The sequence below is a fragment of the Camarhynchus parvulus genome, chromosome 10 (assembly GCF_901933205.1).
Source record: "Camarhynchus parvulus chromosome 10, STF_HiC, whole genome shotgun sequence".
In the NCBI taxonomy this organism is placed as follows: Eukaryota; Metazoa; Chordata; class Aves; order Passeriformes; family Thraupidae; genus Camarhynchus; species Camarhynchus parvulus.
Window position 1 is genome coordinate 12281565 of NC_044580.1, and position 71492 is coordinate 12353056.

General features: G+C 43.9%; 2 protein-coding genes across 2 annotated transcripts; both read left to right on the forward strand.

Annotated features, from left to right (window-relative positions):
• The first annotated feature begins 6404 nt into the window (after positions 1-6404).
• Positions 6405-8393, forward strand: BCL2A1 (BCL2 related protein A1). Its single transcript, XM_030955571.1, has 2 exons — positions 6405-6831; positions 8289-8393. Exons 1-2 carry the CDS (start codon positions 6412-6414, stop codon positions 8391-8393), a joined length of 525 nt encoding a protein of 174 aa, XP_030811431.1. The 5' UTR covers positions 6405-6411.
• Positions 8394-11504: 3111 nt separating this feature from the next.
• Positions 11505-35377, forward strand: MTHFS (methenyltetrahydrofolate synthetase). Its single transcript, XM_030955398.1, has 3 exons — positions 11505-11645; positions 15366-15630; positions 34042-35377. The coding sequence occupies exons 1-3, from the start codon at positions 11505-11507 to the stop codon at positions 34263-34265; spliced, it is 630 nt and encodes a 209-aa protein (XP_030811258.1). The 3' UTR covers positions 34266-35377.
• Positions 35378-71492: the final 36115 nt, after the last annotated feature.

Below are 71492 nucleotides of genomic sequence, written 5' to 3' on the forward strand. Positions count from 1 at the left end.
TACCAGTGGTACCTTGAGAAGATGCAGCCTTGATTTAAATAATGGAGAAGTGCAGGAGCAGATGCAGGGCTGATTTAAAAGATGGAGAAGCACAGAGGCAAGCACGCTCCTGGGAGGGCTGATGTAGAGGACTGCAAAGCTCCAAGGCACCCAGGTAACTTGTAATTGGTAACGTGAGCTTGAATTTTAAAATTATTTAAAAGCATGCCAATCTTTATACTATTAACAGCTTTATTGAATAGCTGCTTTTTCTTTTTTTTTTTTTTCCCAAAGACGCCTGAAGGAACTGGGCACATATATCTTATCCATGCTCAGTGGAAACTCTTTACCTAAATCTTGCTCATATTTTGGAGTTCTCATCAAGTGGGACTCTCTGTATGCTAAGCAAGGCTCAGATATGTCACTGAAATGCTGTCTCACCACATTTTGAGTATCACCAGTGTCTAAAATAGGTTTAGGTGTTGAATGCCTGTCTCTCCTGGCAGCATTATGTTGCTGAAAAACACAGCTCTGAACTAAAGCTGCTGATCAATCACAAATGACTCTGCACATGTTCATCTGCTCCAAGAGAATGAACCAACACTCAAGACCACCCTTGACTTGTGACACTCTTGACTCATGGCACTCATGGGTGCCAGGGACATGCAAAGGTTTGGTTATCATTTTAAGGCATGAGGCTTTTTATTTCATGAATACTCAAAAGCAGATTTTAATTTTTTCCCCTCTGGGAGCAAATGTTTTCAGCCATGAAGCTGGCGCCAATGTTTCTGCTGGCATCTGCAAGAACTTGCTAAGCTTCTACCAAGACTTGTTCATGCTCCATTGTCTGGGAGTTTAGGGACCTGTACATTTCTGTGGCTCACTGCTGGCAAGGATGACTGTGTGTTCAAATTCTCCTAATCCGAGATAAACATTTGGAAGGGCTTAGGAGAATGTAGAGCATGTGTTTGCACACATGCACATGATGACACATGACACATGCACAGTGGAGAAGTATGTTTGGCTGCTCCTTGACTTATGGTGATGACAGAACCAGAGATTCAGAAGAAAACAGCCTCTGACTTGAGATGAGTTACCAGGGGAAGTGACGAGGCAGCAGCTGAACCCTGAGTAACACAACCAAAGCTGGCCATTCCTACAGTCCCCTTGGGTCTCTGGAATGCTGCAGAGGAGTCATAAGGGGAGTAGAATGACCACCTTCTCATGTTTGAGCAATGGAGAACCATGGTGCACCTCCATTTGACCCGTCCCCTCAGCCTTTCCTGTGTGGTATTTTGGGAGCAGGAGAGAGCCTGTGCCAAATTGTGCAGCCCTCAGTCATTCTAGATGGCGGCACAGCTCAGCAGTGAGCTGGAGTAGTTCCTTGCTTTAGTTTATACTGGGGACCACTTTGGCTTTCCAATTAGCCCAGAATGCCCCAGTTGGCCTGGAGGATGCAAAACCAGCTGCATCCTCCCATCCTTTCTGGAGCCTGCCTTCAGAGCATGTCTGACACACAGAATGCAAGCTGGGTCAAAGTCTCTTTTTCAGTTGCCACAAAATTTGAGATCCAGGATTCTGATATTTTGTCTCCATCCTAGAAACATTAGGAGATGGTCATAAATGTTTCAGAGTTAACTGCTCCCAAAATCAATGGAGGTTACCTTTTTATGCTTTGGACAGGAAGCTTTGGTGCTTCCCGGCTGGCAGAATTCATGGAATCAGAGAATCTGAATGGTCTGGCTTGGAAAGAGCCTTAAAGATCACCTAGTCCCAACCTCCCTGATGTTAGCAAGAACACCTTCTACTAGACCAGGCTGCTCAGAGCCCCATCCAACCTGGCCTTGAACACTTCCAGGGATGGAGCAGCCACAGCTTCTCTGGACAACTTGTTCCAGTGCCTCACCACCCTCACAGTAAAGATTTTCTCCTAACATCTAATCTACACCTACCCTCTTTCCATTCCAAGCCATTGTCCTGTCATCCCCTGTAAATAGTGTCCCTCCACTTTTCCTGCAGGCACCCCTCAGGCTCTGCAAGGCTGCAATTAGGTCAGCCTGAAACCTTTCCTTTTCCAGGCTGAACAATCCCGATTATCCCAGCCTTTCCTCATAGGGAAGATGATCCATCCATTTAAGTGGCCTCCTCTGGACCTGATCCAACGTGTCCATGTCCTTCCTGGGCTGGGAACCCCAGAGACGGACACAGCACTGCAGTGGTGTCCCGGAGCCGAGAGGGAGAATCCCTCCAGGGATTCGGGAATCCCCAGGGCTTCGGGAAACACAACATCACTTATTAACATGGCTCATGAGGCGGCTGCATGCCAGTCCCGCGGGATCCAGGCGTTTGCTGCAGGGGGAACCCAAAGGCAGGGCTGTGCGGCAGCGCTCCCGCGGCGCTGCAGCGCGGCCGGCTGCGGCTAGATGTCAGTAGATGTCAGCACTCCACTGGGCAAGCGGCCCCGGGCCCCGAGCGGCAGCATCCCTGGCAAAGAAAGGCCGTCGAACCTGCCCAAGCTGCAAGTGAACCGAGGTGTTCTTTCGCAATGAAGTACAATACCACGCCAAAAAAAAAAAAAAAAAAAAAAAAAAAAAACAAAAAAAACCCCAAAAAACAAAAAACAAAAAAACCACAAAAAAAAACCCCAAAAACAAAACAAAAAAAAAACAAAAAACAACAACAAAAACCAAAAAGCAAAACCCCCAAAAAAACAACAACACAAAAAAAAGCCAACTGAAACAAAACAAAACAAAACCAAAAAAATCCCAAACCAAACCAAAACAAACAAAAAAAACCCAATGAAAACCAAATTTAAAAAACCCCAAAAAAGACCCCAAACAAAACGAACACCAAAAAAAAACCAAAACAAACAAACAAAAACCAAACCAAACCAAAAAAACTCAAACCAAACCAAACCAAAAAAACCCAAAATAAAACAAACAAACAAACAAACAAAAATTTCCCCCCAAAACAACAACAACAAAAAACCCCAAAAAACAAACAAACAAACAAACAACAAACCACCCCCTGCGGATCTCAAAAAGAGAAGAAAAGGAGAGGAAAAAAAAATCTTCAATCTTTTTATTAAGGCTTTGGACTGTTCTCCCAGACAAAAAAAAAACCAAACCAACACAGTTCCCACAATCACCTGGAACTCTGGCAAGACAGATGCAGCACGGATAGCTCAGCAAAGCTTTTGTTATTTGGCTTGCTTTTGTCTCGAATGTGATGAGATAACATTGTCTCTCACAAGTCAGTTTTATGAGGATCTGTCAACTCAGTCCCCATCTGTTCTGGAAAAATAAGCCTTTTCAGGTTAGAGTAGGATGTGGATTCAAATCCACAGGGCACAGATTTAAATCAAAGTATCTGAAGCCCCTTCCAGTAGCCAAGTAGTGAGGGGAGGGTTTGCATTTGAGCTTCCCTGCCACACTGGTTTCTGTTTCAAACCTTTTATTAACAATTAGCAGTTAAAGTATATCCAGCAAAGAGGAAAACAAGGAAAAAGTGCTGTAGTGTATGAGAATGCAGTCTATGCAGCACAGGGGAGACAGAGCAGGTAGGACACCAAGTAGTGTTTCATTAATTCAGAGGTATTCACTTACAACTACAAAATGAGAATAAAGTCTGCTAGAAGCAAGCAAGACACTGCCTAATGTAGAAAATGAGAATCAAACCATAAAAGTGGCATGAGGCAAGAGATCCCAAAGCTGATTTCCTAGAGTGTTCAGAGTTGACCATTATCAGCTTGTGTGTGTAGATCCATAAACTGTCACTGCTTCTGAACATCCAACACTTGGAACTGCACCCTGCACTGCACACTATTGAAAACTTTGAAGGAGAGAGACCTGGGGCATTTTCAACAGCTCCATCCTGAGCTCTGGTCACCAGTGTCACAGCTGGCTGTCAGAGATCTCTGCTCAGAGCTGCCACCCCATTCTGGGAGCTGAGCCCTCAGCTTCACCTCAGAGCCCTTTAAGAAATCAAGAGACTGTAAGTAGCAGCATTTGCACCAAAATTGCCAAGGTGTTACATTGATTTCTTTCAATAGTGGTGACATTCACTGTCTTATTTCATCACCCTCCTCAGAATCCTAAATGCTCCACTAATGAAGAAACAGCTGCATCTGCTTGTGCTCTGCTACTGTCAGTGATGAAGAAAACAAAACTGGTCTCCTTAGGTATTGTTCACTGTCCTCATATTCAGCTATTATATTCTCAGAGAATACTAAAAACTTGTCATTAATCCGTTACTAAGAAATTCGGGAGTGATCCATAATTTCACAGACTGTACTATATAGGCAGAGGATTCTTGTGATGTCTGCTCTAGTACCTCTCTCAGTCCTGTTTACAGCAAGCATCTGACAGGAGGGGAGCTGGCTGGGTGAGCAATGACTTCCCTCTGCACCAAAATTCCTGTCCAGTTGGAAAGAGTTAGCGACTGTAACATCCTTTTTTTTTTCCCCATTTGCATTCTTCATAAAATGATAGCATTTTGCTGAAATCACTGAACATAACAAAGGCAAAAGGCAGCCTGACAACTCTGCCAAAGCAACAGCTGCAGGTACTGGATAGGAAACACCTCTGAACTTTCAAAATGAGCTTTGGTAAGAACATGAGTGTATGAAAGAGGGGAGATCCAGCTTCCCACGCCCAGCTCATTCCCAGTCCTGGCATCACATCCTTCCCTGGGGGTAACATCTAACACTGGGCTTTTCCAGCTTGCACTGCCCTCTGAAACACATTCTCTCCCAAAAGTGAACACAACACCAAGCCTCTCTTTGCTTCCAAGAGAAAGTGAAGGAAATAATCCTGAAGTGCTGGATGCTGTGCTGTGCTGGCTCCATCTCGAGGTTTCAAGCCTTGCTATGATGCAAGATGACTGTGTCACTCTTGGCCAGACTCACCACGTACAGAAATAACCTCAGCAGGAAGTGGAAACTACCCTGGTCTAGTCAATGGGTTTCTGCAAAAACTGTGATGTCAGAGCAGCAGCACACGCATTTTGGGGGACTGGCTAGGGTTAGCAGTGTGTGACACCAGAGCTGTTTCACAGTCCAGACAGGTTTTCCCCAGTGCAATTAGGTGCCAGTGTATCCTGACATCTGAGACTGCAGCTCTGCTCCTCTTCCATAAGTCTGAGCATCAGGGAGTGCCCAGGTCTGGGAACAGACTCACAGCCACGCTGGGACAAAGGAAAGCTGTTGGTGTGGGGTGCTGGGAGGGCCTTTTGCTTTCAAAGGAAGAAGAGCAGTGAAAGGAAGGTGGGTAAGAAGTAGAGGGATAAAGAAAGATGGAGAAAGAGAGGGGTCTCTGGACATCAAACTGCTTGGTGCTCTTTGATGCCTTTGCAATGGGGTGAAGTTCTCTACAGATACATCCTGGCCCTTTAGCAAGATCAGATTGCGTCAGGACAAGATGTTTGTAAGGAAAAAGCTGGCTAGATACCCCTGCCTCTTCTCCCAAAAATAACAGCTTGACAGAAAATCTGAATCTAAGAGCAGTTGTAGGTATCATGATACTTCTTTTTTACCTGTCCTGAAAAATTCAGGTGGTATCACACATCACTGGCCCCATATTTTCCATCCCATGTTCTGACATGCTGCCTGCATTAGCATTGTCTTTCATACTTATAACATCTTATACAGCAGAGCTCCCCATGGGGGAAAGAAATCTTTGAAGCTTCCCACTCAAATCTTCAAAGAAGGACCTTGAAGAGGACTCGGAGAGAGTGTGGGAAAGTCTGGAACAGGGATAATGTTATAAAGCTGACTTTCCCCTTGTACCGCACCATAATTGTACCATTGTTGTGCTCCCACTTTTTGCACCTCTCTGAAACTCCCTGAGTGCTGAAGACAGTTTATCCATTCTTCCATCCTGTTTGGAATGCCTACCAGTTTCTTCACAAAGTTGTGGCCAGAAATAACCCATAAACTGGCAATACAGATTGCAGCCTTAATCATGGCAGCGAGGAGATTGGACTGTGGGTGCTGAGTGTCTGCATCTCCAGCAGCATGCATTTCTTGGGCATGCTTTTTCAAGCCAAATGCCAAACCTTTGCTAGCACACACCATTCTTGGAATTTTGCAAGCCAAATGCCAAACCTTTGCTAGTGGTATGTAGCAAAAGTCCCTAGAAAATGCCAAGTTATGCTGCTAAGAATGTGGTAAAATCTGGTCGATTTTAGTTGCGGAATCACACCATTTGGAGAAATAAATCACTCAAGACATAAAAGGAGACACTTTTTCTTTCATTTCCTCTATGACATATTCCCCAACGCAGCCATTAAGTCACTACCTTTTACAGGAAATTCTGTGGTAAAACCAGAAAGATTCCATCAAAACAGACGGAACAAAAGCGTGTGCATGTCCTGTGGCTGCTCACTGCCGAGCCTGACTGCGAGCAGTGAGCTGCACTCTGCATTCTGGATTGAATGGAAACTGCTGAGTTCTACTACGTTTATTACTTGGCTCAGGACTACCTGCAGTATGTGCTCCAGGAATCACACCTCGGACCTGCCCAGACCAGGGTTGCTCATGTCTTGAGAACCATAGCATCCTCTCTGCAAGACCAAACCGAGGAGGCTCTCAGGCCACTCCTGGACAGGATTGACATCACCTCTGTAGCTGTTGCCAAGAGAATTTTCAATGGAGTCATGGATGAAAAGTTTGCTGATGGAAATACTAACTGGGGACGAATTATGACCATATTCACATTTGGAGGTCTTCTCACCAAGAAGCTTCAAGAGCATGGGGTTCAGTTGACTGCAGAGGAGAAGGAGCAGATCTCTTATTTCATCACAGAGTACATCATAAACAACAAAGCTGAATGGATTGATGCGAATGGTGGCTGGGTGAGTTTTTCATTTTCCACCGAAGTCTACATTGTGAGATTTCATTAATTATTATTGTAGACACTGTCAGAACCATTTTATTCAGAGTTTCATTTGGTGGTTTAATATTTGGTGTCTGGAATGTCTCATTGAGACTTACAGTGAGAGCTTTGCTTCTGCTTTAAACAGAACAGTCATAAAAGACAACTTTATTTTTAAAAGGCACTTGCCAGTTTTGAATGACAGGATCATGCCATAGTTCAGGGTGAGAATGACCTTAGAAAATCATTTGGTCCAGCCTCACTCAAAGCAGGTTAAACCACACATACCCTGAAATTTCCATTATTAAATCTAAAATTAAGTGTCATCCTAAGGTCAGTGCAGCAATTTTGCTTTCATAGAGAAGCTGGTCCAAAAATACTTAAGTTCAAGGTAAGGAAAGAAAACACAGGTGTGATCCTCACAAATGAAGTCAGCACTTTTGCTGTGGATTTCAACAAAGCCATTATTTAATCCCCCAAATCAGTTTTACTTACAAAAAAATGTACTGGTAAGTACAACTGGCATTAAATCTTTTCTGTTTGGACTGAGATAATCCTAGAACTTCCATCTATGAATGGTCAGTGCTGAGAAAAATACTTGTTACTACATGGACTGTTTTGCCAAGCTGCTGAAATTCCCATTCTGCCAGTGAAGGGAAGGGAAATATCCTTTTGCTCTGCAAAATCTCCTCACACCCATACTTTTTTTTTTGCAGTAGGGGGAATCTGAGAATCAATGACACCAGTGTCAGTTATTTCCTTGGTACTTTTTTCCTTTACTTATATGTAAATGGTACTTTTTCCTTCCACCCCCTCTCATCCCACTTCTCTCATATTTCCTACTACTTTTTTTCCCCTGATTTATTTTCTAGTGTCTTGCTTTTCCTTTTTTTTTTTTTTTCTTTCTGTTTGTTTTAATCCTTCTCTGTCTGTAAGCAAAAAAAAAAAAAAAAAAAGGTGATAGTGACTCTTGGCCCCTTGATACATTGGATTTATTATAAAGGCTTATCTTTCCATCTCTTTCAAATAGAGTCAATTTTATTTCAGAGAAGTATCAACTCCTGGCAACATTCTGTCATAACAGGTGGCTCATCATAGTAGAATAAGGAAGATATTTCTGGGTGTATTATTACACCAGAAACATAGTACTTGTACCTTCCTGGAAGATGTGGGCTCAGCTGATAGAGTTCATGTTTGTTTTCTATTTAACACAGGGAGGGCATAGCCTTGACTTGGAGATGAAACAAACATTCAGCAAGGTGCAGCTATTTTAAGTGACTATTTTTAAAAAGCTATTCATCTTTTGGAGGCAGAGCTCTGAAAAGCTGTCCCTCACTGCACAGTGCTGCAGCACTGTTAATCTCACACAGAGAGTGGTGTGGGTTCCCTACACGCTGTTTTTAAGCTGTCCCTAACTGTGTGTGGTTTTTTCCACAGGAAAATGGCTTCCTAACGAAGTTTGAAAGAAGATCACTACTGTCCTTCTCCAAAATTACAGCCCTGTTCATAGCTGTTGTTTCCTTGTTCAGAGAGTACTACTGAAGTAAAAGGATCTGCCATTCATGTGTAACCTAGATATTGCCACAAACTTCACTTCTCAGCCTTCCTCCAAGCAATATCAGCAAGAGAATAATTTCCTTCCATAATTTGTTTTTAATTTATTTGTATTTATTTTGACTAAATACAATGTTTAACATGCTATCCTAATTACCAAATCTGAAGATGAGATCCTTCCAAAGGGGAATCTGCACAACATCTTGCAGCAATTCAAGTCCACCTTTCCAGGCAGGATTGCTTTGAGATCATTTTCCACATCCAGACAGCTCTTGGAATCTCTTTTGTATCTCCATGAAAGGACTTTGTTTTAGTGAAATACAATCCAATGGGTTAAGAAACAAGTTTTTATGTCATTTGTTTTGTAAATGAAATACTACTGTAATGCATTTTATTGCAACCTCTGTATGAGAAAAAAAAGGAGGGGGGGGATTTTTGTGAAGAAAAAAGAAATGGGAACTCCAGTATAGAACTGGGTAGAAGTTACTGGCACAGACTAAGCAATTTCTATGGGAAGAACTTTTTGTGGAAGCTAGCAACTTAAAAATGTGCACTCACTTACTGTTATAGCAATGGTTTGTGTTTCTGTGCTGTATTTTTTTAATAGCTCACACCTACAATGAATGTTCTTTCATATTTGTGTGATGTAGTCATCAGGCTGAGCATTTTTTAAACTAGATGTTTAAAAATAGGCAAGTAAAAATATTTCTTAAATGAGAAATTTGTGTAAATACACTAATATTTTAAGAAAATACATTAAAATATGTATTATAAAGCCTTGAGATTGGTCTCATTTTTTCCAGAAAAATTGGAGCATGGGAAAAGATCTGTCTGAATAAGATAATCTTACAAGAGTTATCAAAATGCTGCTGAAAACTCCAAGTAGTTTATGGATTTGACCTGAGGTCCATGGATGTCAAGACTTTCATTTTCTGTAGTACTTTTTAGGTACTATCTGGTAGCTTGCATAAGAAACAGATCTCTTGTGGCAAAATAAATGAACTGGATCAGCTCTGATGACAGTAATCACTGTTTTGGGATACATCATAAAACTCAGCAAATTCATAGAACTTTCAGGCTTTTACAGTCTGGGGCAATTCATGTTTTTACTCAAATTCCATTTGCTTTCCAAGTCTAAACAGTAGTTGTTCAAGAATTCATTCTAGAGGGGTTTTCTTCAGCTGTAGTGATTTTCCATTAGGGAACCACCACTGTTCTCTGAGACAGATGCTCTAGAAAATCCAGCTTTGTGACACTGAGAGAACAAACCAGCCTCTTCTGTAATGGGCTCTCCATCTTTCATCTCAACATAAGACTCTTTTCTGTAGTAAGAACAATTGTTTTCTGGAAGAACCTGCCCAGGGATGTGGTAGAGCCCCTCTCCCTGGCAGTTTTCAGGGTACAACTGAACAGGGCACTAGATAATTTCATCTAGGCTCCCTTTTCCAGGAAAGGTCGGATCACACGAGATTCCAATGTCCCTTCCAGCCTGGGTTGTTCTGTGATTCCATGGTTCTAACTTGGTGGGTTTAACCATAGAACACAAACAGATATTAATATTTGTTAGAACATGTATTTCTCCCTCTCCTTCCCCAGTGAAAACAAGAAATATTATTTAGCATGCAGGCAGAATTTGTAAGGTAATTGAAGAAAAGATGGCAGCATTCAAAGGGCAAGGGGTGGCAAAAGAAAAATGCCCACCTCCAGAACACCTATGGCAGCACACCTCCAGAACACCTATGTCAGAAATGACATTTTGGAACATGTTATGACACATGTCTTTATAGGCAGTCTAAGTCTTCATGGTAAGAACAGTAATTCTTACTCAGTTCCTTTTTGAGCACTACTGCAAGCCACATACAATAATGGCTAACACCAATCTATTAATACCACATCCACTTCCTTTTGCACTGATCTAGTAACCTATTTCATACTCAGAAGTACAATTTTTTTAGTTAAATATAAAGGGTAACTGTGTCTTTTCAAAATGTAGGTGATACAATAATTTTAGAACTTGTCTTCATGGTAAGGGCAGGGTTTAAACAAAAGAAGCCTGGATGGATCATTAACGATCCAGTGGGCTCCAGGTTAACTTCACTGGGAAGAAACCTCTTTTTTTCAGTGCAGAGCAAGAAAAGCAGTGATGAGATGTACCACCCCAATTCTAAGCATAGTAAAGTGTCTGAAAACAGCAGGGCTATTATCTAAGTTTTATAAAATAGTGTCCATGTAACTGTCATGAAGTTATCCCTCCGTAACACTGAGCAGTGCCCAGGTCCTGGGCACCACTGTTTAAGGGATCCTTGGATCTGCCAGGGGAGAGCAACGTGGTGCTGCTAGAGCACAGGGTGAGGTCAAAGAGCTGCCCAGTGGGACAGCTGATGACTTCATCCCTGCACACAGCAGCTAAACTGAGATGTCATCAAAAGCCACACAGAGGAGATTTATCAAAACAGCTGTTCTCCCATAGAAATGTCTCTTTCTGCGCTTAAAATCACAGAATCAATTAGGTTGGAAAAAACCTCTAACATCATTGAGCCCAACCTTTGACTGCTCACCAACTTGTCAACTGGACCACGGCCACCAGTGGCCACATCCAGTCATTTCTCGAATAATTCCAGGGATGGTGACTCCACCACCTGCCCGGGCAGTTAAAGGTGAGCTGGACCCAGAGCCATGCCTTGGGCCGGCACATCTTCCCTGCGGGCAAGCTCCTGGGCTGGGCACCGCTGACCACCACGGGGCCATCCCTCACAGCATCCCCAGAGCGCACGGCCACCGCCGGCCGCCGCAGGGATCTGAAACTGCTTGGCACACAGAGGGGCTACAGCATCCCGCCGAAATGTACTTTCCCTTCCTGCAGCGAAATTAGAGAAGGGGAAATTCATTGCGATCTGCGCCAGGGGTAGAAAAAAAAAAACAACAACAACAAAAAAAGCCAACAACAACGAAACACCCCCACCACGCCGGTGTTGGCAGGGGCCCTGCAGCACGGCGGGGCCGGTGCCACCCGGGCTCGGAGCGGCTCGGAGCAGGCGGTCCCGGGCCGCCCCGCGGCCCTGCCCGGCCCCGCCGCGGGCCCGCCCGGCGCACTGGCGCATGGAGTGGGCCGGGGACGGCAGCGCGATGGCGGCGGCGCTGAGGGCGGCCAAGCAGCAGCTGCGGGCGGAGCTGCGACAGCGCCTGCGGGCGCTCGGCGCGGCCGAGAAGCAGCGCCAGTCCCGCCTGCTCGGGCGCAAGGTGGGTGCGGACACCCGGGCACGGCCAGGGCCGGGCACGGCTCGCAGGCGAGCGCAGCCGGGACTTTCCAGGCCTTGCCGGCGATCGAAAGAGTGACTCAGGCGCCCTTCCGCCGGGCGGGGGTGAGCTCCGCCTCGGAGCCTTCCCTCGGCTCTGCCGCGGCAGCGCCCGGCAGCGGGGCTGGTGGCGCCGCAGTGACAGAAACTGCTGGCGGCTAAAGCGGGGGTGCTGGGGACACTTCACCCCGGAGCGGTGGTCACACATCAGCCTGGGTGCTGGGGACACTTCAGCCCGGAGCGGTGGTCACACTTCACCCTGGGTGCTGGGGACGCTTCAGCCTGGAGCGGTGCAGCTCTGGGTGCTGGGGACACTTCACCCTGGAGCGGTGGTCACACTTCATACTTGGTGCTGGGGACACTTCCCCCCGGAGCGGTGGTCACACATCAGCCCAGGGTGCTGGGGACACTTCACTCTGGAGTGGTGGTCACACGTCAGCCCAGGGTGCTGGGGACACTTCAGCCTGGAGCGGTGCAGCCCGGGGTGCTGGGGACACTTCTCCCGTGGGTAGTCACACTTCTCCCCTGGATTTTGGGGACAATAAGAGCAGACTGCCACACACCCCGAGCAGGGCTCCTCGGGGGTGGTGGCAGGTGTTTATCTCAGACATTTCACACCAGCCTGGCTCTGGCCGTACATACAAAACCCAGCCACTGCCTGGTTTGGCCTCTTGTTTTATGTTCTGTCATCTCCCTGCTGTATCTTCCAGCGGTGTTTCTTCCACGCAATTTTATTTCTAATATAATTTTCACACTCTAAAAGATATCAAGCAGGGTTTGCCTAACTGGTATCCTAGCACAGAGTGATATGGGTATGTACTTTTGAAATGTCCTGTTTGTGTTTGGATTACACAGTTTTTATATAGATGTATTTTATCATTTTAATAAACATAATAAAATTTTATTTTGCAGTCACTGCATGTAATAGAGCACAGTCCTCATTTTTTTTGCAGCACCAGCGGGTACTTCTAGATGATCTACATTTATATGGTTATTTTCCTGCCAGAGGCTCTCAAATCATTTTATAGACTTCATTTACTACTAATGTGTAGCCACTTCATGAGTGGGATGTGGCAGCACAGAAACTTTTAAGTTGTAGGAAGTTTTAACTGGAATTTACATAACCCTTTTTTTCCTTGGGAATGCTTTTTAAAAACATATCTATATGTAGTGTCCTACCCTCATGATAATGCATTTTAGTAATCATACATCCTAGACTTAAATCTCTTGAATTTTAGCAAATACTGGTATGCATCCCCTTCAAAAATTCAGAGTCCTCAACCAACTTTTAAGCACCCAGCCCATGTAGTACTGAATTTTTAGGAGCCCTCAGCCTTTGTCTAATTGCTGCTGATAAACACAGCAACACAGCACTCATTTCTTCTAGTGAGAGCACTCTAAAAGAGTTTTGTTTTGTCTCTATAACAGCCTTTGTTTTGCTTAATAAGAAGGCATCAGGAAATATGACATAAATTGAAATTATCTTGCCCTTTTCTTAATCTGACACAAATTGAAAATCTTGAGCTTGCTTGGGACAGAGTGGCTCTGTGTAAGTGGCAGAAAGTAGAGTTGGCTTCCTCATGGGGGGTGGCTAATACAGCAGGCATGGAGAAATTTTGGAACAGGCTGAGAAAATACTTGGAATGATATAAGGCCAAAAATGTAGCTTTGTAACATACATCAGTGCTTGTAGCTAATTAAAGTAAGCAGGTTATTTTATAACACCTGAGTAATATTTTTAGTGGAAAAATCTCATTTCAAAATAATCTTTAAATTCAAAATGAAATAGCTTCACAGGCTGACCTAGCCACCAGTATTTAATTAGCTTCTGGGTGATTATTCTTTTTTAATGCTTATGTTCATGATTAAAGTCATGCTATTTGCATGCTCTGATTCTGAAAAAATTGCCATCAGCTGGTGAACAAAGGACAGATAATATTTGTTAGGCGTGGAAATTTTTTCAGTCTTCTCAGAAACTGCTCCGAGTCATAGCAGGAGTATCTACACAATTCTGAGAATATCTGAAATTGTGTCTTCCTGCTCACATGTGGGTTTACATCTTCAACCTCATTTTTGTTCTTATACAGCCTGATTAATGTGTTACTGGATACACCAGAGCAGATGAGACCTGTGTGGTGCCCACAGCACACAGCCCTTGCCTGAAAGTCTCAGTGTCTCAGTTTCTCTCCTCACCAAACCCATGAGAGGTTTTGGCTCTGGAGGCCCTCAACATGAGCCACAGCTCTTTTCTGGAGTCTGCAGTTGGACCAAACAGTCTGCTTTTTGCAGCAAAAGCTACCATGGAAATTCTGGTCTTTTGAGAGCTTAATCCCATGGAAAAATCCATGTGTAGGGTTAGGCAGATAGAAAAGGAAATAAAATACGGTTTGGAATGAAGATGTTTCTGTGGCCAAGCAACACATACACCATCATTTAGTCTGGAGTGTTTATTTTCTTTTTCCCTTACAAAATTCCATCTGTCTTCTGAATATTTCACTTGAGTTTTTAACGGCTGTGATGGAAAGAAAATAAAAAATGTAGTGGGAACCATATATTGACTCAGATGGGGCGTTTGTATCTCAAAACAAGGCCAGGGCAAAGGCTAAAGCTCATAAGAGTGAGTTACCCTGCAGTTATACAAACACTGACCAGGGCATCTGGTGATCTCTGCTCTGTAGACAGTAGACAGTTTCTGAATTGTCTGATATTTTAAAAAGATTTTTGTCTAAGTGTGTAGAGTAAGGGTAAATCACATTTAAATGAGTAGGGGCACATTTATGTTTGTTTTGTCCAGATGTAAGTGACAAAATATATATTAGGTGCTAGAGAATGAGAAGACAAGCTTTTAAAAGCCTCCTTTCAAATTTTAATGTGGAATTCAGTCTGGAATGGGCAGAGACAAGTGAGGTATGAGTCTGCTAACACTTTTCCACCATATAAGCATTTTTTATTTTCCCTCCTATATTCAGCCTTTTATAAACCCAGCACAGAGTCTCATGAAAAGCAAAAAATGGCAAGGCCATCCTTCCTTCAAGCTTTGAAAAATGTGCAGTAATAAGATCACCTGTTAGAAGCAGGTGATGTTTGAAGTCATGTATCTCAGCCTGCTGGAGGGAAGACATTCAGGTTAACAAAAGAAAGAGGGGCCTGTTCTTGGAAGACTTTGTGCTCTCAGTCATCTGCTCTGGTGCTGATTTTCCTTTGAGTTATTATCACTGAGGCACTTCCCGCTCTGCCTGGGCCCAGATGAGAGGTGCAGCCTGTGAAAAGGATGGAAGAAAAGGAATGCTAAACCCTCTTGTCTTGCATAACCTGGCAGTTCTGGCCTGCTGTATCTTTCTGCAATGATATTTGTAGAGCATTTGAGGATATCTGCGCCGTTATGGCACAGATCTTTAGGGGATTGGAAGGTTGTCTGCAAAATCTGTTTTTTGCTGGCCCAAACCTGTGTTGCACTGTTTAGTTCACTTAATGCAAAAATTTGCCTATTTTGATCTTCCTAATGGTAGAAATGTTGGAGTAGGCAACAAAGTCAGTTTATTCTCTTTATGATGCATCAAACTTTGTATCGCTACCCTTTTCAATAAATATTTTGTGTTAAATGAAAGTAAGCTGATCTTTCCAAAAACTTTTCATAAACCAATTGTGTCAATTTCCCATGTAGGTGATTGACCATCCCAAGTACCAAGAATCCAAAAGAATTGCAATCTTCCTGAGCATGCCAGATGAAGTCCAGACAGAAGACATCATTAAGGACATTTTTAAGCAAGGCAAGGAGTGTTTCATCCCCCGTTACAAACCTCAGAGCAATCACATGGACATGCTGAAGTTATCATCAGCTGAAGACATGTCTTCACTTGCTTTGACATCCTGGAATATTCTTCAGCCCAGTGATGATGACACTGCAAGAGAGGAAGCTCTTGCTGGTGGTGAGTGTTTTCTTGCTGCACCATGGGATTGTTGAGCAGGAGTAGCCTGGAGGCCGATAGGAAATACTTTGATAGCAAGAATGAAATGAAATGTTACACCTTGTTTTTATGCATTGTAGAGAGATGCTCGTTCTCTTGTCTGTTTTTCTCTACCCTGTGCCACCCCAGTGACATGCCAGCAGAGCAGGAACACAACTGAAAGAAAACTCAGCCCTCCACATAAATAATCTTCTTGGTCTGATCCATGAACATCCTCAGCACGGGCTCAGCCAGCATCATGTAGAGGCTTGTAAAGGAAAGAGGGGTAGCTGGGGGTAGCTTAAGCTGCCAGTGAAAGTCACAGGGATTCACAGGTTTAAGATGTACTCTGAGAACTTTGGTTTGTGCTACCTGAAAGGTTGAGAACTTCTCAGGTGATGCCCATAGACTGAGGATTTTCTGAAATCTTTGATCCTGCAAATTGTGTTGCATGGATGAATCACAGTGCTGATTTGGAGCCTGCCCTTGTAGAACAGCTCCCTGGACTGAAACCTTAGACTCAAAATAAAAGGACTTTCTTGACCTGCAGTCTTTTCTAGCATCATTCTCTCACATTTTTATTTGACCTTATAATGCTGTCTCAGACACTGAATTCTTCATAGGGTTGAGAAGGTACAAGTTAATTAAGATCAAACTTGTGTATATTTTGATCCCCAAATAACTTATCTCTTAACCTAAAATTCCCCAATTCGTACTTGTAAACAAGCTTACTTTTTGTGTATTTGCATTCGTTATTTGCATTCTTTTTGTAAACACTTTAATGTCTTCTTGAAACATCTGCAGAAATGTTTAATCTTATTAATGGAAAACTCATACTGAACTCATGCTTGAAACCTCCGCCTGGGAAGATTTTCTCCAGGTTGAAATTCACCATGCAGACAGCTTCCACACCTCACACACTTGCCAGCTTTTTAGTGCTTGGCAAAGGAACATAACATTTCTATGACTCTGTTTGATTGAACTTGGGCTTGTATTTGCTTTGGGATGCCAATGTACTTTTCCAGAATGCTTCACCATGATTGTTTCTCTTTTATTTTTGGTCATTACCTCTTTCCTAATTCAGAATCCTTTCTGTGTCTACATTTTCGCTAGCAAGGGATTTCACTGCCTTATACAATCATCTTCTTTACATTTAATATTAAGTACTGTTTGATGTTTTTCCAATATTTGTCAAAAAATTGTGTTTATTGGTGGGATTTAGGGACTTTTGAAGGTAATAAAAAATGTCCAGAGTTCTGTTGACTGAGCTTAGTTCAGGCACTCTGGACAAGCTTTTGTACTACTGGTGAGCTGCTGTTAATTGAATTTAGCCAGTCTGTTGTAGACATCACAGAGTAAACACACAGTTTGAGGTATGATGGGAGCAAGGACTTCCAGGTATAGAGTGCACTGAGATGTACGTGGGTGCCAGATAGTGAAGATGGGGAAGGTACCTGGTACCTGGCTGATTCTGAAGCTGCTGCTTCCTTCTCTGCACCAGGCTGTGGGCAGAGAGCAATGCCAGAAGGGCTCCTGTTCTCTACAGAGAGGTGCCAAGAGACCAGCTGTAAGAACTGATGTATGTCCATGTCAGACTTGTTCTGCCTGAAACTCAATATTAGTCTGTTTGTACTGTTTGTACAGTAATTTTGGAATAATGCCATTTGGATTGGAAGTCAAACCTCGGGTCCTGTATCCTGAACAGTTTTTGTAAATTAGAGAATTAGTTTAGTTTTCTTCCACTGTTGCAGTATCATGTACACACTGCCAATTTGTCCCCACAGAAGCACACACTTCAACCCAATATGTCTTTATATTCCTTTTGCTATATTTTTTGTCACCTATTATATTTTTGAACTTTGGTACATTTGCAAGAATGCAAATTGCCTTGCTGCTACATCCATCCTCCGTTGTTGGAATGACGCATGGATGGCACATTTATCTCAGAGATGTTATCAAATACTTTGGTGATCTGAGGCATTTACATTGTTATAAGGAGATAACATGGTGTTACATTAGTAATGTTCCCATGGCTGGCATAAATTACTATGTAATTTCCAGGAAATAGCCTGCAGCTACATAAATAAGCCATGTCATTTCTGAGTGTATTCATTTTGCATGACAAAAAACTTAAATTCACACCATCCTTAAAGCATCAGACATAGTTACTGTTAAGAATAGCTCAAATATAAGAGTAGGTATAATTTTTGCATTGAGTTTCCCAGTCTTTGGTAGCACTCATGGGCAATGTTGAATTGACACAAGCCCTCCTTTTGGAGACGATCCTTTTTTCTGTTGGACCAGGGTTTGCCTCTTTTCATCTTGGCAGTACTCGCGTCACACCGTGTTGGCATAAACAAAGATCACTGCTTTTGTGGTAGGAGAAAGTCTGTCATCTTCTCTACCATGTGTGGGTGTCTTATTGGCATGTGAAAAGTTGCTTTTGTTAGGCTATATGGACACAATAACAGAAAGAACAAAGGTGGAAGAAGTTCAGATATTTTGGAGTAGGGGTGTGTGTAGGTGCATGACTTGGTTCGTTTCCAGCTGTATCTGTTGAAAAGACCTGGACAACTTCTGGGGCAAGCCAGGGGTACATTTTCCTAATAAGTATCAATTCCCATTTTTATCCTTGCCCATCAGAGGTATAAATGGGTTTTGCCCAAGGTAATACTGCTGATGAAAGTCCAGGCAGGTTGCAGTATTTGTTTACAGAAGTGTAGAAACATTGCACAACTTTGGAAGGAGTAAATCAGATAACACTGTACTCCGTGTTTGCTTTTTATCAGTACTCCTACAGAAGTTTAAAGGACATTTTGCCAGCAGCTTCATTTTCAGTGTGGTTTAGGGAGGTGTTGTGATTCACAGAGCTGGACATGGGTTTCCTCATCTGTAATGTTATTTATTATTACCTAGACCCACTCTGAGAACTATGAGGGAAAAAGAGAAGTTATTCTTTTGAAAAAGAGATTATTCTTACTGGGACACACACACAAAAAAAAAAAAAAAAAAAAGATAAAAAGACTAGGTTGAGTGTTTCCATATGGTAAAATTCTTGGAGGCTTCTTTGAAGCGAGGCACGTGGCTAGGGATCTCAGGTGGAAGGCTTGGACCTGAGCAAATATGCTTAAGTGTTCATAACTGAACTACTGACTGGTAGCTGAAGGTGTGCAATAAATTATAAACAGCTTTTCTGACATTCACATGCATGATGGAGAGAAGGGTGTTTGGCCTAAATAGTTTTCTTGGCCAAAAAATGAAGTGTTATTAGAAAATGATGGCTCTGAATCTGCTTACTCTAATGGATTGGGACGTGCTTTTCTAAGAAATGCAAGAAATGGGATTATGTGTACAGACTTAATTCAGCCTCTTAATCTCTGTCAGTTCTGCCCTGGTGTCACAATACATTATTACATGGGCCTTGTCCCTCAGGTGTGAACTCCCTCAGAGATGAACCCAGGTGAAATGGTCTGGGCTCTTTCAGAGAGGCAGAAGATGAACTCTGCTTGCTGTTAATGACTGTTCTAAGGAGTATCTGCTCCGTGGTTTGCTTTCTCCCTGCCCAGGTTAGAGCTGCAGGCCTCTTTACTGTGCATTATTCAAACCTCAGGATGGAGATCTGCATTTCTGTATGGGCTCTTCATCACTGCACCGTTCAGTGATGTAAAGGCATTAAGTGGTATTTACTGATGGAGAAGCAGCAGCAGAGGCTCAGGTTCCTGTTGCAGCCTGAGTTGTGCAGAGGACCTGCCCCCAGTGAATACAGACTCTTTTGCTTGTTTTTCCAACATCAGGTTTTCTTCTCTGTTCCCTCCAAAACAATAATTTCCCAGATTTGTCTCAGCCTTGAACTAAACCTCCTCTTTCAAGCTTTAATTTCTCTACCACTATAATGTCACTTTCCATCCTTCTGCTCTTTGCCTGGCTTCTCTGAAACTCCCTCCTCAAGTGTCCTTCTCTGGCCTTTCTCACTGTATTCCCCACTTCCTCCTGCTCTCAGTCCCAGCCTGTCATTTCAGGGGCAGCTGGGCCAGCATAAATAGCTTGTCCCTGCCAAAAGGGAGGAGATCATGTGTTTTGTCTTCTTTCACTTGTCTGCTTCCAGACATACAAGATTCTCCATCCCAATTTACTCATTTCCTTTCCCACTGTGCTGGATTCTTTCTCTTTTGCCTTGGCTTAGAAAAACTTGTTTTATAGTACTTTCCTCACAAAATACGAGAAAAGACATATTTTGTGATTGTTTCTTTTGGGCAGTGCCTGATTAAAGAAGCTGCTGCTCTTTCTCCTCCTCTTGGTCCCTATCTGTCTTCTCCTGTGCCAGCACAGATGGCCCTGCAGCCACCTTGGCACCTCTACTGGGAAACCAGTCTTGGTTAAGAGCAACCCAGCACCAGCAGAAGTTTCTTCTCAGAACCACCACACAGGTTTGGACTGATGCAATTGAAGGAAGCTGATGGTGAGGGGTTGTGAAAATGGGTGCCATGCCAAAAAAAGTCTCAGTGAAACTTCAGTCATCATTTCCTTCCATGTTTCAGTTCCCAGTCTTGCCCCAGACAGCAGGATTAGCAGCAGCCAGTGAAATGAAAGTCCTTTGGAGTCCTCACAGCTGAGGTGGGTCTGGCAGGAGGAGCTGAGCCTGCAGCTCCACATGCTCCATCTGTGCACCAATACCAGCTTAAGGAGCTTTCCCTTGTGTTTTCAGCCCATTCCTGCCTCTCTTAGTGAGCTGGATCAACCTGCTGCTCTGGGTGAAGATTGTTTCCCCCCTCCTGTTTTTGTTGGGATTTTTTGAACCCAGATGAGTGGATCCAGTTTACCCTGTGGCCAGATCAGTGCCATGTGTGTGGGGAATGAGGAGCCGGGATGGAGGGAACATCCCCTGTGGCACAGGTTCCTGGAGAGAGCCGTGGGGCCACCATGCAGATGTGACTCCTGTAGTGGTACAGGGAGGGGGCCATCTTCAGAGAGCCCCAGAACTCACCCTGACAGTCTCTCCTAAGCCTGTGCCAATGGCAGCTTTTCACACATTTGCAACATTGCATAAACCTGGCTCAAATGGGTTTGAGCTGTGCTGAAGCCACATCACCGCCAGTGAGGGTGCAACAAGCAAGATTTCAAGTTCTTGCTACAAGGCACAGAGCAATAGAGTTCTTCTCCTTTTTCTTTTTCTTTTAAATTTTTTTTACTAGCTGTGATCTTGGAAACCAGTGAACCATTCTGCAGGAGTAAAACAAACATAACCCCCCTGCTCCCATTGCAGTTTGGCATAAGTACCCAAGCTGAAAAATGTCAGCATTTGACAATATAGCATCTTATAGGTAGGAATGCTGAATAATCTGCTGCTACTCAACTACAGCATAATGTATTTTTGGTTTAAGAAATGAATGTATTAAGAACTTAAGATGCATTTTGTAATTTAGTTTGGAGACTTCTGGCATTTTCAGCACTGAAAACTTTGGTGGCCTACTGGTCACAGCATTTCTGTTGTAAGATAATAAGTGCAATATTGACTAGATAATCAATGCTTTCAATGACAGTAAAAAATTTATTGTTAATAAAAAGAAAATATCCAATTTTGAAATAAAATAAGGAAGTACTAACAAATGTCTAGCAGCAACTTCTTGCAGCTTTGTTTTCATATAACCTTTTGAATGTTGGCTTTTAAGGTTAAGGTAGCTTTATCTTTCTGCCCTTTTAACTTCCAAAACACTGTGAGACTTGCTGTAGCATAGATTACAACAACCTGCTGGTAGCAGAAACAGACAGGGACAGCTTACCTGTGTGATGGCATTTAGTTTATAAGGGTTTATGCCAGGGAACATGATTCTCTTGCAAGGAAACTGCTGGCTACCTCTAGGCTACAGTTCCAAACCTGGAGTAGTTTGAAATTATTCCTGAGTGACCATTAACCCTGTTTGAAACTTTGCCATCAGGATTTGCCCTGCAGAAGCATTTTTGTCTGCAGAAACTCTTTTTCACCTGTCTTTAAATTCCTGCTATTTATTCATGCATTCAAAGATTCTGCATTTGCTGCCAGGACTGATGGCCTTGTGATGCCATCAGTATTCTTAGTTATTCCAAATTTTAGCACAGTTCTTGAGAAGTGTGACTGAATTGATGGCAGCACAGTCTTAAGAGGAATAGGTTTGACTTAGAACTGCAAAATAAAATGGGATTTTAAAAAAGGATAATGGGTTCCTCCCCCACCCCCCCAAAAAACCTGCATCAGAAGTGAGAGAATTTTGAAAGATGAGGCACATTAGAGTTTAGAAATAAAAAACACTTGTGAGTAGAAAATGCTGTGGCTTGGAGGAATAGGGAAGGTCTATTATCCTACTTCAGCTGTCCATGAAGGCATAATGGGACCATACAAAATGATGCTAATCATTCTGAAAAAAGATACGTAGTAAACAATGCTCAGAGGTAGCTGGGAATATGTAAATGGGCAATATGCAGATAGGAATGTATCAAGAATAAATAAAATATGAGTACATGAAAAGCAGAGATGTTAAATGTTTCTGCTTAGGAAAAAAAAATAAAAAAAAAAAATACCCCAAACAAGATTGTAAAGTGATTGAAGGTACTATTAGATTTTCTTTTCCTCTGGGAGACTTGATTAAAACTTGCAGTACAAAATATGTCAAGGGATAGATTATAATTTAAAATCTTTCTACACTGGTCATAAAAAGAAAACCTGAGAGTATGGCACAATGCAAAATTGAAAATCGAGGCTTAGCTGCTAATGTAATTTATTTTTTAATGAAATGTTTTAAAGTTTAGAATGAACTTCTGTTTGGAGACAATGATCCATAGTATTTTTGATATGCAAAAGAAGAGCAAAATTCAGTGCAAATGAGGCATTAACATTCTGGTCATGAATTTTGCTGTGGAGAGAGGATCCTTCTCTTCACAGTGCAGGATCTGGACATGCAATACAGCATCACATGTTTTACAAGAGTCAGGAAATCTCACAACTTGGAGCTGTGTAGCAATAACTGAAGGATCTTCCTACCTCTGCAGCTGCACTCCCCAGATTATTGCCTTACAAACAGGTTCTGGTTTCTCTTTCCAGCAGGCATTTGGAGCATTCCTCTAAGCATCTAATTTTATTTGTATTAAGCCCTTGGCTCTGCTGCCTTCCAACAGCTGTGAGTTGTACTGGTTAGTTGGTTGTAATGTGAAATACTATGTTGCCTATTATGTTAATATTGTCTTATGCTCCTGCAACATGTGAAATATTATGTTGCTTGTATTCATTTTAAATTTGCTGCTTTCAGTTCAAGGGATACTTCATTTTTCTATGATGACAAGTAAATAAGGATATTTGAGTTACATTCTTTTTATTATTCATTGTTTAGTTGCACCTGTAATGTGAATACTATTGTATTCTTTTCTATCAAACTTTGACTGTTTTATTTTTCTTGTAGTGAAGCTTTTCTGTAGGAGTTCCAGCCATTGCTCTTTCAACATTTACAATCTCTCTGATGTTATTCTGGAAAAAATGATGCCTGGGAGAAAATTTTATGCCCTGGTAAAGAAATACTGTGAAATGCATGTACTGGCACTGGAGATGTTAATTCTTTCTGTATAAACCATAACACTGCTTTTCAGATCAGCTCACTGGGCAGATCTCTCAGTGGTTTCCACACCAGTATTCCACAATGACACATCATTACAAAAGGGCCTGTTCCACTAGTAAAGATCTATAAAATAATTTTATATTATTCCATCCTGCTTGTTCCTTAGCAGGTAGAGCTAGGAAAATGCTTTCTTGGGGATAAAAACATTTCAGGTGATAGCAAGTTTTCCTCAGGGTTTTTCTGCATTCCAGCCTTCAGCTGAAAGATGTGTGACTCCATCCTGGTGCTGGGGTTACTCTCCCCTGGAGCTGGTCTCAGCCCTTCCCTTGAGGTCTGCACCAGCTTCCAGAACTCTCTGAAACAGCTCAATAATCAACACTGAATTTGCTAAGTGAAGGCAGACACTTTTACTTGAATTTCTCCCAGTGCTTCTTTTCAGAAACAGGTATGACGCAATACAGAGACTTTTTTTTTTCAGGTTTTAAAAAAAATGCTCTGAAATGCAAAAGTTCATATGTTTTTATGGTGTTGCTTTGTAATGCCCTTTGGTGTCTATATGTCCTGAATCTCTCTTGTGCAAACTAACCACAAACACCGTGTGGTTTAATTTAATACCACCCATGCCAGGGTGTCCTGCTGTGAACCTGAAAGGCTGAGAGCTCTGGAACACTACAGCTTTTTGCTTCCATAAAGTTCATTAAGGCTTTAAAAGACTGTTTTTCCTTGTAATCATCTGAAGTGTCACATCCACGTTTGCCTTCTTGCAGAAAACTCATCAAAACAACTGAAAAGATTACTTCTGCTGTACTCAATTAAAGTTTGAAGAGACGTGAAAGCAACATGGGCAAGGGCCTTGAAGTCGCTGCAAGTGACTCTCAAGAGTTTTGTTTCAAAGGGCTAATTTTGCTCCAGTGAGTGTGAACAGTAGCATTGTCATTTTTTTCATACAGTTTCCTAGAGACAGGAGTCTTTGAAAGGTAGATAAGAGGTGAAATTCATTTCTGGAGTGTGGCAGGAGTCTGTACAACTCATGCAGGAGAAATGCCAATGTACAAGTATCTCTGGCTGCAGTAATTATCCAAACAGACATCTTTGTCTCCCGTTATTTTCATGTTTTGGAAGGGAAGACCCAGCACCAAGCTCATCTCTGTGCACACACTCTGGGGAACAGGAGAGGAAGCTTTTCCCTGCTGCCCACCTGTGCGGGGAATGGGGGTTGAAGATGTGCTTTGGTGAGACAGCTCAGCCCTCCTTGCCACCAGAGGGGACAGTCCTGCTGCCCTTTCCTTGTGCCCAGCTCTGTGCTCCCCTCATCTCCTCATCCCAGGTACCATCTCTGGTACTTGTTGCTGAGCAGATTCTGCTCATGAATCTGGCAGAAATTTGTGACTTTTTTTCCCCTTTCTTTTTCCTAGGATTGGTGTACTGCCAGCTTAGTGGGCTATTAAATCAGGTCAGCACTTTTCCAGCTACAAAAGATTTGTTTTTCTGGCACAGTTAATCCCTGCTGGTTTTGCTGAGATTCAAAATACACATCTACTCCTGTGGATGTGGGAAACTCCTTGGACTGGCCCAGAGCCGCTGGCTTTCCGGGAGCAGGACATTGATGCTGCTGTTTCATGGTGTAAGGATAGCTCTGCATCTTCATGTTTGGTGTCATGCTGCACTCAGTCCCTGCTTAGGCTGGCTGTTGTTCATGTGAGATGGGAATGAGTTTTTGGGATGTAGATGAGGGCAGATTCCTGTCCAGGAGTGACATGAAGCCTTTTGCCGGCAGGTGTCAGCATTCCATACATTTACCAGGGAGCATTGGTGTCATTTCGGCTGCTTTCCTATAATTAAAATCTCATCCAGGCATTGCTCTCTCACACACAGGAGAGCAAATGCTCCAGCCTAATTTCCCATAAAAATTGGGGATTGAAGTGAGGGAGGGATAGGATTCCGGGGAGAACCGGATTTTTAAAGTGTGCAAGCTTAAAAAGATAAAAGAAAATCTTGTGATGGAAGAAGCAGGATTTCTCAGCTGTTGTGGTGTTAACACATTTGACAGCAACTGTGAAGGTGCCATCACCTCCCAACCAGCTGACTCTGCATGTACAATAAACCCTGACTGTAAGCAGCCTGATATTCCCATCCAGTGGTGTCACTCCTTCCACTGACTTGGAAGTTGTTCTCTCACCTGTTCATATTTCATGAGTAATTCTGCGTATTTTATGGTAGCCTATCTGCTGAGTGAGTCAAAGGGTATTGGAAATATTGGCAGTGATGCATAAAGTATTGAAAAAACCCCAGATGATTCACCTCTCTCTTATTTTGACTTAAAAATACCCAGACAGAAGTATGCAAAAGCGGACCAAGAGTGAAGATATGCACATGTATCCAGTGGGAGTATTCAAATGAATGCTCAGGCAAACACCATGGAAGTGTAGCTGATAAAGAAATAAAGAAATTCCCATAAAAACACAAAGATCCTTGTAGTTTAGGATGCAGCAGTATTCCCACATAAACAGTTCAAGCATCAATGCTTTGTGAGTTTCTCTAAAAGAGCAGATTTGTAGTCAGCATTTGCTGATTTAACAAGATATGTTGATGTGCTGTAAAGTGGCTCTAATGCCATTTCTCCTCTCTTTGGAATTGCTCCTTGGTACATCTGGTTTCAGAGTATTGTGGTGGTGTAAAATCACAGGAGAATCCAGGTGCAAGCCTTGGAACCAAACATTTTTGATTGCCCATGTTTTCCCAATCAGACTGTGCTCACATATATGAATATCAGAAACAGATTAAGTCATTTTTCACAGACTGATGACTGGGAAGTTCTAAGCTATTTTTTCCTTACTCTGAATTTGCAAAACCAGACATTTTGTGGGTGGCATTGAGTGATCATGTTTTATTTACAGGGCTTATGCAGGCTCAATGAATAATAGCGAAAAAGAAAAATACTTTTCAAATTTTCTTTTAGGTGGAGCTCTGAAAATGAGACTCTAGTCCCCATCTTACTGTAAGTTAAACCTCAGGGGAAATGAGTGTGATGGTTATAGCCTCACACAGCATTTCCACATTGTGAAACCAGCCAGAAACACAAGTCTTAGCCTTGTACAGTAGCTTCTCTGGTAAAACTTGAAAGGACATTTATCTATGGAGCGGGATAGGTTTGTTTGAGCAGGGCTGACAAACTTTAGCTGATGTTGTTCACTGCACTTAGCTTGTCAGATGCACTGGCACTAAACCTGCAAGATTTTGGTTTAATTCAAAATCAGAGGTATTTACTTGATCACAGCTCAGTAGCAGAGGAGCTGATCAAGCAGTTTTATTATGTGTTTTTGAGATTTAATAACAGGCAAGTGGCTGCCACTCAGTTGTTTTAAACCTTTATGAGTGATGGCTATCATGTAGCTTCTCAGGGAGGCAGATAAATATTTTATTATGCTGTAGTTCAGCAGGGCAAGTGTGAACTGTGAAGACCAATGTTTCATGCTGACACAAAGCACTGACATGGATGAGCAGAGAGATAAACGCTGAGTTGCTCAGTGCTTGTTTGTAGATTCTGCTGATGGTTCTATTTTCTGCAAAATATTTTATTGAAGTAATTACAGATGCTGTCTGTGTCATGCCAGTGGCAGGGGCACCAGGATTGCAGAGGAGATAGTCTGCCTGGCATCTGTGTGGCTGTAAAAGGTGGGGTACAGATGTGGAAAATGTTCTTTGGAAGACAGAAGGAGACGGAACCTTCCTGCTGCCTGCAATTCCCATACACAGGAATGAAAACAAAGCAATTACCCCTGGTGTTAAGAGCATTTCTCCCGGGAGGAGTTGAGGCTTTGAGGACTTAATGGTGTGTCCCATAGCAGGAAGCTGTGGACGGAGCCTGTGAGATTTGGATACTTCGACTTTTGATTCCTGTGCTGGGTATCTCCTGTGGCTCCTTCTGAAGCAACACCCTGAGATGACCCAGTTGGTCAGAGCGTGGTGGCTGTGATGCCAAGGCTGTGCATTCAGTCCCTTTGTGGGCAGCTCACTTAAGAGTTGGGCTCAACAATCCTTGTGGGTCCCTTTCAACTCAGAGTATTCTGTGATTCTGTGACAACAGGTGTCTGTGAATAGGTAGAAGACAGTGTCCTGCTGATGTGGTAATGCACAATTAAAGGTGTTCTCACAGGGGAAACACCTGGAGGAAAAGCTAGTGACTGCAGTTCAAAATGAGATGTTTTTTTACTCTAATATGAAACACAACTTTTAGTCCTGTTAGGTATCTGTTTGGGACCTTAAGGAGGCTACAAAATGGGAACTCAAGGAGAGCTTTTTATGAACAACCAACCCCACATATCTACAAGAGAAAAGAATTCATTCCTCTCAGACTCGAGTCAGTATTACAGGATATTTTTCATGTGGTTCCCAAGGTGAGTGCAGAGAGAAGTCAATGGGGCAGTGTCAGTTTGGAGCAACTGAGGATGTGGTCCTTAATGTTGGAACTTGAGTTTCCAAGGAGATGAGCATTCACACTGAGCTTCTGACAATGTATCATGTAAGCAAATACGAATTATCAGTTAAAAGTTTCCTTTCTTTTTAAGGGATTGTATTTGCATTTTAGCAGACTGGCTTGGGTCAAGGCAAGCAATGTGCTGTTTATGTCTACAGTCCTCCGAGTTACTGGATGTGCACCTCATTGGGTTTGGATGAATGCCTTTTTTTCAAATGTTTATGAGTTGCAGCAAAGGATAATGTTTTTGTCTCCTTGGGCATGTAACAGTGTCTGTCTTCTCCAGGGATTTGTGGGGGAAAGAGCTCTTGTTTCCTCTGGAAGCAATCCCAGCCCTTTGGGAGCCATGCACCTCAGCAGGGTCTGGATCAGGTCTGTAGTGAACAGATCTGGCATTTCCCTTTTTGATCTTACACCAAGAGACAAGTGAGAGCAGAGATGGTGTGCTCAAAACCCAGGGCAGGTTTTTTCCAAAGGGCAGAAGCCTTTTTATCTGGAAGGAAACAGTAAGCGTTGGTAACCTCAGGAGTGGTGCTGGGGCACCCAGGATGTTCTAGGAGAAACCATAAAAGGGAAGGGATTTGTTTTGCTGCAGCATAAGTGAAATACTTTTGTGGAGTTGTTTTCCCCGAGATCTGGTGATTAACTCAGACCACAGTGTTAGGTGCTGTGTAAATACAGAACAGGATGGTGATCTGTGCCCTATAGAATATGTGTTGAAAGCACACACCTACCCAAAAGGCCTAACTATGCTAATACTGACAGTAATTAAAGTTGCAGTGATGACTCTGTCATTAATTAGAAATTTCTGAGTTATTCCAATCCATTGGCTCATACCCTGCATGTCACCAAGACTGATATTTAGATATTAGGGATCAAGTGATTGAGTTATTTTTTCCCTCTCTGCTGGGGTAGCAGATACAGAGGCAGCAGATTGTTACTGCACTCTTCATTCTGAAAAGTAAGGTTTTCCTGAAACAGGGTTTGCCTTTTAATCCTTTGTGGTCTTTGCTAGGTCAGAAAAGGACCAAAGTAAATTTTCATTCCTTGTAATCAACACCTTTCAATTACTCATGAGCTCAGCAGAGGTTTTGCACAGATCTGGCATTGTTTATGGTGTGACAGCAACATGAACACTCCTTTCCTTTAAACAGAAAGCTGTTCTTGGCCTGGTTCTTCTGCTCCTGCACCTTATGAAATCATTTACATCTGAGCAAAGCACAAGAGGGGTGGTGTGTGTGGAACAAAACCAACCACTGGAAAACTCATTCTTGCCTGAGGTACCAGATTGTGAGGATCCAGCCATCCTTGTGGTGATGGAGTAAACAATGCACACACTTCTGTGCTTCAGGGGAAGCTCAAACTGCACAGCTGCTGCTGTGAGGAGCAGCAGCAGTGACATGGAGCTGATCACTGTTGACCTCTTGTAGGCTCAGACAGCATGAGCACGGTTCGTGTGAGCGCGTTGCTGTTCTTCACAGGCACACAGGAGCTGCTGCAGCTCAGCCTCTGCCCCGTCCTCTGTCAGTCCTTTTGAGGAGAGGATCAAAAGAGTCCTAGCTCCCACTTTGATGGGTCCCAGGTGCTTTGCTGTGTCCACAAAGCAAGTGGCAGCAAGGGATGAGAAGTGGGGATGACAGAGTATTTCAGTTTCAGCTTCCATTAGGAATGTCAAGCTGTGCAGGGGGAGATGAATGACTACTCACAGCAGGTGACAACGGGCTGGTGGAGCCCCTTCGAAGCTGGGAGGAGAGAGGCCATGCTGGCTGCTCCTTCTGAGGGCAGAACAAGTCCCCAGCAGTCTTTACATGACCTGTATCTGTGCAGTTTGATGGACCCTTCTATAATTAACCATTGTCAAGAACACTTGTGAAAATGCTGGCTGGCATTTCAAATAGGAACATCAGATTAAGGAGAAGAGAGGTAATGAGGTGCAAGGAGAAAATCCTTCCCTGGGGAACAAATCAAATCTGATACCATCATGAAAGGTAATGAGAAATGCACTGCCAAACTGAGGTTCACTGCGGCTGCCTAGAGGAAACGAAACCGTGTATTCTTATTTAAAACACTCAGAGGGGATGCTAGTGCTTTGGTCTGCTGGCTCTGTCAGGGCATGTGCAGCTTGCACACCTGCTTCTTGAATATAGTTTTGCTACACATTTCATTTCTTGAGTCCTTGGGCCAGTCATTTCACTCCTCTGTGACATAAGGTATGTCTACATCATTGTAAGGGTGTCAGTGCAAGCAGAGTGTGCCTGTACACCCACAGGACAGGTTCAGAAGCTGGGACTGCATTTACACTGCCAAACAACACAGGGATAAGTGGCACAGATACATCTTGTCCACGCTTCACAGGACTTGGCCTCTCTTCTTTTGTCTGGAGGAGTCAGACCTGTCCCCTTCTGCCTTTACTGCACATGGCAGTCTTGTCCCCTGGAGCAGTCATGGGTGTCACCTGGTCCGGCAGTGCCAGACACTGTGCTGACAATTAAGGTATTGACCACCTGTGATCCTGTAAATCAATTTGTTTTCTGGCTGTGCTGCATTTAGCAGTATAAATGAAGCCTGTGTGGCCGTGTCAGCATGGCTGTGTGCCCACACTGATAGATAAGTCAGGGTTATTATTTCACGCATGGTGCTACACATTTGGAGCAGCTGTAGCCACAAGAGCTTATACCATAGATACACTGAGTATTAGGTGACTGTCATCATAATTACTAACCTTCCTGGTATACCCAGTAGCTTAAAGTGTGCAAGAACCATGGATATTCTCTACATAGAAGCTGGAGCAAAATGTTGTTGCTTGAGACTGTTTTCAGCAATTTGCAGGCCACATGCAAGTTTTCCATGAGAAGCACAGCTCACCTGTAACAAAACTCTCTTGACTGTGGATGTGCTTTCCTGGGCTCCTGGCATGTGGTTACAGGACCCTTGGGGATCCAAGAACCACCAGTTAATGTCTACAGACACATGGGAGACAGTGGACATGGCAAGGAGATGGACAGATGTCAAACATGAGACTTCCCTTAACATGTTTGATGAGGCACTAAAATACCTGATGTGGTGTTTGATTTTCAAGGATGCCATTTCACACAGTGGGCTGTAGGATGTGAGGACAGAGCAAGCCACACAACTGAGTGGCAGACAGCAGTCCTGCAGGGCTGGGAGAGCTGGGGAGCATGAGGACCCCATGCCACAAGGGGCATGTTCTTATCCTCAGCTGCCACCCTGTTGATGTACCCTCAGTGCTGATAGCAATCTTAAGTGTCTGCAATCTTGGTCTCATCTGTGTGTCACCTCTCTTCCTGTGACAGCTCTTCCCCCACACTGCCACAGAACCACAAGAGGTTTTTTCCTCCCCAAGTTACATGTCAGGGAAACATTTAGTCCATGCAGCTCTGTGCCATCCATTCTAGATGTGGGACTAATGCTGCTCGAGCTGCCCTTGGGCTTCGTGCAGGGTTAGTTGTGTCATTTCTTCTACCAAAAGTCTTGAAAGATATTTTACTTAAACCTTGTGCAGTGTGAGTTGCATGAATATCAGAGAACATGTTGTGAATCAGAGCAAGGCAGTCAGTATTGCTGTGCTCCACAGAAGAAAAATATAAAGGTACCTATTACAGTATTTACAGCATAATTCTTCATATTGAGATTTTCATAAGCTTGTTTGAGTTCTTCAACATAAACCCCCATGATTATAGAGGAGTAAGCTTGTTAAAGGAGTCTCTGTTTCTTCAGAGAACCCAGAGGAAAACAGTGCTTTAATACACTCTAAATTCACTTGAGGTGCCTGATGATACCAATTAAACTCCACAGAAAATATATTTCTTCCCTTCACTGTTTTTGCCATTTCCCTCCTTCCCTAGTGTTTCCCCTGACTTGTCTTCTTCGTGTCTCTAACACAAATGTAAGGAGAAATGGCACCTTTTTTGCTCTGCAGATTTGCCCCCTGTGTGCATTCTTCCTGCCAGCAGCAGACTGCAAATGTTTCCTGCTTTTTGTCTTGAGAGGCACCTGGAGTGAAAACAGCTGAAGCAGACTGTGAGGCAGAGTGTGTTTAGTTCTGTGCATCATGACTGATTGGAACTTACTGCTTTCTGGGCCACCTGAATACCTCCACAAGGCTGATGTGAGGCAGGTTGTGGAGAAAATAAGTAGGAGTAAACTTGGGGAGGATTTGAGCTGCAGAATCTATTCCTGGCCTTGCTAGCAGGGAGCCGGTTGCTAGGTCCTAGTCCATAGGCCTGACAATTGGTAAGAGCAAACTGAGGGGATGTGATGTGCTGTGTCCAAAATGATGTACAGGGTGGTACCATTAAAATAGCATCTCTTTTCAGGGAGACTATAATTCTGCCATTGGGCCTCTTTTTCTCTTTGTTTGCCATTTGCTATTTCACTCATTTCACTGTCCTCTGAATCAAAAGTTGACTGCAGTGTGTAAAACATCCTGACTCCTTTTTAATCCAACCAGTATTATTCTGTGGTCTGTCCTTTGGCTAATTCTCTCCCCTTACACCCCTGGTCTCCTCAGAAAAACTGTGCTTCTTGCTGGATTTGCAAGATTGATGTTCTCTAAGCATTTTGCACTGTGTTGCCTTGCATATTTTATATCAATGCTCTAATTAAGACATCTGATAATGATGGACGAGTGTTCATATCAGTGACTCTTCTCTGAACAAGGAAGAGTTGAAGGAAATCTCCAGGAGCCTGGGAAGTAAGTGCAAATGAGTTGGTCTTATGTGAACTGTTAACATGCTCTTCCAGGCAGAGTTTGGAGTTGATACGTGATCTCAGGTGGAATTCCCTCTAAAGTGAAAACCTCTGCCTTGCTCTGGCTTTTCCAGTACATGCTCCCACACATCTCCTTCAGTGCTGGGCATCATCCCTCAGATGTACTAAAAGCAGCTCAGCCCAAAATGGCAGGAAGGATTAGGTGTGGACATGGAAAAAGCAGAAAAATACCTGACCAGGTCCAAGCTCTGCTGAAGGAGCAGAGTCTGGTCACAGAAAAGCTGCTCAAGGCTAAGCACTGTTCCTGTAAGAAGGCAGAAGCAGTGGACTGAGACTCTGTATTTTCATTCTTTCCTGACTCGTGTCAGCTGTCTTTTGGTCTGTGCTGCCCTTCCACTCCCTGCCCTTCTCTCACTAAGTGTCTGTCTGCTACAGCAGCAAGAAATAAAAGACTTTCTCTGCTTTGTGAAAGGAGTAAGTGGGATGTTCCTGGGTTCAGGAGTCAGCACCAGGCCAGTCCAGCTCATTTGTTTGGAGGATGTCTGTGCAAGACTTGTCACACTGAACGTGCCAGCCTTGCAGAAGGAACAGGGATGTGCAGCAGCCTCTGTGCCTGGTGCTCACTGCTCGTGGCAGACAGTTTCAGTGATGGGAATCAGCTCCTGAAACAAGTGTGCAGCCAAGTGTAAATTGGAGCTGGCTCCCTGGCATAGTGCTGATCCACATCCCCTGACAGAGCATGAGCAAAGCAAGAGCTCGTGCCTTTTTATCTGGAGCTGGTTGGTGGGGTCTTCTCTTGGAGTTTCCAGCCAGTCCAGGTCATTAGCAGCTTATGCTTCTTCTTTCAGCTTTTTAACTGGTTTCGAGTTCCAATCAAGTGCAATCCCATAAGAATTCTGGAAGGAGGGATATTTAGGGCAGGCAAGCAGAGTGCCTGTGTGTGCTGCTGGAACAACAGAGAAAATTGCTGGAGGCCGAGAAAGAAAATCCTTTGGGACAAAAGGAGCCTGGCATCATAAAGGGACAAGCCTTCAAATCTTCATCTTAGTATAGGAAGGCAAATTACCACTTTCAGAATATATTGTATTCAAGGATTTTTGGATTTGGAAGGTCAAGAGAAGGTTCATGTCATCTCACAGTGGTGTCAAGAAGTTGTCTTCCCTCTTTCTTACACATCTTCTTTTCATCCTTTTTTGCCTTTTCTATTTTTGTGTCTGATGTTGAAGTTCATTTGATTTTCTGATTCCTCCTGCGTTTAATTTCCCTGAGTTCAGTCTCTGTCTGATTTAGAGTCAAAATAATTTGTATTTGGAAGTGTGGGGTTAAAATGATAAAACAAATTTGTCAAAATGCAGGGTTTTTTTTCCCATACAGCTTTTCAAGATCTAATTATTTTTCAGCTGAACTAGTATGCAATTGATAGATGAAAATGTAAATTTACAGGTTTAGTATTCGAAGTATTTTTTGTCTGATCAAAGAAAGGGAAGCATTTTACAAAACACAAAGCTTGTGTTCTTGCAAATGTCTGAAGTTATGTGGTTGTAGTCAAGCCATCAGGAAATCCACAGGGCATCCACTAATGCTTATTTCATTTTTCTGCAGGAGGTCTTGACCTTATCTTCATGCCAGGCCTTGGGTTTGACAAAAAAGGCAACAGATTGGGAAGAGGGAAAGGATATTATGATACCTATCTTGAAAGATGTATGAAACATCCCCGTGGAAAGCCTTACACGATTGCTTTGGCTTTTAGAGAACAGATTTGTGAATCAGTGCCTGTGACAGAAAATGATGTTCCAATAGATGAAATCCTTTATGAAGACTGCTGAAAGTGTTTTGATACCAACCTACCTCGAGAGCAAGCAGCCAAAAAAGGGGTCATATCCATCAATCAGGTTTTATTCTAATTGTCATGTATGACTTTGGGACCAATAAAATACACTATTTGTGTTTGGGGGGGAAAAACCTCCAAAACTAGTGTAACTGTGGTAATAGTGAGGATTGTGTTGATTTGCTTCTAATTAGCAAATGCCTGCAGTGAATTCTTATTCTAGAATCAATACAAACAAGAATGAGTGACTGTTTATTACAGTAATGACCATTTCTCCTCATAATATTTTTGAGGTACAAGCTTCTTGATATTAAACAGTTTTACTATTCTGGTTTAAAAGTGAACTGTCTAGTAATGACAGTTCTTGATCCATTCTGGAATTAGATACTTGTAATGGTAAAAGTTCTTAGTACTTAGATATTGTGTGCATCCATAAGCAAAACAAGAAATTGATGGAGGTGTCTTTGAGTAAGCTGGAGAAAAATTGTTATGGGGAAAAAAAGCCTTAATTAATTTTAGTGTATGCAGTAATTTTGACTGTTTACTTGGCTCCTTGCAGTTATCTTAAAATAAAGGGAGTGCCTGTTAATAAAAAAAGGTTGATGTCCATAACTTTGGTATGTTCTTTCCTTTATCTGTTTCTTTCCTTTATTCTGATGTCTCCTGCCATCTGAATACAAGATTGTAATGTAGTCTAAAGTGTGGTCAAGCAGTTCTCTATTCAGAGACAGCTCTGTTTTGGTAAAATAATATTCAAAATTACTTTAAGTTCTCTAATTTTGTACATAAGCCGTTCATAATGTCCCAAAATGTTGTGTGGTGCTATGTTAAAAAATGAGAGATGCTGAGAATCGCTGAAAGCAGGTTTTGTGGATGGAATAGATTTTTGGGTGGAAGGTTGATTGTTCTTTGCTTCTCAAGACAATCATGGAAATCCAGAGGAAGAAAGTGAGTATCCTCTGCACACTGTCCTTGCGGTATAAAAGCACAATATTTCCAATCAGGATCAATCAAACTTCAGAATTTTGTGTTCCTTCTTCAATGCAGCTTCACCTTTTCTATGCATGTTTGACTCTTCCCTCAGTCAATAAATCAGTGTGTTTATTTTCACCAAACTACTCTGTGTCATCATTTAAAAAATCCATAAATTCTCAAGGACCAGCTCCAGAGTGGAAAGACCTTAAGGCTTCCTCAACAACAACTGGTTTTGTGAACAAAACCATGCCTGCAGTACCTGTGAACCTTTTCTTCTCAGAGTGCTTGTATTCAGTGCTGTTTCCATTCTGCTGCTACAGGAGCTATTTAAACCTCTGGCTCTGGGGTGAACATAGGCTGAGCAGCTGAGGTCCCTCTGGCCCATGCTCCCTGGTGCTTCTCCATCCTGTGTAAACCCAGGTCCCTCTGGATCCCTGTGCTGCTGGCCTGCTGGGCATCCCACCCTTGTGTGCAGGAGAGCTGCAGCCTGGGCAAGGCACCTGGGAGCACTTTGCAATAGGGGCTGCTCAGTAAAACGGGGGTGATCAGAGCTGCCTCCCATCCTTCCTTATCACACCGAGTCACCCCTGCAGATAAAAAGGGTGTCTGTGGGTGCACGAAGGGTGGTGCAAGCAGAAATTGAGGTGACAGCATCAGTGCTGGTGTTGGAGTGTCCCCCAGGTCCTCTCAGCTCTGAGCACTGCCAGCTGTGCTGCCTCACACGAGGGAGGCTGAGTCCTGCCATTCCAAAGCTCTGGGGAATAAAAGTGATGAGGAAATCTGACCTTTTTCTTTTACAATCTCAGTTGTGTCAGTATTTTAATCCCTTCTTCATTTCTGAACTTCCATTAGCACATGGAGACAAACAACAAAACGAAGCAAGGTTCTTGTGTGTGGCAGGTTTTGTGTGTGGCGTGCCTGTTTCTGGGTTTGTCTGCCAAGCTGCTTGAGTTCACCTACCACATTAGGCTCAGCACTCTGCCATATGGCCCTGCCTGCCACCAACATCAACAAAGCCACGCTGAAGCCAGTGCTGGTCACAGCAGAGACCTGGAACCTGCACCTGATACATGTTTTAAGTGCATATATTAGGTTAGCTTAGCTCAACCTATTGGCTTGGCTTTTGATCTTGCTGTCTGAACTTTGATTTATTCACTAGAATTAGGGCTGCTTGGCTTGTAGGTATTCCACTAGGGATGATAGCAGGTGAACAATTGTGTGCAGGAAGGCCAGCATATGGGGAGGAGGCTTCAGAGCCAGCACTAGCAGCTGTACAGAAACAATGGGCTGAGAGACAAGGACTTGGTTTTGTTGTGTGAGAGTTCAGAATAGGAGGGGGCAAAGTGAAAGACAAGATTTTGGATGCAAAATCCAGGCCCTCATCCAGCACAGCCGCAGACAGGCACCAAGCTTTGTCCTTGTGGGCTCACTGGAGTTGCTGGAACTAATTGGTGTAGAAAAAGCAAGCAAGCTTTGAAGGTTTTTAGGACTTGAGGCAATGACTGTCCCCAAACTTCTTATGTCTCAGATCACTTTTCAGTCCTCGTGCAGCCATTCTCTCCCACTTTCAGTCCAAACTGCCCTTTTGGCTACAGCTGCAGTGGGAAAGGATGAGGAGACTATTTAATGTACTGTATCATTGGGAACAAGAGGAGCTGGTGCTTTGTTCCCTGCCAGCCTCTCCTGAGTCAGGAGTTGATCATTACAGGCTCATCAGCCAGGCTGGGGGAGCTGCAGGACCCTGGCTGATGCAGATAGCTCTTAACATTTAGCTGGTGGGGATAGTAAAACGATATTTATGTATATTGTCTTGAGAATCACGGAGCTAAATAAATGTGGCAGTTTTCATTTGACATTCCCAGCCTTGCTGCTGTCGCTCAGGGTTTTTCTTTTTGCCACAGAACATGAAATCACTGTCAGTTTGATGGTATATAGCAGTGTTCCTGAAGCACAAAGGTTAGGGGGGTGGGGGGCGCGTCAGGATTATTTACGTTTGCTATGCATGAAGTGGCACTCGGGGAGCGAGGCAGGCTGCCAAGACTGAGAGGAATCAGGGCTGTCTGCTTGCTCTCTTCTATGTCTCCATGCTGGATTGTCAGGGTAGGATTTATAAAAATTGCTTCAAAACAGTATCATCTTCCCTCAAACGGACGTGCCCCCGTCTGGCGCAGCGATTGCCATTATTGCTGCTCTCGTGACAAAGCGTCCATCAATCTCCACTTTGTTTATAAACAAATCTGCCTGCCCTGCATAAGGAATAGATAGACTAAGGGAAAACACCATTACCAAAGGAATAAGTTAATTATATTTCAGGATCTCAGCGGGGAATGCTATCTCAGACTATTCAGTAAGATCTGACCAGTGGAGTTATAATTAAAAAATGTCCCCAGGGAGGAACTTGTAAATTATTTACTGTAAGGGGCTTTTCCAGGCTCTTTTAGTTTAATTACACACTCTGGAAGAGAAAGGCCTCAGAACTAAATTAACTAAGATGTTGAAATGGCTTTGTTAAAATCATGTTTACAGCTAAGCAAGTGGGTGACTGTGAGCAAGGTTCAAATATAGGACAAATCTTTGTAAGCTGACATTACTCATGGTTTAAAAATCATACGGAAAGCACCAAAAAGTCTGAGCATAGAAAATGCAATGGTTTTGTCCAGTATTTCCACTGGCCTCAGAAGGCTCAGTATAAGCCCAGATCTGACAGTGCCTCATGGCCATTTCCTTTGTGGGAAGGGAACTGACTTGTATGGGCTTTTCTGTAGGGTACAGAGGGAACTGGTTGGACCTGATGAGCTTACAGGTCTTTTCCAGGCTAAACAATTCTGTGAGTTCGTGATTCTAAGCCCTAGCAGAGGGAGGTGAAAGATTACAGGTGATGGAGAGGCAGAATAAGAGGATGCTGGGACGGTCTGAATTTTCCATCATTCTCTCACCATCTAGGACATTTTAACTCAAAACAGCCTGGTTAACCCTTAGTGGAAGGTGGGCTGAGCGTGTCCCTTGGTGCTGAGGGACAGGCAGATGTTGTGACCTTTTCAAATGTGTGGGTGTAGACAGCTGGCGTGATCTCTGGTCAGATGTGGAGAATGGAAGTCAAGAAAGCTCCCCCTTCATCTCAACCGCTGACTCATTGCTTGGCCAAGAAGGAGGCATTATCTAATATCTGTTTGCTAAGGCATAAGACAGCCAGGAATGCTCTATCTGCCTGCCTGTTGATGCCAAATTCTGTGTATGTAATGGCCTTTCAGCTGCAGTTGCCCTTGAGTTTGTTTATTTCTGAAAAGCCCCACGTCTGCTGTGGCACCTTCACCACAGAGCCAAGGGCTGCACAGAGCAGCCAGCCAGGCAGGGCTGCTGGGGCCCACATACATTTATGGCCACTTCTCTTCACACTGGGGGTCCTTTTTCTTTCAAATTTATTGCATTTACATGTCTTGCTTAGATGGAAGCTGCCCCAGAGTTAGGAATCTCTCCACCCCCTGCATGTGTACAGTCTTCAGCAGATGCAGTGTGATTGTAGCTTGGGGGTACCATTATCACATCCTAAGCAATAAGTTCTCCACCTTCAGGCAAACTATCTGCAAATCTGGAGATGAAAGCTGCTCTAGTCGTTCATCAGGCAGATGAGATCTCTGCTTTTGTTTTGTTATACTGTAAATCTGCTACTTAGTTTTCTACTCTCTCTGCAAACTACTGAATCATAAAAATGCTTGTAGCAAATGCCAGCTTGTCTGTCACCAGTATAATGCATTTTAAATGGCTTATCAGCTCCAAGAGAAGACTACAATACTTTGGAGTTGATTTGGGTATATAGTTAGGGAACAAAATATGTTGTCAGCTTTCAAATTGTCTTGATCAGTAGATTTTATTTTGTATTTTACTGTAGTGTATCCAGTGGTGCTTTAGGAGGAAAGAGAAGATATCCCTAAATTTCTGCAAATGTAGCCTTTTGATGGGGAAAACCACAGAAGAAAAGTGGAGTAGGACAGAATGTAAATCAAAGTATTCTTCTTGAAAGGGCAGGACTATAAGGTTTGAATATTCTGAGCAGAAGTACTGCCATTTAATTATTAGGAGTGGTGAGTCCATATTAACCTTTATGGAAAAGTACTGTAGGCTATAATAAAGCTGAATACCTTTCTATAGCCTTTTGTTATCACCTTGTCAAATTTAATAAAATATTACTAACCAAGAAGTTCTATTAGGATGGCTAAAAAAAGTACTGGAAAGGACCATTTCCTGTTAAATGGTTTTGATTCACCACTTCCCCCAGAGTATATGAGTGTCCAAGTGGTGGAGCAGGTCACTGATCATTTCCTCTTGAATTATGGGGACTTCATCCTGCTCCTTATCCCTGATTTCCAGCTCAAGCACTGGGTACCTGCTGAACAACTGCTCTCACTATTAGAGACCAAGGCAAAGAAGGTCTAATGAAGTACCTCAGCTTTTTCCTCATTCTTTGCCACTAAGTTTCTCTTCCCATCCAATAAAGAATGGACACTCCTCTTGTCCCTCCTTTTATTTGCAATGTATTTAGAGAAACATTTTATAGCACCTTCCACAGCAATAGCCAGGTTAGGCTCTAGTTGGGCTTTGGCCCCTCTAATTTTCTCCCTCTATAGCCTCACAACACCCTTGCAGTTCAGCCAGGTCAGTCTTCCCCTCTGGCTCATCTTGTGGCACATGGAGATGGCCTGTTCTGTACCTTTAGGGTTTCTTTCTTGAAGGATATCCAGCCTTCCTGAACTCCTCTGCCCTTCAGGAACTGCCTCCCAAGGGACTCTGTCCTAAAAACAGACCCAAGTCCAAGGCAACCATTCTGCTGACCCTCCTCCTTCCCCAAGAATTAGGAAAATAATCATAATTTTCTTGATTTCTGTGCCTAAGAAAGCTTTGAACCATCACATCACCACTTCTGTAATTCCTGGTGTGGGAAAAGCCCCTGGTCCCCTGGGAACACCACTTTTGGAACCTTTCACCAAAAGTGAAAAGCATAGCAAGAAAAAACAGCAGTTAAATGTAACAGAAAGCTGGAGCTGGGGTGGGAATCTGGGGAGGTTTAGATACCATCAAGTCACGCTGAAAAAAGGGAAAAAGAGATTACCCTCTGAGAACTGGGTTGCAATGGCTTGGTGGGAGATGAAAGGGCTTAGCTCAGACTTCAGCAGCTTTGCAGCCACCCTCCTGGGGACACCTTGCAGGAGTCAGTGACCAAACTGCCCCTTCACAGCCCTGATACATGCTCTGCAGGGGCTAAAAAAAGCAACCTCCACTTTACAAAGGCTGAAAAAGCAACTTTGCAGCTTGTTGTCTGGGAGACATTTGCTTCCCTGGGACATCTCCTGCCTGCACTGGTGGGACTCTGGCAGCCCTCCTGTGCTGTGACCTGCTTGCCACCCTGCCCTGCCTCTGACATGGGACACTCCTGCATGAACACTGCTTTATCATCAATTAAGAGCTCTGGGAAGGCCTGGAAGTTGGCCATAAATCTGGAGGTAAGCTCTGGTGAGCAGCAGGGGCTGGCTGTACATCATTAATAAAGATGTTGAGGAGGCACAGGCTGTGCTGCTGTGGGTGTTGTTGCTCAGGGCTCCACCACAGCACAGCTGAGATTTGATACACACAGGGCTATCAGTCAGAGACTCTTTGCTGCCTTAAAAACTATCCAGGTTACTGTTGGTAGAAGCTGTTCTTGGTGATGAGGTTCTTGTTTTAGTTTTATTTAAAGGAAGGAAAAAAGTCTGTCTCCATTTTTCAACATAACACAAATTCCTGATGGAATTCCTCAGCTTGTTGAGCAGTGCTGTGAACACTTTGTTTTGAATAATTTGCACCAAAATTAAAGTGAGGTTTAAAGCTCTGTGTGACACTGGTCTTGGCTTTGTAAACACAATCTCCAGCACAACAGGCCTCTGGCTGGGATTAGTCCCAGCACAATGCAGATTATTCAAGAGCAAGAATAAAGAGGTAAGAGGAGGGGATTATAGTGCAATAGGCTTAAATTTGGTTTTGGGTAAGGGCTGGGGAGCAGCAGCAGGGCCAGCCAGGCTATTTTCTCACCACTTGAACACTTCAAACCCAGTCTGGATGTATAATTTTCTGGCTTTGCCTCTATTTTCGCTGACAGATATACAAATTTTTGGAGTAAGTGTCCTCCTTCAACGTTTATAGGACACTCTATGGTGCATGGACAGAAGCCATAGGGGGCACAGCAGCTGTCTTGCTTATTGTGGCACCCAGAAATGAAATGTTTCTCCCTGAGGACAGCAGGGAGAGGGCTGCAGCTGTCTGTGCATCATGGAGGAGGGGAAAGAGGAGCAGAAAGGGTGAATGGCCAAGGAGGAGGGAAGGGAGCAGCTCTGCGCTGGGGGCTGTCACAGGCTCACCTCCTGTCATTTGGGAAACTTTTGATACAGAGCCATGGGAACACAACTATTTGTGGATTCCTTTTGAAAGCAAAATGTAAATTGGATTTTAAAGCAAGCATTTGTCTAAAATTAGAAGCCATGGGCCATGAGATGCTGTAGAGTGGGACAGGAGAAGGGGCTAATTGCAAGCAAGCTTCTACCCCTCTTGATTATTGCTGTAACACACAGATCATTAACATGATGTTCTGAACATTAAATAAGTTGTTTAAATATGAAACTATCATGTTCTTTTTCTCATTGCTAAGTCACTACCTAAAGTAGGTGGGATGTCTGTGTAAAAAGAGGTTTGGGCTCTGCCCCTGTCTGATGCTGTTGCTCCATGTGAACATGGTGCTCCTGCCAGGAGGCTGCAAAATGGCATTTTCAATCTTTTGCTTTGTTTGTGTGTGCATTTAATAGCTGATCCCACATGTTCTTCTGCAAGCTCTCATGTGGGCATGAAGGCTGCTGCCTCCTGTGGTCCTCCCTCACCTTCTGCTTTCCAGCCCAACTGGCCCTGCCTGGAGATTCAGGGCATTTGAATCAAGGGAGGGGGGAAGGAGAGAGGCCATTTGCCAAATGAGCATTTCTGTGGGTTTGGGAAGGTGCCCAAGTGCAGGCTCCTGCTGTCTTCACACTGCTGTCTTCAGGCACAGGAGGAGGAAGAGAAGGTGGTCACCATAACCAGCCTCCTGATGCAGGAGGGGAGTTGGAAAGGTGACAGAGTTCCACACTATTTTCCCATTTTCTTAGCCCATGGTTGAGCACAGACATCCCTTTGATGTTTAGAATACAGTAAAGCACTTCTCAGAGAGGAAGAATTTGCCTGCAGCTGAGCGCCCTGCTTCTTTTCAAGGTATCCACAGTGCTGGTGCTCCATGAAGTGACCTCTGTTTGGTGTCACCCAGAAGATGGGTCAAGAGCAGTGTGAGCACACTAAAATCCCATCATTTACCCTTCTGCCCTGTTGAATTTTATTTTTCAAATAGCTGTTGTGCCGTGCAAGAGGTGGTGCACAAATAAGACCCAGTATAGGATCTGTTTTGCAAGAGAATAATGCTGTTGGGAGACAAATGCAAGCTTATTATGGCATGCAGACAGGAAAAAAAATAGCAACAAACTAATATTCAAAAACTTCTAACTCATTTTAAGTCTGGTTTTGGGATGTGTGTGTGAGACACAGATCTACTTATCCTCACGCCACTCTTCTACATATTACTCTGACAGCAGGTAGTGTTTGAGGCAACACTGAAAAACACTATGAAAGGCAATGAGCCCAGAGCACTTATTAAAGCAACTCTTTGTTCAAGGAGGAGCCTCTTAACAGCTTTGGCTTCGTGGCTTCCTTCCTATGTAACACTTTGGAGCACAGGAAGGCAGATCTTGACTTCATGGGCTATAGCTCTGCTGGCTGAAGAACTTGAGAAGGATCAATGCAAAATGAATCCTAGCGCAGCCTATCCCCAGGAGCACAGCAAAATTAATCCACCACTAGTTTCTCTTTGTCTGGAGCTGGAAAATACAAACAGAAAGTGAAATTTGTGCTGATAATTACATTGGCAGCTGTCACATGTGCATGGTGTAAAGGATCAGCACAGACACAGCTTCCAATATGATGATAGCCTGTGGTAATGGCTATGATTAAGAGGAAGCTAATTAGAATATTTTACACATTCAGTCCCCACAGTACACTGCTCTTTAAGTAAATTTGCATTTGGGAAGAGAGCCTTATTTTTGATGTACATGGATAGTGTTCCCTGCAGACTTCCATGATTTACACCATAGCCATTTGTACCAGAGCATTTTCTTTGGTGGCTCACCAAACATTACAGCTTTCTTCCACACAGCAACACAACTCAGAAAAGATTTGTCCTATTTCTTCTTACAAACAAGCAGCTACAAATACCTGAAAAAATACGCAGAAGAGAGATTTTTAAGGTTACCTAAGGAATTTAGTCTAATGCTTCTTCTTCAGTGTTGCTTCAAACACTACCTACTGTCAGAATAATATGTGAGGAATAATGGAGTGAGGATAACTACATCTGTTTCTCACACACATTTCCCAAAACCAGACCCAGAATGAGTGAGAAGCTTTTGAGTAGTACTTTGATTTCTAAGCCATGTAAGTGTTTGCAGTTTTATCCAGGATGGAGGTGCACATGCAAACAGACTGGTTTCAAACAGCATGAGCATACTCAAATGCTTTTGTGTTGGAGGTATTAATCCACATATGGGTATTCAACTACTATCAGAACAAACTGTGCCACTGCACTAGAATCAGATAAAAATATGCAAAGCAGGTAGCTTGAGGCTCATTTGTACTAAAATTCCTCTAGCTGTTTGAAGAGACTTTGAATGTCAGCATACTCCCACCTGAGCATATTCTTTATTGTGAGCATTGTAAAGTGTCCTTCCTGGATGCAAAAATGGGACCTGAATACGTTTACTTCAAGGATGCAAACTTTTTTTTTTCCTTCTTAAGTAAAAAAATGACCAGAGTCAAACTAACCTAATTTCTTTCTTTCTCTCTTTCTCTCTTTCTCTCTCTCTCTTTCTTGAAATTACAGAACTATAGAATGAGAATTGGAAAAAATATACAAAAATCTGGATTATTCCTCTCTTATTTCTCCTGCTCATCTTTTATCCTTTCCTGTCCTTGTCATTGCTCCTCTCTCTCCCCCTCATAGTTATCATCCCTGCTGTCCTTATCAGCATTATTAGTTTAGTTGGCATCCAATTGAAAAGCCCTCCATTCCATCACAGGTTTGTATTTTCAGATACAGGAGACAGGCTTTGGATAGAATCCCACCTTTTGGGGGCCCTTGGAGATGCATGGGGAGAAAAGGCAGATAAGAACAGCAAGTCTATAAATCTCCACATCTATAAATCTTAAAATGGGTTACTGATGACAGTGACTCTTTAATGGAAAGAGTGACAGTCCATGTAGATGAAAGGCAGTGTAATTCATGGAGGCTATTAAATTTGAGAGGCCTTTTCATTCCCATTTGTCTTTCAGTGTTATGTGTTGATCACAGGGAGATTATTCTCTGGGGAGAGATGTGCCCTACTCACCAGGGCCTGAGCAGTTCCTGTGTTTGTCTGTCTGGCATTTGCTGTGGTGAGTAATGTATTTGCTCCTCCTGCACCAGAGAAGAAAACCCACAGGGCTGGTAGGGGATGGAGAAAACACAACTGGCTGTCCTGCTTGTGATATTTGAGAGCCTCCTGGTTGCAGACACTGTGTTTTTAGGGTTAGAAGTATCCAGAGCAGTACAGGGCTCATGGTCGAGTTTTCCCCCTCTTTTGATCAGCTGGGATGTGGCTGTACCCAGGCAACCCCTTCACATCACAGCAAGACTGTCAGAGGACAGAGGCCACCTTCACTGGATGGGATGTGAAGGTGGGGCTGTTTGCTGGGAACAAGAGTGAGGCCTGAGAGGTCAATCCATGATGGAAAAATCAAATGCACACAGCAAAAGCAGCTTGTGGTTTATAAATACTGATGCATCAGAATAAGAGTTGAGAACAGTGGGCAGGCACCAGGGGAATTCTCATCTAAAAGCAATCACTTTACCAAGGTAGCATTCCTTCATTTTGGTCAGGGACTCTGGAGTTCCCCTGCAAAATCAAGCCCAGCTGAGTTTAGTCAAGAAATGAGTCACGTCTTTGACTTGGGAGAGCTTGGGAGCAGGATGGTTTCACTCCAGGCTGCAGATGGATTGGCTGTAGCACAGTCATTTCCTGCAGGTGATGGGCTGTTCCTGTACCCGTGGCAGCCTGGGATGTGCTGTCCTTGCTGTTGTTCATTCCAGGACTGCGGCATTCCGGCGCATCCCGTTCCTCCCCGGGCAGGCAGGTGCCATCCCAGCAAAATCAACTGGCTGGAGTCACACCCTGCACCCCCAGTTGCTAAGGAAGGAAAAATCAGTGCTGCTCATGAGAGGACCACTGGTGCAGAAAGTCACTCAGCAGCAGCAGCTGCTTTATGGCAGCAGAGGTTCAGAGACGCCAGCAGAGGCTGAAGCTGGATTTGTGTTACGCTGGAGTCCTGGGGACAGGCACGGCAAGAAACCTTGAGCAGAGGGCTGCTCCTTGTCTGTGTGTGGAAAATTCCCATTTGCTTCTGAAGGAAAGCACGTGTGTGTAGTTTATTTATGCACTTATTTACACAGCTAAAAAGATCAAGGACATTGCTGTCAAACCCAGAGATCTGGATCCACACTCTCTCACTGCAGCCAGGGAGCTGACAGCGGCTTCAGTGTTCTAAATTACTTATTGGCTAATTAGCCATTTTCTATTAATTATTACCTTATTCCTGTTAGCTAATTAGCCCCTGGCTGGCCACTGCAGTGGCCCCATCTCACCTGTGCACCTGCAGGGATGACAATGCTGTCACTGCCAGCTCTGGGTCCAGCCTGGGTCAGGCTTGGGCTCCCAAAGCTGCTGCCCTTTCCTGCAGGGAGTGGGTGGGTTGGTCTCAGCCCAGGCACTGGAGTGTGGCACCTTTGTCACAAGGGCCCGCTGGCATTTTGGCAGCCGTGGCATTGTGCTGGGGATGAGTCAGAGGAGCTGAGTTCTGTGCTCGGGGCTGGGAGAGGCTCAGTTTCAGTGCTGAGTCACTGTGGGCAGCCTGGGGCTGTGGTTCCTATCCTTCTGCTTTGTAAAGGACTTTTGCTTATTTTTGCCCATTTAAAAGGCCACTCATCCCTAAGCATCCTTCTGTGGACGTCCCTCCAGCACATCTAGCCAAGGATGGGTTTGCTTGTTCATGGTCCTCACTGTTTAGAGGGTTTCACCATAATAACCCTCATCCACATTGTGTCTGCCTCCAAGACGGCTCTGACACAAAGGCAGATCCCACTTCTTCCAAATATTGTTGTTGTGATGTATTATTTATACCATGGAAAAATATTGAGGAGACAAAGTGGGGAAAATTAGCTCATTCTTTCTAAAATCTGCAAGCAGATGAAAGACAAAGAATATAGAATTAAAAAAAAAAAAAACAAACCCAAACCCTCAGCTAATTTTGGATCATGTTTCATCTTCACAAGAGCCACTCATTTTCTAGATAACTCTTTGTAAACTTTATTCCTTTTGTTGCAAGCTTGGTGTAATTTTGCATTATACCAAGTTCAATGGAAGAAAAAAAAAAGCATGATGGTTTGAATTATTCCCCATCCCCCCATCCCACAAGAAAAACCCAGGTTTGAACTTCACTTTTTAATATGCAAGGACCCAGCCAAGGACGCCCTTGCTAATCTTTCAAAATGCAGCATTTTGCTCCTTCAAAGTCTTAAAAGCTGCTTGGATTTTAACTGAACTTGTAACCCTGTATTAAACTTCCAATGGCTAATGAGACAGAACTTGGTTATGAGGACTAAAATACAGAAAATATAAATCAGTAGCCTAGAATGAGTACTCATCCTCTTTTATTTTCATTAAATCCATTTTAAACAAACTTTACCATGTATCTTTTGAGAGATTTTCATTACTTTCCCATCCATTGAGGACAAGATGGAACAATCAGTTTTATTGTTCATTTGTCTAATTTTTGCTTCACTGTGGGTTATTCAGGCATTTGAGTGTGATATTTCACTGCCAGCCCAAGCTGGTGTTTTAATCTGTGCTGTCCCTTCTCCTCCTCCTGTTCTCTGCCTTTCTTCCAGTTGGAAGGACAAAATGTGCAACATCAAAAAAAAAAAAAAAAATTAAAACTCTCTTGCAGTGGTGTTCTAAGCTGGAACAAATCAAGAAAATGCTGAAAGTGGCTTTTGTCAGCTCTGTTTTCCTCTAGACGTGTGCATCCCTAGTCCATACAGATTTTTCCTAGCATGGGGTGATCTCCTGGATCACTTTTCCATCAGATTTGCTGCTCTGGATGTCCCTTGGGTTATGATATTGCACTGTCTATAAGAAAGTTGAAGCTGTGTCTGTCCAGGGTGTTTCACTGCCTAAATCCTTCTTACTGTGGGCAGAAAATGTGGCAGGAGTCACCTGGGCTTTGTCTCACATGAATAAAATAGCAAGGTCTGATTTGGTAATGTCAATGAAGTTTCTGACTTTGGCCTAACTCTGAATCTTTAATTTTGTTAATGCATACCTAGGGAATCCCTCACAACAATGGCTCCTGTTATCTAGAAAACATTTGAAGAACAACAGCAGGGTCAATTGTACAGTTATTTGTGGGGACTCCGCTGGAAATAATGGCAATTCTGCAGTTACTCATGTCAGCAGAGTTGTGATAGTCCCCGATTGCTCTCCAATTAACTTGTGCCACTGCAGCAGCCCAGGAAGGGAGCAGGCAGGACACATTGTAAAGGGATGCAGGCATTTTGAAGGGGTTCCCTTATGGCCACCAGCCCCCAAAGAGTTGTTCTGTTTGAGCTGGAGCTGGATCAGCACTGGCAGGGAGGATCCTTGGCTGTTTTTTGGAGCGAAGCTCTCATTGTTGATGGGGTCATGTGTGAGGGAGGCTTCCACAGAGGGAAGAGTAATGGCATCAAGAGAGGGAAAGGCAAATTGGCTGGCTGAGAAATGACCTGTGCTCAGCCCTGCTGAGTGGAGCACTGGCAGCTCGGGGCTGGCTGGAAGGGCAAAGGCACAGCAGCACAGCTGTTAGGTGAAAATAGGGGAAAAGCCATTGCTAGTGAAAATAGAAATACTGATAGGGCTTACAAAGGACAGGAATGTAGGCTGTTCCCTCTAAGGTGGGGTTGGATGGATGGTAATGATTTGTTATTTCATCTTTAAGGAGTTTTATTAATTATTGGGGAACAGATGCAGATTGAAGCGCTAAGAGGCAAAACCAACCGGGCACATGGGCCTTGGGAGCCACTCCTCGTTTGAGCACTGGGGGAATTTACAAGTGATTGATCCCTTCATAGGGCACAGGTTTGGTTTAGACAAAGCATGGCAGGAAGGCCAGATTTGCTGTGGATGTTATTACCAGCAGTAATTCCACTCCTGTCACCTGCCTTGGCAATAACCAACTGCTGGAGCAGAGCAGAGGAGAGTGACATGTGGCAGGGACAGCAGGTTGAGTCTTGGGCCTGGGGGACAGAAATCAGGACAGACAGCTCCCAGCAGGAGCCCTGGTGGCTTCCTAAAGCCATTTCTGGGCTCTTGGGTAGACAGAAATCAGGTCAGACGGGTGCAAGGAAAGCAGATGATGCTGTTTAGAAAACAGATGTGTGTTCCCAATGTGTGCTCTTGTCTCTGTCTCAACAGCTGGATCTCATCCTCATTCCTATCACTCACTATTACTGCTCTGAGCTATTGCACATTTAATATCAGGGGTTTGATTCATTTTATGGCAAGTCTCACCCATCTGCATATGCTGGTGCTGAGCCGGCTTCTGTACAGAGCTCCAGTGCTGAATGTGGATGGAGAAATCCAGGATGAAAGGTTTGGCCCCTCGGGAACACCTCGTGGATAACAAGGTGTGGGCTCCTCAGTCCAATGAACAAGGAATAATTCACTGCATTTTCAAGCTTGGCAGCTTGTTTCTTATAATTCCTTGAGAGGTGGTAATTAAATGTCATTGCATTAGAACCAATATGTCCCAAGCAGAGAACAAACTCATACTCATAATTATGTAGCCATCACATTAAACAAACAAGATGCTCATTAAAAATAGATGCAAAAGATTCAATTAGATCTAATGCTGTATTAAGGATTTGATGACATGCTGGCTTTGTCTCCATTGGTTCTAGGCAATAATGAAGCAGCTTTTCAGAGTGACCCAAGAGGAATATGTTTCTTTTTTAAACACCCATTTTCTTTCTTAATCTTAAAACTACTATTAAGCACCTTTTCCTCTAAGTAAAGAGGGAAGGGGGGAAAAAAGGGGAAAGGAGCTTTATTGTTTTCTAGCATTCCATCTGGGTTTAGAGGCATAAAAGAATGAGGGAGCCCAATTTTTATTCTGTGTGCGACCTCTGATACGACTCAGAATAATGTAATAGGAAATCAAATCTCTGTAAGGGAGATTATTGAGTGTACAGTAAAGGATGGTTATTGAATGTACAGAATTTCTTCCAAGCATTATCTGCCTCCCCTATATGAGCACCTCTCCTGTATGCCTTAGCACCAGAAGAGCTGTGTGATGGCCACTGTGATCCATTCCTCCTGGTGAATCCACTGCCTTTGGTCCATCCTCAACACCCAGCTGGGCACTGCCTGCAGCTCTCACTGAGCTGTAGATCTTTCTTTCACAAGCTGGTTTTATTTAAACCCCTGTCTGTGGCCCTGCCCCTGGTGTTTTGGAAGCACGTTACACTTTGCCAAGCGATCAGGACTGCACTGTTCCATCACTGCTTTCTTTTCTCTGAAAAGTCTGCCCAGGGGACAGAGCTGTAAATTGTGTCCCTGCTCCATCTTAATCCATCACTTGGACCAAGCAGCAGAATATTTGCAAAGACTGAAACAAAATCAACTTTGCTTTTTCCTTGACTCTCTCGCCTAGCTTGCAATACAGACACTGTCAACTTTTAATTATGTGTGGGCAGATTATCCAGTTGCAAATGAACACTGTTACACCAAAAATAAAACACTTTTATTCCCCTCATTGACCTTTCCTACATCGTCGCTCCAGTTTTTGCTAAGATTAATATAGAAAATAAAACCTTTATTTCCACAGTCTGATTTACACAGTTTTGTTCAAATGTGTTTCACTTTATTTGGGTTAGTTCAGCTCCCTCCCTGAGTCTGGGTAATCACAAGTTAACTGACTATAGTGAGGAAAGACATATTAAAATTTATAGTTATCAAATAGCCTGATGCAGTGTCTGCTGTAGATGGCAAAATAGATTGGAATGATTGGGCATTTGTCTCTGAAACAGAGGGTGGTTTTGATGTATGTGCATAATTTGTAAGAGAATTTGCTTCTCCATAGCAGTGCTGTGGTTGATGCAGCATAATTAAGCATTTCATCACCCATCTGAAAAGTGCCCTTTGGTTTTGAATGTGGTTTGATTTCACAGAGAAATCACTTTCTGGGCATGATGTATTTGGAACCCCAAGAATCCCACTACCTCCAGGGTAATTGCTATGATGGAAATTTAAGAGATGTGTGCTTGTGAATGATATTGTTATAACAACCAATTTCTTTACTCCACCTTGTAAATCCGTATATTCCAGCAAAGGGCACAAGCCTGAAAAGCTGTAGATTGACATGTCCATGTTAATCTATAAGATATAGGAATAAAGAAATATATTGGGTAGGTTTTCAGTTCAACTTCATCTCCTGCTGCTGTGTCCAGTCTAAAGATAGCTGTGAAATCTCTCTTGCATTCCAAGGGGAGGTACAATGAGGAAATAACCCCGCAGTGCTGCCAGTGCAGAACAGGAGATGGTGGTGTGGTGGGGAGGTGAGATGGCTTTGCCAGCCTGGTGCTTGCTGTGTTTTCATGTTCTCAGGGAGATACAGGCTCCTTCAGAGTGTAGCAGCTGCTGATTTGGTCTGTCGAACATATAAACTTGTGTTTTCTGGTAGAAAAACTGCAAACTGGAAAAAACCAGACTGTCTGTCTCTACTGAAACATGAAGAACATATTTTTTTCCGCTTTTGCTGACATACTTTTCCTTAGTCAGCTCATTTTCCTTTTAAAGTATTTTCCCCCCTTCTTTTTTATTTTCCCTTTTTTCCCAGATGAGGAAACAATAAGAACGCCTTGGGTGCCATTTCACTGTCATCTGCAAGTGCCATTTCAACTCCTCCAAGGAAGGAGTTGCCATGAAAGGAGTAGAAGTCTATGGGAGCCTTTCTCCTGATAAGGGCAAAATTGTGACCATGCTGTTGACATTTCCCTTCACACAACTCTCTGAAAATTCTTGACTAGAGGAAAAGGATATGCAAAAGGTGAGGTTTTCTTTGCACTTGTAGGGCCTTTCATCCCCCAACAACTGAATTCATTTCATCCATAAAACAAGAGCCTCGAAGGATCCCACCCTCTTGTGCATGGGATTGTTAATTTGTATTCTGCTGCAGGTTCTGTAAGATAACAAATACAGGAAGAGAACATCAATCCTGATTTCTTTTCTTTCTTTATCTCCCCTCCTGTTCTCTGTTGTGCCACGACTGCTAATAACATTCTGGTTTAGTGGTGGATGTAATAAGATATGGATACTGTATATTATTTTTTTATACCTGTTGCACCTATAAGAATGTGGATGGCAGACTTCCCTCCTCCTGTCCTGCTTCTGTCTGAATTGAATTCATTTACCTGAAAATTACAGAGCTGTAGTCACAAATCCATCGGGTCAGAGAGATACTTAGAAGAAAGATGTAGTCCACTCACCCCTCCCTTGTGCCCTTACATTGTTATCAATCCCTCAACACTCTCTTCTCTTTTTTTTCTGAAAAAGAGGGACAAACACTCAATTTTTTGCTTAAATTTCAGATCATTTGCTAAAGTCATTTTGTGTAACCAACTTTAATTATTGATAAAGGTAAGACTTTCTGTACTTGTAATAAATTTCTATATTCATAAAAAGCCAGGGATTCATAACAGCCAGCTCTAAATTATTTATCAGTCAGAAGACAGCTGGATCCACAGTACAGGATATTTCCAAGGAGCTCAGATGACCAGAGGGGTCACCTGCTTCAGGTATGACTTTGCTCTTTGTGCTCTTTCTGCTCCAGCCCAGAGCCTTTGCCCATGTAGAACCTGGTTTTTGTCATTCTATTGATGAAATAAAAGAAGAAAATATTTCCACCTGTGCCCAGGAAAGCAGAACTGAGAAAAAAAACCAAAACAAAACAAAAAAAACAGGACAAAAAGCAGACAGAAGAAGAAAAAATTTCCACTTACCAAAGCTGTTAGGTGAACCTCATCACACATTCATAACTCCGCCTTCTGCCAGCAGCAGGGCTTCAGGAAAAACATCTCCACAGCAGACAGCAGCACAGGTGATCTAGTGCAGAGAATCAAGGGCGGGAAGTTTCCCTAAGATTTGTATTTTTATAAGTAACTGAGACTTTTCAGTTTGTTTGCACAATGAAGGAGGCGAGCAGGAAAAAAGAATCCCAGCTCCTTCCATTATGAAATACATATTGTGGCAGAATGCTGCATGCCTTGTGTCAAAGGATCCATAGTATTGATTTCTTGAAATGAAAAATAAGTTTAAGGTGGAGTGCTTGGGAAAAAAAATCAATAAAATTTCAAGTGACTGAATAGAACTATCAATTGTAATGACAGCAATCAAAAAGCCTTATCCAGTTCCATAACATTTTGGTGTCTGGACCTTTATTTTCATTAAATTTGACGTTGACAGAATGCTGACCTTACCTTACCAACCTGTCTGAAATTAGATTAAAATTAGTGTGGCTGAAAATGCTTGATTTCATTCCACACAATGCAGGTAAGCAGAAACTGGAAACTTTGGAGCAGAAGTGTAAATGTCTGCAATGCAGATTGGGATGAAACAACCCAGACAACTCAGAAGAATATTTGAAAATATCTCCTGAGATTTAAGAAGGAGCCTCAGCCCCCAGCAGCTCTCACTGAAACCATCTCCCAGGGTGTTAGGGAGGGCCAGAACAGGAGAACCTGTGTCTCTTCCAAAACCCCTCATTTTTGGGGGTTACTTTTCCTGTTCATTCCCACAACACTCAGTGAATAATCAGCCCATGTGGGACCAAGGGCTTCAACTCCCTGGGGAGGTTTCTCTCTGTTTTCAGACTCAGGGTGAAAAACTTGCATCTGATGCCCATCACTATCATCACCATCATGCCCATCATCACCATCATCACCATCATCACCACCATCCTGCCCATCATGCCCATCATCACCATCATCCCCATCATCACCACCACCACCACCACCATCACCACCATCACCAGCATCACCATCATCACCATCATCCCCATCATCACCATCATCCCCATCATCACCATCATCACCACCATCACCACCATCACCACCAGCACCACCACCATCATCACCATCACAGGGCTCCCCAGCAGCTATCCAGGACTCAAGGCTGTGCCATCCCTGGGCACTCTGCTCCAAGGGCTGTCATGTTTGTGCCCCAGTTAACATGTGTAGGAATTCATTATTCATAGCTATAAATCCCCTTATCTTGCTATGAATCATGTAAACAGCATCATCCTTTTCCAGAGAGGATTTCCCCACATGAAGCACCTCTGTAACTCTTGTGTGACTGAGCCAGGGGCTTTGCTGGTGCCTGGGGAAGAACCTAGGCCATCAGGGATGGGTGGATCTTCTCCCTGCTCGTTGGTTCAGAGCCCTGCTCTCTCCTTCATGCTTCTCCCTACTCAGTTCAGGGCTGCTTTCCCTGATTCTCCCCTCTGTTTGAGGGCTGTGGCTCAGCAGGTCACAGGGGACACACGTGGCAGGTCCCCAGAGCCACAGGAGTGACCGCAGCTCACTCTTCACCACCCTTGGCTGCCATGTGGTTATCCCTGGTCTTCTCCTTGTTGCTCCACCAGAGAGAGCAGGGACAGAGGCAGCCTGTGCTGCTTTATTCTCATAATCTTCACCCTCTCTCTTTTCTGTCTTCTTTCTTCAGATTTCCTACTCTCTTTTTTTGTCTCCCTGTGATTTTGGAGGTTTTGCTGTTCAAGCTTCCCAAAGCATTCCTGGAGCTTCTTAACCCCCTACAGCCCCAGAGCACCAGGCTCACAGATGCTGCTGACCTTCCCTGCTGGGAATGACTCTCCCAGTGGACATAAGAAGCTCAGATCCCCCAGGATGTGTTCCTCTCCTACTTAGTGCTAGAAAAAACCTCCTCAGGATGAGACAAGAGAACATGTCCATGTATTTCTTGGCCAAGAGCTGTTCTTTGTGTCTCTCTGAAGTCCAGGGTGTTCATCTTGCAGCTGCTGGGCAGCAGAAGGTGCATCTATAGAAAACTTTCAGAATAAAGCACCCTGAGTCACTGCCTGGTACCACAGGATCCACGTCTATGGCTGAGCACCATGCCAGGGACAGAAAAGGAGTAAAAAGCCTACATTTTCCAAGTCTCTTTTTTAATTTGTGGCTCTAGGTTGGATTCTGGTTTGATTGCACAAATGGTTTCAATGCAAAGTACTTGCTTTGCCTTTCTGTTATTTAAAGATCTTTCTTAAAAGGCACAAGCACAAGGAGCTGCCCCTCAATGTCTGTGGGCAATGTCTGTGGCCTCTGATTTGGAACACACCACTCTTCTCTTGGTTGTCATCAAAGGTATCACGTCCTCCAGCATCTAGAGGTTAAACTGTGCTCTCTGATGGAGAATTTTTGCCATCATGTTCTAAATGATGACACTAAATTTGTACCATTTTCCTGGAAATATTTCTTTGTACTTAAAGAAAAATAAAATCAAGACTGAATAAAAAGCTGGTTGGCAAGTGGTTCTATCTTTCCTAAAGCCTTTTCAGAGCTCGAAGTGTTTGATTTACTTTCTGTTCAGGTGTCATCTCAGGCTGATTATTTCCAAGACTCATTCTCTTGTCCCAGGTCATTGAGTTTTGCACTTGTTCTTCAAGAGCACCTTGGCTTCAGCTATGTCCTTGGGAGTGCACAGGCTTGCATTCACCTGCAGGGACAGCAACCTGCACTAAAACTACTGGAGTCAATTTACAGGAAAAGGGCCAATTTTTTCCTTTATCGCTTCTACTGTTGCAGAGAGATGAATTCTCCATGGCATAATAGCAGAACAAAAACAGATTGCTTCTGTAATACTCTATACAACAGCCTGGAATACATCAGCCTTTTTCCTCAACAGTTCTTTGACAAATGAAACTTTATCTAACCATGTTCACCATGTTATTCTCCCTCTCCTTTTTTGCTCCATTTTTCCAGATTCCTGCAAGTGCCAAAATGGTGATTGTGCAGTGACACAGCTGTGGTGCTGCTGCCAGAGATAGTGACATTGTGAGCACTGAATTTCATGCTGGATGGACAGAGGTTTCCAATTATGATAGTGCCAATGAAGACCAGCAGTGCTTGGGTTGGGTACTGGTGATGTTTCCCTCTATTTTGGGCTGTATTTGTTGTCTTGGATAGCCCTCAGCAATTTTTGCAGCAAGTTTCCCATTCTGTTCAGTCTTGGTGCAGGAAAAGTATCAGGGAAATGTCCTTGTCTATAGAAAACCTTTTAATTAAAACAACTGCTTGGCTCTGTGCTATTGAAAGCAAACAACTCTGAGGGGAGCATTTGTTTTATCTGTACATGGAGAAAAGGCTATAAATGCTCACACTGTGGCTAAAAATAGATGCCAAAGTGAACTCCCTATTTTCAGGTCTAAAAAAACCTAAAATATTTTAAATAAAATTATGCTATTTGTCAAACACATTCAGACTCTGGGGAAAAGCCATTTCTTTTAATTTGAGAGAAATGTTCCATTCAAATTGAGGACTTTATGGTTTCATCCTCCTCCAGCACCTCAGCCCAGTGTCTCTGCAGAAAAGGATGTTAAATGAGATTAGCAGGAAGCCAGTTCCTCCATAAATTAGGATTTTGTATCAAGTATGTGTGCTTTGGCCACTTTTTCTTTAATTTGACTTATTCCAATCCCCATTACTTTTGCAAGTCCTTATGGATGCTTTCAGGGCTGCATGCTGAAGGCTGCAAACCCAGCCAGCCCCAGGAGAAAATGGATCTGCTCCTGTCCCACCTCCTTTCTGCTACTGCCCAAGGACTTTTGCTATCAAATTCAAAGGAATCACCCACAATTGCAGTATTATATAAATGTATTTGGAGAGCCTGGGTTTAGTGCAGAGTGCAGGCACTGCACTCCCAGCACTCCTGGTGCTGCCTGGGGCCAGCACAGACCCAAGCAATGCAAACGAAATGTTCTAGCAGGAAAATGGGTATTTTCTGATGGGTGAGGCTGACATTTGGGTGGTGCAGTGAATCCCAGCAGATTTCCAGAGATTTCACATAGGAAGATCAGGCAAATTTCTTCAGAGCCATTTCATGCAAACCTTCTTCTTGGGGTAACAGCTAAGAGGTATTGCAGGGCTCTGTGCCCTGAACAGTGTTAAGGTATTCCCTGCATCCCTTCTTTGTCATCCCTGGGAGTGCTGAAAACACATCCTCAGATATTTCGTGAACAAACCACAACACCCCAGCTGCATTCCCAGAGAACAGTGGCAGCCCAACTCGCCGGGGTCCCCCCTGGGCTCCCATCCTCATGGTGGCATATGGGGTTTGTCCCAGCTGGGGACAGGTGTGCAAAGGTAATGTGGGAAACTGCTGCTTACATCAGAGACTGGCAAGCTCCAAATAAAGCAAATGGTGAGGTTTGGCCCCGTTGTAGGGCACTGCTGCTCCTGACTGGTCCTGCCCATCACCCTCGGGCAGGGGCCTCACTGGGCACTTTGGGTGAGGTCTGCCAGAGTTTGGGTGAGGGCTGCAGATGGCAGGCACAGTTTGTGAGCTCACTTTGCTGCCCCAGGGCCTGCTGGGCAGGATTGATTGCACAGCTCAGGACGAGGCATTAGCAGATGTTATTGATGTGGGACTGGCATTATCCACAGCACATGCTGTCCATGGAGAGAAAAAACCACAGATGGCATAATTTTTTAAAACCCCTCTGCCAAAATCTTTTAAAACAAAACTTGCCATTTCTGCTTGGATTGATCCTCCTTTCCTGCTATTGATTTTTGCCCTTTGCCATCACTGATGCGAGGAGCGGGGATGAATGGGGAGCGGCCGCTGTCGCGCCAGCACGTGGATGAAGGAAATCATCTTCAGCATCCCTGTGTTCGGTGGGGGGTTCTTGTTTTCTTTGGGGTTGGGCTTTTGTTTTTGCTCCACTCTCACTGCTCTATTTAACATCGAAATAACAGGGCTGTTAGACTGGCTAGCAGGTCCCCAGATGCCCATAAGGAGAACTTGGTGCTGTGTTTATGTGACGGCTGTACCATAAAAATGGATCAGGAAATGCTTCAAGCCGGGAGCTTGGCTTGAGCAGAGTGACCTGACATGAGCTGGAGCTGAGGAAGGATTTCAGAAGCTGCTGAAATAATTACAGCTGTACCTGTACTAGAAGTACACAATTTTGATGAGAGCTTCCATATTTCAGTCCTCAGCTACCTGGACAATGACATCTGGAATAGAGACCGAAAGGCCAAATCTCTCCCCCTTTTTTTCCTTAATGAGCAAACCTTCAGGATTGAAAAATAGGACAATCCAAGAAATGCATGTGCTTGGGAGCACCAGCATTAAATGCAGACCATAAAGATTATGTATGTTTTCAGCACTATTACATTTGCCAGAACAGACTTCTGCTTGCATCACATTCCCACGAAGGTTTGTGTCAAACAGCAGATAATGGAAATCATCCAGGTTCTGATTACTTGGGTGGCAGCCTGCCTTGAATACAGCATTCAGTTCTGGGCCACCTCATTACTAGGAAAATACCAAATTGCAGACAATTCAAAGAGCAGCTAAAATGATTTTGGGGTTGAAAAGACTGATTTATGAGAAAAGATGATGAACTAAATATATATACCTTCACTGAGTAATGACTTGTGTTACGGTTACTGTGTTCAGGCAGACAGAAAAGAATTATTTTGTGTGTACAAAAATGTGATGCTAAGGAGAGCACGATAAAAATGACAGAAGGGAAAGTCTGAGCTAAGAAACAGTACAAAATCTCTGTGAAATAATCTCCTAAAAGGGATGGAGAAAGCTCCCATCTCCTTATTGACATTTTAAAAAATACAGGGAAAAATAGAAATGATACAGTTATTCATCCAATTTATCCAATAGCTTTTTTATAAATCTTAAACCCCAAAATAAATAAAAAACAAAAAAAGGGATTGCTTTCTGGTGTCCTCAGTATTCCTTAAAAATACAAGCTGATACTTTCTTGTCAAAAGTATGATGGAGAAGAAATTTGTTCAGACTGTAACTCCTTCTGGGAGATCCAGATTTTGTAACCTTGGCAGTTCTCAGCATGTAACAAATACTCCCTCACAAGGGGACAACATTTCTAACCTAATTCACCTGTGGGGTTTGGGGTTTTATTGTGATTATTGGACACTGCAGGACCCTGAGTGCCTGTTCCTGGGATCACAGCCATGCCAGGAGCAGAGCCAGTGCCAGAGCTGCCACCCACCACCCTCTTCCCACCTGGTCTCACAGGACCCTCCCAAGGGAAGAGCCACAGTGAAAAACAAGTCCTGCCTCCAACCTGCTCTTCTGGCATTGCCCAGCACCTCCCCAAGCTTGCCCACAGTGCAGGATGCTCACCTGGCCCTGGTGCAGGGGCATTCCAGCAGAATGGACACTGATGACTGCATGATGTTGACAAAAGGGACAAAATCCTTTTATCTGCTGTCTACAGAGAATGTTTGAAACTGAGGAGAAAACACATGGAGGGTGGGAGGAAGTATTTTAATCAGACTCATTTTCCATACAGAAATGCTATGGTTTGAGAAAAAACTGCTTTGGTCTGGCCCATCTGAATTCATTATTATCACTAACCCTGGAGGAGCTGCACAGAGACTGCTGTTGATGCTGTATCCAGCTGAGAGTTTCATGAAGAAAATCTGCACTTTTAAAATCAGCTAATCATCAGAATAGCTAAGGAAGTAGTTCTTTCCTCTGGATCACAACGGTGCCAGCACTTTGCTCAGCAAAGGCTGTAAAAGAAGAAGCATGCAACATTAAGTGACATAAGTGAATGTGTCATTAAAGAACCAAAGAGCTAATTTTTTTCTAAATATGTCGTTTAAAAAAATAAAGACGCCTCATTTAAACTGATCGAAAAGCTGTTAAACCAATTTAATACTTTGCTGTTTACTCCTGAAAGATGTTGAGAGCTTATCTCCTCCTACCACTGTTCAAGGCTAATCAGAATATATTAATGCATCTCTTTTCCATTGCAATAAACCAGTAAAATGAATGTAGAGATTTCTGTGAACTCTGTTTACCAAAGATCTATTCCTTTTCTTGTCCAAAGTGAATATTGTGGCTAAGAGTCTGGAAGGGAGGAAGGGACAGGGAAGCACTGGATGGCACAGGCTCATATTCATGGAAATGAACTACATAAAATCTTAATGGGAAAACAATGGTAGTGAAAACAAGCTTTAAAATGACTCAGGCTGTCCCAAGTAGGGAAGCTTTCCAAAATCTAACTGTCATCAGGCTGGGGAAAAATTCTCTCTCCCTCCTCCCCAAAATTAACTCTCTTTGCCAAAAGGGAAAATGCAGCCCAATAATAAAACCATCAGTTATCTGCTAGCAGCACAGGTTGCCTCCTCCTGCAGAGCTCTGGATCAAGGGCAGTGGTGAAGGGCTTTGATATACAGCACACATCAGGACTTGGCTTTATTTTGTTTGCTCTCCCTGCTTAGAGGGGGAGAAGTAAACCCAGCACATTTCCATCCTTGCCTTTCCCTATGCAAGGGGCTGGGACGGAAAAAATTTCAGGAAGGACAGGAGAGGCTGTAGAAAATTCTGGGAGATAAAAAATGAATGAGGAACAGGAAAAAGAGTGGACAGCATAGTGCAAAGGATCTGGAGATTTGCTTGAGGCGTATGGCTGGAAAATTGTTCTTTTTCTCAGCACCAAATAGATATTAAAAAAAAAAAAAGAAAGAAAGAAAAAACACGGGCATGGTTTACCAAGGGTCAACAGATTTATGGTTGGCTTTAAATCTGTGCAACTTCACTGGGAGGTTTAGTTTTGGGTGTATTCAGGATGGGGAATAAGCATATGAATTATTCTGGTAGAGTGGTAGTAAATAGTCTGGCGGTCTCAGACCAATTTCTGTGGTGCCATATCTCATAAAGTCTGATAAATCCAGCATGTGCAGCTGCTGAGGACTTTTGGCAGTAGAAAAAAGCCTATATAGCAGTAAGTATCTATATAGCAGAGAATCACTGACCGTGCACCAGCCCTGGCAACTTGCTTTTGTGGTGCTGAGATTTTGTTACTGCCTCAATCTCCTGTGTTTGGGGTGAGAAATGAGCATAGTACTGGGGAGTGCAGAGCAGCTATGGATGAGCTTGCTGGACTGTGTCTGACTGAATTCCCCAGGCTGATAGCAAAGTGCTTCATGTCTGGATCTCTCGTTTCTGAGCTCATCACACTTAGAGCAGGTCCAGCAGGTCCAGGTATTTTGGGGGTTGGTGCTCACTGGCCTCTCAAAGTTCCCTTTCCTATCCAGTTGCAGTGATTTGAATACCCTGGAAGAAAAAGGGTTGAAAAGGATCTCCTACTTACTAGTTTTGGGGAATTTTATGTATTCCACATATATTTCTTTCCAACCAAAAAATCCCTTATCTTAAACATCTAAACTAAATTCTGTCCTATTATTCCTTATTATTTGTGCATGAGATTCAGCTTTACATGCAAAACACCCTGCAGCCTTTTACTCTGGAGCATAAATATGATCCTTTTCATTACAAAGTTGATATGTATATTTGACAAAATAGTATTGGAAAGAAAACCTGTTACCGTGTCAGGTAGCAACTAAATCTATCTATGCAGCTGAAAAGTGACTCTTGTGCCCACTACTAGAAATTAAAAACAGAGTTGTTAAAACACTACTGTGGATAATTTCAGCCCAGAAATACTGAGCAGCTTTTATGAATGTTCCTGTTTTCCCTTCCTGGCAGAACTGTATCCCTCTGCACTGGGAAGGGGGGGTTTAACATGTTTAGGAGGCTGGGAGAGCTGTCTGAAAGCAGTCAATCAGTCTGCACTGTGATAGTCTGGGTCTGACTCTGTTTTGTTTAAAAAGCAGAGGTAAATATGACCCGAGGAAATAAAAAGAATTGAGACAAAATTCTGCCTCTGGAAGGCCAGCTGTCAGTTATCCAAAATGTATTAAATACCGGCAAACGAGTCTCCAAAATCACCTCCAACCAATTTTCTCCTTATTTTTTTCCCTCCAGCCACACACAATTTTATTCCACCAGGGCACCCAGAGAGAGCAGAAGGTCTCTGAGGTCCCTGACCACCGTGAGGTTGGTTAGCCCAGCCCCAAAGGCAAACAAAACCAGGAGCACAGCTGGTGTGGGACACTGCTGGATAAGCTGGGTGTCTTGGGCAGCACTGAATCTGCACCCCTCTGCCGCACAGCAAACCCACAGTGCTGGAGAACTGAACAGAACCCAGCCCTGCAGAGCTCCCTCTCAGTTAACTGGGGCCAATCTGCCTTTAGGGAGCTGGGATCCCTGCCCCACTGCGCTGCCATTTGCCAAGGTGGAAACCCATGGAAAGCTGCCCTCCAAATCCTGCCCTAACTTTCCCGAGATGGGCAAAACAGCAGGATTATCCTGTCTGCAGTGCAGCCTACAGCTGGGGCTTTATTTGCTGAGTGCATTTGAGATGTGCCATCCTCTTCAGGGCTGCTGGTTGCTGTGTATATGTGGATGGTTGTGCCAGGGCACTTTGGTTTTAGCAGCAGAGGTTTGCAGTTCAGCACTTGCTGGATATTACCCCTTGCTCAGGAGAACTCCTGTGTTTCCTCATTTCCCTTGCAGCTATTGTTGTGCCTCTCCATGGTGCTCTTAGCACCAGGTAAGCTGTGCCAGCACATCCTGTTTTTACACCCTGGGAAGTGGCAGCCCTGTAATGAATGATGGGCTGGAAAGTGAGCAGTGCAGTGGGTGGTGCACAGTGCCCTCCGTGCAGGTGAGTCCATAAAACAGCTCTGAGTGCAACATCCCTGGGCCCTGCTAGATCCTGGCAGCCTGCTGCCTTCTGCTTACAGCTCAAGCTTTAGTGCAGCCTGCAGAGACTTGCACAATTTTGCTTTGGGCTGCTTCTCTGAAATATCCACCTCTGCATCCTGAGCCTTGCAGAGCAGCCAGCATCAGATGGGGTTTTTAGGCATCTGTTCTGGGAAAGAGCCCTGTAGGGCTGATGCCACTGATCCACAGGATGCAGATATGCTTATTTCCCTGACACTGGGTCCTAACAGTTGTCTGGTGTGCAGAAAGTTGTTTATTCAAGCTGCAGACTTGATGAAGGCAATAGCCAAAGGACCGGGGGACTCGTGGCCCCAGCCAGAGAAAATTACCATCCTGCACGGAGAATTGTGCTGGAAGAGAGATCTGAGATTGCTGATTGCCTGCTGATGGCCATCATCTGCAGCTCCCTCCATTACTGCACATGGGCCATTAGAGGCACTGAGAAACCAGCTCAAATTCGTGGGCAACCAGAAATCTGACTGAGGATATTCTGGCACTTGTGGGGGCTTTGCTGCCTTTCAAAGGGCACCTGATGGACCATTAGGTCAGCCAGGCTATTTAGCTGCTTCTATAGTGTCCATTGCTACATGAAAGGTTGCAAAGTTGGGGTATAGAAATATCCCTGGCTTTTGGTGGTGGATTTTTTTTCATTCTCCAAGAAAATCCAAATCACCTGAAGCCACAGTTTAGCTGCTTGTGAAGGTCTGAAGACCTGTGTGAGACAAGTCCTCCAGGGAAATAAGAAATGCCCATCCCATGGGTTTGTCTGGAAGCTGGGCCCCCCCAGCTGCAGCTGGAGCAGAGTTGGGGAGTTATGGATGTGGGTTGTGTGGGCAGCAAGAGAGAAAGAGAGAGGAGGAGGAGGGTGGCAATATGTCTGGCCAGAGCCAGTGGGACATTTGGAGGCTCAATGCCTGGGTAAATCAACCCCAGGGGCTCTCCTGCAAGAATAACAAAGACAATTTTTCTTAAGTTTATCCACCTAACGCTTGTGCTTCCCCCCCTGAAGATGGGAGCAGGCAGCAGGGAAAGCACCTGCAGTTTCCAACTGGAAATATCTGCAAAGCCTTCTCTGACCTGGGCAGAGCAGCTGAGACAAGACTGTACAGTGTGGTTCAGGTTTCTGCTTTTACAGCCCAGATTTGCCTGCTCTGAAGGCTGGACCTTGTGCTGGGTTAGGGCTCTTGTGCACCTTCATCTTCCCTCATCAGTGCTCAACAGCCTGTGGAGAGGAAAAGGTTTTGTTTTAGTGGGAGCAGGTGTTTGATTACCTCGCCTCTCTCTTTTTATATTAAACTTATCCCTGGTTCACCTCTCTGGGAGGGATAAACTCATGTTTGCAAAAGTGGCAAGGGAAATCGTTTCAAAGGCACCATCAGAGGTCGGCTGCCTGCACTGATGGCTTGATGAAACAAAAGAGCAAATTAGCAAAAGAAAAGCATTCAGAGTATTTTCTGCCTGTGGAGCGTGGCTCAGAGCAGTGCTGCAGGGCTGCCTGCCTCTACCCCAGGGGGCTGAGCCTGTGTAGGTTTATGAAGGAAAGGGGACAAATTCAGCCCCCTTCCCCATCCATCCCCAGTGCCTGCTCAGGGGCTGGGCTGGTGGCAGGTGCTCTCCTGCCCTTGGACAAAGGAGCTGTGGCATCCCCTCACAGGACAGCATCCAAGGACAGCAAAGGCATCCCTGAAGGGAGGATAAGCTCTGTTAGTGCCCAGGCCAGGCACAGCAGCTGTGTCCTTGGCACCTGAGCTGTCCTTGGCCTGAGCGCCAGGCTCATGGTGCCAGCACCAACAGGGATGGTGGGCTGGAACAGCAACTCACCCAGGACGGACACACAGGCCGGATTTTGGGATGTGGAGACAGAACCAGGGGGACCCTGCCTGGTTTCAGAGCACCCCATGGGCGCCTCCATTCACTGCACTCGGGCCAGGGAAGGAGCAGAGGAGGGATAACCACGTTCCATCTTTGTTTCCAGATGAAATTGGAGGCATGTCTGGTGAAGAGAAGCCCCCTGCTCTGCTGTAACCATCTGTCAGGCTCCCTGCCACAGTGTCTGTGTGTTTGCTCAGGCAGGGAAGGGAATTACCCACCTCATGTCACGGCAGATTGCCTTTTGCCTCCTCACTACTCCGTTCCCCTCCTGAATATTTTGGATCTTTGCCTCCAGTGGCTCAAATGCAGATGTTGGATTACAGCCATGGAGAGCCAGGGGCAGAGAATAAAGAAATTCTTGGGTGTCTTTGGATGAAGATGAGGTTGGAAGGAAGTTTTCAGATACAGATACAGGACAGCACTGGGATCAAAAAAGCCATTGTTCCCCTTGGCAGGATGCTGGAGGATGTATTCAGAGACTGGTCCAGAGTACAGACTCATGGCCAAACTGGAAATGTTTGCCTGTTGGAAACATCTGCTGTTCTCCTCTGCTTCTTGTACGATTTGCCAAAATATATTTCTTGTACTTTTGCAGCTCAGTACAGCTTGTTATGAGGCTTAGTTCATGATGTGTAATCTTGTGACACATTGCTGCCTGATGAGGTAGGACATGCAGATGAAGGAGGAGTGTAAAGGCATCAGAAAGAGTGCAGTGCCCAGCTTGGAAGCTGTATAAAGTATCTTCAAAAGCACTATCTAGCTTTGCTGTTATTAGTCCTAAGAGCCAGGGAAAAAGTTACTGCAGTCAAAGATAAAAGAGCTTTCAACAAATGTGCCTCACAATTGAATGTCCTGCTGAAATTTCCAAGGTTCCTCTGGCCTCCTGATGTGAAAAAGAGTGTACTGCACTGGTATCTAAGCCCTCACTCCATGTGTGGACATTGAAATAGCCTCAGGATCTCTGTGCACTTAGATGCCCTTCAAAGCACAATTCTCCCCTCACAGAGTTGTGTGCCTCCCCTGTCCTGGCTAAATGCTAGAGCTCCATCCAGCTCTTCACTTTAAGCATATCCTCAAGTGTTTTTCTGGATCAGAGCAGCCCTCAGTGCCAGGAAGGGTGGGGATGCTCTCACTTCATCCCAGCTCTCTCCAGTTCTCCAGGCTGCCCATCCCAGAGGAAGAGAGTGTTTCAACCCATTCTGATTCTGGATCTGAAATTCAGGGGTTCAGTCTGTTTTGCTCTAATAGTGCCACGGTGTCTCCTCTATCAGGAAAGGGAATACAGAATTTAGCAAGACAGTGTTTAGACAGTGAAAGTGTCCCCCATCCAAATGAACCTGGGACTAGGTGCAGATCTTCAGGTCTTTCAGACAAAGTGGTGTGGATGCTCCAAAAACTTATTTCTTACTGATTTTTGTGATTGATTGTACTTATAGGTCAAATACATTATCATTACAGTCATGCTTTATATGAAACATGAGTATATTAATACTTTATAAAGGGCTAATGAACAATTAATAGTTGTTTCAAGAAATGGATAATCAAATGCTATGGATTGCTATACAGCCTGGCAGGTCAATATGTTGCTTATGACCATAGCTGATTGCTGCCAATAACAGCTTGAGTGATGTGAATTTGCCCAGCTTTAGCACAAGATTTTTGTGTTAAATCAGTGTGTGCAGCAGCCATTAACCCTCTCCCCACTGCTCTAGAAACAGAACCCTCCCAGGGCCTGTCCAGGATTAATGGGTTATGATACGAACATAAGGCTGGGGGTTGTTGAGTAACACATTTGTAGCTCCGGAACTTGATTATAGATGAGCAGAAAGGAGTAGAGACAGATGAATGCAGACTGCAAACAACAAAAAGCATCTGCTGACTGCACAGGGAAAGCTCCGAGTGCCAGAATTGTACATCCAGACATCCACAAGCAGTGGGGCTTTTTAATGTGTGCTGGGGGGCTTGGGGAGGATCCTAGAAATTCTTTTAAGGTTTAGTGGCATGTTTAGCTGTCTCTCCCACTGTTTTTAAATTACAGCTCACAGAGCAGGTCATCTAACTACCCCAGATGGGTCTGTGCAAGAGAAATTGCTCCTTCATGATCTCAGCCTTGCTACTATGCAATCAATCCTGCTTTTAAGTAGTAAAGAAGCTCACTGGAGTTGCCAGTTCTGATTACAGCGTGAAACATCTAACCTTGGTTTACAGCAACCAAAATTATATCTCTTGCAGACTGAGATTTACTTGGGCTGGGTGCAGGAGGAAAACCAGCCGTGCTGAAACCTTCCTGGAGGCACAGAGACAAAAGCACAGCTGATGTGAGAGCAGCTCACTGCACAACTGCCCCTGAAACGCAGCCCCTCGTGCTGAGTGCTGCACACCACATGGGCACAGATGCTGCTTGTTTGTCCTTGGAGCCTCCAGGAACCTCTGGAGTGGCAGGGAGGCATTTCACACCTCGCTGAGCTCATCCTCCCCAGGGATTCCTGATCCCAACCTTGTTGTGTTTGCTGACAGGTTTGTGGCACCGTGCTCACTCCAGTTCAGAGCTACACTCTGCCTAACAGAACAGACCTTGTTTTCCTTGCTTTTACACTGGTTTTGTAATCAGTGTAACTTCAATGACCCTCTGCTTTTGTACCAGAAATAGCACTGAGAAAATCAGATTTAAGAGGAGAGAGGTGTCCAGTACTGCTATTGTAGGAAGGCAAAGATAGACAGAGACATTTTCAGCTCCTGATTCTGGCATGGGCCAAAGGCCAAATGTGCCACAAGCACAAAGTGAAACAACCATCAGACTGCTTTAAATGGCTTTGGTTTATAAAAGCTGCTAGAGACTTATGATACCCGTGGTTTTCTCATCACCATGTGCATCCTCCTCTAAAACAGGAGTAGAACTCCTGTCTAGGTGATGTACAAGCTGGCCATGAGCTCTGAAGCTGGTTTAAAGCTTCTTCCAGTTTGCTGGTTTAAAGCCCATCCATATCAGTGCAGACTCAGAGAGACACTAATCCAAGCCTCACTCTGTCCCAAAGAACGTCAAAGGAAGGATTCACTGTTTTCAGGGCTCTGAGTCCATTTTTTCTGTCTGCTCTCAATTATTCTTCCACCTGCTGAGTGTTTGATGCTTGATCAGTCTGTTAGAACATACAGATATTAACATCATTCTCCAGAAGTGCTGACAAACATGTTTGTATTTTGTCAGGAGGTGCAGAAACCAGGAGATGCTGCTGGTTCCCAGGGGCCAGCATGAACCCCTCGTGTCTGTGACCTTCAGAGGCAGCAGGAGCAGCTTCCCCTCCCCGGGTGTTTATTTGCTGGAAGGACAGCCCACAGGGAAAGGACAAGGCAGGGGGGAGCTGGAGGTGGGAATTGGGGAATTGCATTCCTGACAGCATTCCCGAGTATCTTGAGCATTCAGGAAAAAATGCTTTGCAGCAAATGAATACCCCTCAGGTGCTGGTGGAGAGAAAACCCCATTCCAACCAACACTTGTGTACAACAGCAGTGGCCAAGTCATTACTGGGGGCTTTTTTCCTGATCTTTTTAAACAGTGATCACATCCGTGACCATTTCACTGTGGACATTTGGGGTTTGTCCTCTTCTTCCACATGAATATAGGCAGGAATGGGAAAGGGAAGGAGAACTTTTTGCTTGTGCTGGTGATGCAGAGGTTTCCATATCTCTGCTGTGGGAGCATGTCCAGGGGAAGCTTCTGCCTCCCTCATCCCTGCAGCTGTGTCTCAGGTCAAGGGCACATGGTTGTGGTGGGCTCCAGGCCTCACCCCATCCCCAGGACATCTTCCCAGCTGGATGAAGCTTATCTAATAAGAGAAGGTGATAAATAAACCTTGTTAACTTGTCAGTGCCTCCTGGATGGGCTGTGCAGCCTAGAAAGAGCAAGGTGTCTGCCACGCTTGTCCTGGACAATGAAAAGAATAAATCAATTCACACCTGAAAGTGGGAACTTCAGAGTTGATGGATGGCACTCTGTGAATATTAAACTCCGTTTCTTGTGGATGGATGTTCTGCAGTCAGACAATTTTTTTCCTTTCTCACTTCAGGTGAGGGTGCTGCAGCAAGCTGTGGCAGCTACTGAGGACTGGAAGAGAGAGCACCTGCCCGAGGCAAGTTTCTGTAGCACTTGCAGCAGCAGCGATCTCTGCTTTAAGAGAAGCTTCAGTGCAACTTAGGGCTGAAATCAGTAACTCTTAAAGATCTGAAAACAGCTGCCCTTCAGCAGGGATCTCATTAGGGGGTTTATTTATCTATCCCTTGAAATTCATAAAAAAGGAACTAAACTTAATCTGTTGGATCCACCTAACAGCTCACACGATGCAGGTTCTCATTCTGTGTTTCCCAGGAGATCAGGTTCCAGTCCTCCTCCTTTTTTCCCATGACAAGTGATAATATCAGCTTTTATCTGTTAATGAAATAGCATGGGAATTCCTGTACAGTTTTTAAATAGAGAGAAGCATGCAATCTGCTTCATTCCCTCAGCTTACACTGTTCCCTCTCAGTTGTGAAGAAGACAGGCTCTCCTCCAGGGAAAGATGATCCATCTGCCTGCCTGGTCCCAAGGGCTGCAGGACCATGTGTGAAGCAAGGGGGTGTCCCAAAGGCACTGAGGGATTGGCTACTTTTTTCTAAAAACTGGCATGGATTGGAAGCAGAAAACACTAAACCACCATGACCAAGGCAAGAAAGTAAAGGTGAATGGTGGAAAGGAGGTTGGACCTCCTCAGAGGTTCCTTAGTCCAGCAGCTGCCCACAGCAGAGGTAACTCCAGCTAAACTACTCCAACAAAAATTTCTCAAGCTATGTCCTAAAAAATCTCCCTGGACAATCAGTACCAGTAGTCCAGTACCCAAACATCCAGAAAGCTTCCCAGAAAGGATCTCATCTCAGAACTCATTGCAGTCTCTCCTCCAAAAGCACCAGGCTTTAGCTGATTAGAGCTGAGGACTCAGCCTTTCAAGTATAAAATTGAAAAAAAGCCTTAAATATCAGCATATTATACACTCCATGCAGCAGGCATGGAAAGGGTCTGGGAAGGATGGAGCATTTCCACAGAAAGAACTTAAAGGAGATGAGGACAAGCATTAACTTCTAAAAGAAGGTCTGTAATTTCAAATAACTTTCATTATCTGTCGCTGCTGGCCTGAGTTGTGTCAGTTGAGGGGATTTGTGAGCTTCTAATCTGAGCTGTTCTGCTTGTTATTACCCAGCCATCACCAAAGGGTTCCTCTGTCACTTGTGAAGTGGGGAAGGCTCATTCCTATTGTTATTTCCTTTCCAACCTCCCAGAGCCTTTGGGGCTCCAGGAAGGTCTGACCCAAAGACAGATGGAGTCCAAGGGAAGTTTTCCAGCCAAGAGAAAATCCCTGCAGAGGAGATACCACAGCTTCACTTCCTTCAGCTGGGTTTTGTGGCCAGTGGTGACACAACTGGAAAGCACCAGGGCAGGACTGGCCTTTCTATGCTCGAAACTGTACTTTTCCATTTACTTTCACTTCTGTATATTTTCAGCATAGGAGAAGAATTAGAGAGGAAAAATTGCTATCCCAAGCTCTGCCTTCTTCAGTTTGCCTGTTTGTGTCACTCTGGGGAAAAAAGGGATTTTTTTGACATATGGGGAGCAGTGGGGACACTTTCACAACACAGCATTAATTATACCCCAGAATCTGTGTTTAAGTTTTGTTTCTTATTACGGCCAAATGCCCTTTGTTGTAGTCACATCAGGACCTCAGCTTGCCTCACCAGAGAGACAGGGACAATGACTTTGTGCATTCATTGCCTTCTTCCCAGGCAGTTCCCAGCACACCACTGACTGCAACTCTTGTGAGACTTTGGAATTCATAATGCCTTGAGTTGTAGCACATTTTCCAGGGGCTCATTTTTAGCACTTACTCAACTGAGAGATTCTTATTCTATAATACATTGGTAAGAACGTAAGAGAAAAGAAATAGAGTTTCAAAAGCACACAATCAACTGCCTTGCTTTTGTTTCTGTCCTGAAAATATGCAATAACATAACTGGTCCAACAGCTTTCATGTTCTAAAGTATTTGCCGTGCAACGGATCTTCACTGAGTTTTTGCTGTGCTGTTTCTAAGTGGCCTTGTTGTTATTCCGAGTACCAAAGGTTGTTTCACTACCATGTAGAATTTGGGCAGTCATCAATATTTAATCTGTGTTTTGATACTACACATTTGTTTTCACTGACATCTGATTCTTTCAGTGGAATAGGTTTGGCTTGTTTAAACTTTCTGTAAACTAAATACAGGGTTTCATAACTTATCAGGTAGTACTTGTAAGGATCTTAAGCAGAAAAATCTGTTACTATAGTGCACCACAGGAAGCTTCCACCAAACAACACAGCAGAATAATTTTTAAATTTTTTTTCCAAACCAAATACTTTGGATTATTCCACTACGCCCTCAGCCTATCTGGGTTACTTTCTTTCTGTCTAGGATATCATCATTGACAGGTGTTTTTCAAGTGGTTTTGAAAGATCTCTGCATGGTTTCACAGGTGCTGACTTTATACTGTCAGTTAAGCGTCACAACAACCTAATCCTAACCCACAGAGCCACTGTTGCTTCATGGAAAGGACTGAATATTTGGAGCTGATGCTGTTTGGACTCTTAGATCCTCACTGTCTGTTTAAAGAAGTCCTTTTATTCCATTGACTTATTCCACCATCATGGTGCTGGAAGCCCTCAAAAATATTAATGCTCATTTTGAGATAGTTAGCTCAGGAATTTAAGGCTACAAGGGTTTTGCAGGTCACAGAGACCTCTTACTGCAATGGTCTCACAGAGCCCTTTCCACAAACTGTGTCAGGGCACTGCTATTTCCTCAGCTGTAAAATGGCAATTATTACATAAGGATGCTCGAGCACACACAGTCTGGCCCTGGGTTGCAGAGTCAACCCCAGATGTGCAGACAAATCACCAGAAACCAAACTTCCTTCCACACATTTGGGTATGGAGAACTGGCTTAAGCACATACCAGCTACAAGATGAAGACTGTTCTAAGAAAATTTTCTAATTTTTATTCCCTTGTTTAAAGGGAAACAGCAACCAGTCCATTGCAAAAGTCTGCCCAGTTCAACTTTCCCTCCACTGCCTTCCTTCTCAGTCTTAATGCAGAGGAGTATCTGAGAAGCATATGCTTTTTTATTAGCAGAAGAGACAGGCTAAATTGGGATATGATTCATGCTTCCAATTTATGCTTTCTCTTCCTGCATTGTCAATGGCTAATGAGAGGTAATTGCAAAAGCTCGCAGAGGGAGGCACTTTTGGAAGGAG

What these genes read in the sequence shown, in the direction of transcription:
- MTHFS (XM_030955398.1), top strand. Translation starts at nt 11,505, where the DNA reads ATGGAGTGGGCCGGGGACGGCAGCGCGATGGCGGCGGCGCTGAGGGCG. An exon ending in CCCGCCTGCTCGGGCGCAAG is followed by an intron (nt 11,646 to 15,365) that starts GTGGGTGCGGAC and finishes TTTCCCATGTAG; the next exon opens with GTGATTGACCATCCCAAGTA. An exon ending in AGAGGAAGCTCTTGCTGGTG is followed by an intron (nt 15,631 to 34,041) that starts GTGAGTGTTTTC and finishes ATTTTTCTGCAG; the next exon opens with GAGGTCTTGACCTTATCTTC.
- BCL2A1 (XM_030955571.1), top strand. Translation starts at nt 6,412, where the DNA reads ATGGAAACTGCTGAGTTCTACTACGTTTATTACTTGGCTCAGGACTAC. An exon ending in TTGATGCGAATGGTGGCTGG is followed by an intron (nt 6,832 to 8,288) that starts GTGAGTTTTTCA and finishes TTTTTTCCACAG; the next exon opens with GAAAATGGCTTCCTAACGAA.